Raw genomic sequence first — 72,089 nt, 5'->3', positions numbered from 1 at the left:
TTTGGTGCTGATTGGTGGACTATTTTGGACTGTTTGGGAAGAGGAGAAGCAAGAGGAAGGTGAGCTAATTTGTTGGACAACCATTTGTAGGTTTAAGTTCCTCTTTGTTCCCACCCACCCACCCTTTTTAGTTACATCCCTGTAATGGCAGATCTACTTGAGATTACTTGTTGAGATGATTGAGAGGCATGTGAAGATCTCGACCCTCCCCACGTTCCTAGTGGACCGTCAGTTGGACGAGAATAACTATGACATCTGGAAGGTAATGATGGAATCTGTTTTGGAGTCTTATGACCTTGTTGATTTCATTGTTATTGGGGTTCCACAGCCTGAGGTAGAGGAAGGGGAGTTACTCTCGATTTGGAAGGAACGCGAGGCACAGGCACAGTTGTGGGATCATGTCAATGCCAGGGTTCGTTCTTTCATTTTCCTCAATTGTTGCACACCGCAAGTAATAAATCATATCAAGCATATGACGCTGGCCAAAGGTATATAGTAGCTTTTGGCTTCTCTCTATAGCAAGGTATCACCCATGAAGAGGATTTCCTTGGAAGTCCAGAGGTTATGAATCCTACAAAGTCATTGATACGATGCGAGAGCACATTAACAAGCTGCAGGCTATTATTCCAACAGATTTGTAATCTTTGTCTATCTTCTTTGCAAGAAAGTATCAAGATCAGAAAGATTTGATCAAGAATCACTTACTATTTTGTTTCTCTGTCAAGATTTGATTTAAACACAATAAACTTTGCATAATTTATAAATTACTCTATTCTGCACTGTAGATCTGCACCAATCTTTGAAAATCTATATCAACTGCACATAATCTTGAAAATCTATATCAACTGCACATAATCTTGAAATCCGCACCAAGATTTTGCACACTTTCTTGAAACTATATCAAATTTCTACACAACAAAATGTACTCTACATAAACTCTGCAATCTGAATACTCTGCACACTAATATGAAAATTTACAATATTACTCTGCATAGTTTTCGGAAAACTCTGCATATAGCAACTTGGATTTTCTACACAACAACCTGTTTCTGGCAATGTTTCTTTGAAGAACTCAAGATTTGGGAATCTAGGGTTTGTTCTTGAAAGAGAACAATGCTTGCTCTAATACCAATGCAAGAGACTAGGGTTGGCCACTCAAAGCATGTAGTGATAACATGGGTGTGGAACACCATCCTAGGGCAATACCCAAGAAGGCCATGAAATATTGGGCAAGAGCACCAAGAAGACATGAATGTCTACAGAGTGAATATGATCAAAAGGGTATAATGTCCATGAACCCTATGCCTGATATAGCCCAAGGCCCCCAAAAGTACACATGTAAATGTCTCGAAGCCCAAGTACCTAGGCTCCATTGCACATGTGCATGTGCACCCAAACCTACTTCATTACAGCTGCTGCATGAATGCCCGAATTAAGCCCTTGGACAAACCAATTAGCAACAATTTGCATAGAGGGTCGGTTTTTTTCTACCACTCTCTCCCTCAAGCTTAGCAGCTTTGTTGCATAGGCTTCTACAACCATGTTCTCTTGTCGGAGCTCTCTCATTTGATCACAAAGTTGAGTTGCAGATTTTATATTGGGAAATCTTGCCAGAAAAGCAGTCATGACCTCTTCATAGGTCTGGAAATGGTTGTCTTGATATCTTGACACCCACTCCATGACTCTGTCTTTGAGGGTATTCATGAAAGCATCTCTACGGATTTCAGTCAGCTCTGGCTCTTCCACACCCTGAGGTTGGGCTACTTTTTAGTATTGCTCAAACCTCCTCACATGCATATCTGCATCTTCCCCTTTCTCTCCTGAGAACACTAGGAAATTTTTGGCTAATGACGCCATGCCTCCCATGAACCTTTTCCGGGGGTTTTGTTGTGGTTGTTCTTCCAAGTTTTGTTGCTTCACCCTTTTTAGGCTTTTGGACCTGGACTGTGCACGGATTTTCTCTCTTGGCACTCCTTTTCTTGGTCCAAATTGTGTCTGTATTCTGACAGTTCCTCTTTCTCGTGCGGGATTGTAGAAGTTTATGCACCTGACTTCTTGATTAACGATACAAAGCACTCCCAACTCCAAGCTTCCAAGAGGATCTCTTGGAAGGCATTACTTTTCACCATCCTTAGATTCTTGTACATGTAGAAAGCATGCCTAAATCTGGTTGGGTTGTGTGGTAAAAGGTTCTACCCACCACTGACTTTTCCAAAATGTTCCTTCCATGTTATGGTTTCTCCGTCGCCGCAGATGTGTTTTAAGTGGACCCACAACTTTCCTTCACCTTCTTAAGGTGTGGAATGCTACTCAACAGAGGTTTCTTTCTTCACTGCAATTTCCTCAACTTGAAAGTTTTCCACCCAGAATGCTGTAGATTTTCTTCCGCATGAAGTTTCCTCGTGGAGTTGCAGTAGCAATCTAGTAGAGTTGCATAAGGGTTTCCCTCAGCACAATTCTCAGTAGGAAGTTTTTTCCAAGAGGAAATTTATTTTCCCTAGCAGAATGTTTGAAATCCCCAACATGATTGCTAGGTTTTTCTCGTTGTTGATTTCCTTCTCAGCAGAATGACAAGATAGCAGTATGGCGTGATAGACTAGTCAGGCAATGCCGTGGAAGACGTGTACAGTCACCACCAGCAGTCAGAGTTTCTAGATATGAACACCAACTCTTAAGTGGTCATGGGGACACACAGAACACTACTCTACTATATGCAAACCTTCACTCACAGGCAATGCCGTGGAAGACGTGTACAGTCACCAGCAGTCAGAGTTTCTAGATATGACCACCAACTCTTAAGTGGTCATGGGGACACACAGAACACTACTCTACTATGCAAACCTTCACTCACACTCTCTTAGTTCTCACTGTGCAACCCTCCACTGCATATCTCACTCACTCTCTCATTCATACGCAACATGTTTAATAAAATAGAAACACATTATACTTAATCCACACAGTGGAGAGAGTAACACAGAAATATGATGGAATGGAAACATTGCTCTTGATTACTTTCCAAAAGTATTGCAGACTATTGCCTGACACAAGCTATCACTTCCTGAGTCCTATCTCTATAACACGCTTCATAACACAGACTTTCAACTACTAGATGAGAGCATATTATAACTGCACCCTTCATACATTCCTTCTCTCTGAGTGTATGTCTCTCTCTATATCTCTAAATAGTGATTAGTCGCCCTTTTAACCTAAGACTTCTTGTTCTTTGCAACGTAACTCTAATGTATCGTAACATCTATAAACTTTCAATTCTTACATAATCGAGTCGAAATAAAGGTTCAGTAAAAAGATTCGTGTAAAGTTCAGTAAGATATAAGCTTTGAAAGTCGTTCTTACTCACCACCCTTCCGTAGACAAAGTCACCCTTGCGTAGACAAAGTCGTTCTTACTCACCTGACTTCCGTAGACAAAGTCGTTCTTACTCACTTGACTTTCGTAGACAAAGTAACACAGACTTTCAACTACTAGATGAGAGCATATTATAACTGCACCCTTCATACATTCCTTCTCTCTGAGTGTATGTCTCTCTCTATATCTCTCAGTAGTGATTCTAGTCTCCCTTTTAAGCTAAGACTTCTTGTTTTTTGCAATCATTTGGATTGAGGTCTACATGGCCTATTATTGTTGTGAATTACAATATTCCTCCATGGACGTCCATTAGGAAGGGTCATGTGATGCTTGCGCCTCTTGTGCTCCAGGAAGCATAACGTAAAGAATATGGATATATACCTTGAGCCCTTGATTGATGATCTCGAGCAATTATGGAGAGGCATAAGGGTGCATGTTGTTTCTTGTCCAATTTCATGTCGTAATGCAATGGTCAAAGGAATCTTGATGTGGACTATGCATGATTTTTTGGGCTATACGAAGTGCTCAGGTACGTCATTACTCATCATAAAGTGATTCTTATCTAAGCATGCATGAATGATTCATTTTTAACTCTAATGTATCGTAATATCTATTAACTTTCAATTCTTACATAACTGAGTGGAAATAAAGGAACCACACGCACACGGATACAGATGCACGATCGCGTGCCACAGAGTTCGCTTTGGATATAATCCACTCGCTCGCTCGCTCCGAGTCGCTCGCTTTGATTCTTAAATAACCAGTAGAGGAGGGCCACAAAGTCATGAAGGGGGTCCTTCGCTCTGATAACACATAGTCCTCTTTTTGCATAAGAAAATAATGATAAATACTCTCCCTTTTTTGAAGAAAGGTAGTAGGATGGAATGAATTTTGTATGTACATGAATTATATAGTATGTGTGCAAGTCATGACTTACATGACTTATTTAAAAGTGATGAAAAGCATAGTAAGTATGACACAACTCTTAGTAGACTTCTGGAAAGTTAAGCAAAAAAGCAAGGCACCCTACGCGCCTTTTAATATGTTCTAACTTCTCAGTGAATTCTCCATAACATTACAATGGTTTAGAAAGAATGCATGGAAGATTTCAAACTCCTTTGTGTCTAGCTTTTATGAAATTCGTTTAAATGTATACGTCTTTCGGTTAGCCTGGAACTTGTTCAACTTTAGGAAAAACCTTTTCACAAATATGAGGGAAAAAAAGTCTTCAAAATTTAAAGATTTAGTAATATTTTTGAGAAAATATAAAAAAATACCTTGTTAAAATTGATAATTTCCTGCTCAGGGCAAAAAGGATTCATGTAAGGTTCAGTAAAAAGATTCGTGTAAAGTTCAGTAATATATAAGCTTTGAAAGTCGTTCTTGACTTCCGTAGACAAAGTCGTTCTTACTCACCTGACTTTTAAACCGTGGAACCACACCATATAATCCCCTCGCTCTCTCTCTCTCTCTCTCTCTCTCTCTCTCTCTCTCTCTCTCTCTCTCTCTCTCTACGTTCTCGCTTTCGCTCCCCCGCCCCAGCCAATTTCCGAAATGGGCAATAGCGCTTCTACGAACGAAGATCGCAAAGCCTGGCACCCAAGGGTGCAATAAAGGAAAAACTTACATAAGCAATAAAAACAAAAAGAGAGCTTACCGCTTCTTTGTGAAGTCGAAAGAGATGATTAGTGCAAGAGATACAAAACAAAAGAGGCAACAAAATAATTACTAGATTAAACATAAGCTTTATGCAAGCCTGTGCATAGAGCTTGCAAGAAACCTATGTATAGAGCTTGCAAGAAACCTATGTAAGCTCTATGCATAAGCTTCATGCAACATTGTAAGAAGCCTATGTATAAAGTTTGCAAGAAGCCTATGCAAGCTTTATGCATAAGCTCTATGCATAAATTCTATGCAAGCCTATGCATAAAGCTTGCAAAGAAGCCTATGCAAGCTTTATGCATAAATCTTACAAGAAGCCTATGCAAGCTTTATGCATAAGATCTATGCATAAGATTTATGCATAAACTCTATGCAAGCGTGTGCATAAATCTTGTAAGAATCCTATTGAAGCTTTATGCATAAGATCTATGCATAAGATTTACGCATAAACTCTATGCAAGCCTATGCATATATACCTTGATCCCTTGATTGATGAGCTCGAGCAATTATGGAGAGGCATAAGGGTGCATGTTGTTTCTTGTCCAATTTCATGTCGACGTAATGCAATGGTCAAAGGAATCTTGATGTGGACTATGCATGATTTTTTGGGCTATACGAATTATATAGTATGTGAGCAAGTCATGACTTATTTAAAAGTGATGACAAGCATAGTAAGTATGACACAACTCTTAGTAGACTTCTGGGAAAGTTAAGCAAAAAAGCAAGGCACCCTACGCGCCTTTTAATATGTTCTAACTTCTCAGTCAATTCTCCATAACGTTACAATTGGTTTAGAAAGAATGCATGGAATATTTCAAACTCCTTTGTGTCTAACTTTTATCACGTTCCCATGTGATTCCCTTCAAAATTTTGACCGGTACCGAAGAATCATAAGACTCGGTCTTCATTTGAAGTATTGATTTCAGAATGAGCATATTTTATATCTTAAAATTGGTTCGTCATTGTGAACTCAAAAGTCCGTATCCTATGTGTCTAGTTCACAACCATAAGATTTGGGCACTTATGACAGTTTCTAACTTCTTAGTCAATTGTTCATAGAGTTACAATTGGTAGTGCATGGAATACTTTAGAGTCCTTTGTGTCTACCTTTTGTCACGTTCTCATATGATTCCTTTCAAAATTTTGACCGGTTCCAAAGAATCATAAGACTCGATCTTTATTTGAAGTATTGATTTCAAAATGAGCATATTTTATATCTTAAAATTTAATTGTTGAATTCGTTTAAATGTATACGTCTTTCGGTTAGCCTGGAACTTGTTCAACTTTAGGAAAAACCTTTTCACAATTATGAGAGGAAAAAAAAGTCTTCAAAAATTTAAAGATTTAGTTATATTTTTGAGAAAATATAAAAAAATACCTTGCTAAAATTGATAACTTCCTCCTCATGGCAAAAAGGATTCATGTAAGGTTCAGTAAAAAGATTCGTGTAAAGTTCAGTAAGATATAAGCTTTGAAAGTCGTTCTTACTCACCTGACTTCCGTAGACAAAGTAACCCTTTTAAACCGTGGAACCACACCATATAATCCCCTCGCTCGCTCGCTCTCGCGCGCGCTCTCTCTCTCGCTCTCTACGTTCTCGCTTTCGCTCCCCCGCCCCGGCCAATTTCGGAAATGGGCAATAGCGCTTCTACGAACGAAGATCGCAAAGCCTGCACGAAAGGGGGTCCCCTGGATTCAGCAACAAGGCTTGAGACAACCTATGCAGACATCTTGAAGGTGGAGGAGGTGAAGAGCGAGTTGAAAGACGTGTTCAAAGATCTGCGAATAGTGGTGGTGGGGAGATCGGGCTCAGGTAAGACCACCCTCATCCGGCTGATTATCGGCGACAACGGCCCGCCAAGCATCAGCGAAGGCACAGCAGGAGTGCAGGACATCAACGCAGAGTGGCCTCATCCCAATCCAGAGCTTCCCTTGATCTTTCACGACAGCAACGGCGTGGATATCATGGGTCCAGACAGGCTGAAAATCATCAAGAAGTTTCTTGACAAGCATCAGAAGAGCAGAGAATTCTCTCAAAAGATTCATCTGGTGTGGTATGTTTTCAGTGCTGCAGACACAAGGTTCCTCGACGATGGAGGTCTCGTGGAGCTGCTTGAAACTTACGAAATACCCTTGCTGCTGGTCATGACCTTCAACGATTGCGAGAAGATGGTCACGAAGCATGTGACCCCGTCCAACTTAGAGACATTGCTGGGCCACATCAAGGATGTGGACAAGAGGAAGAAGGTGAAGGAGGCGATGGTGAAAATCGGAAACGATGTACAGCTAGAAGGCCATACATTAACAGGTAAGAAGGATGTAGATGGCCTAAAGAATGTGATTGAGAGAAGGAAAGACACGATTGATAAGAAGCTCCAGTACACATGGATAGCTTGCCAGGTGGTTGACATGGATCATAAGCTGGGGGCGTCGGCCAAACTGATCGTTCGCTACAAGAAGGCAGAGGTGTTCAGCACGTGCGCGGTAGGTGCACTGCCGTTCGCACAGCAGCTTCAGCTGGCCTACATGTTCATGAAGGTGTTGACATGCTTGTGCAAGATATGGAGTGTGCCGGCCAACCTGGAGAAGGCACTGTTCAAGACGTTTTATATCGAGAAGGGAGGACATTGCCTGCTGCGGAACCTTTTCCACAACTTGGCTGCCGGTCTGGGGCTGGTAGTCTCTTTAGCGGCGTCCGTGCTCACCGTAGGAGCTGCCACTCCTGCCATCCTTGCGGTTATGGCCGCAGCTGGCTTTTCCCAGCTGAAAGCTACCCCCGTTCTCCTCATGTCCTACTCCTTCTTGATTTTGGGCGCCATCTTGTATGTCAAGTCCATGCAGATAACCATGGAGAGCTGGGAGGCGGACAAGTCCGTGGAAGCCTACGTCAAGTACTGCGAGGAGTTCGCTGCTTCCGATTACCCCAAAAAGCTGCAGAGCTTTGCGCAGGAGCGCTGGGGATATATTTCATGCGCTCCCCCTTGTCGTGTAGCGGGGGAGTGCATGACCACCTGGAACCCTCATGCCAGCTCAGCAGAACCACCTCGGATCCTGCCACGCCCGTAATTTCTCAAAACCTGTGTCTTTGGGGGGGGGAGCGTGGTACGTGATCCCAGAAGCGAAGCCCGAAAAAGCGCGTGGAAAGTTGACCTAGCCCTTCTCTCAGGGCTCACACCCCCATCTGCGCCATAGCCGGCTGCTGCCGGAGCTTCTTCTCTTGTCGCCGCGTCCATGGACTCATACCGGGTTTGAGTTGAATAGCTGTTTATCGAGTAGATCGCAAGGGACGCATATAAAATCTGTTTCCATTTTATTGGTCAGTGCCGTATCCAGGATCCTGCCTGTTGATAGTGGCTTCAATCTGCATACACTTCACTTGCACAATAATGGAGTGCTTCCAATGAAAGTGGCTGCGGTGATTGATTTGTGGCGGTGTACTGTTTGTTCGCATTGCAGGCAGCCCTACTCACCTACAATCTACGAGCCAGCTCACGTCCAGGCGTGGAAGCCTATAGTGGAGGCGGTGCACGCCAAGGGCGCCATTTTCATATGCATGTGGGTCGGGTTTCGAATTCGGGTGAGTCTGGTTACTGTAAAAAGCACACAATAATATATATTGTGAAACACGATTTTAATTTCCTTTGGGCAACGTACCAGCCCAACGGGGATTAATTTAATCACTTGGAATTTCGCCCTGAATTTTGGCAGGTGGGACTCTCCTAGGCACTTCAGCTCAAAACCTTGGAATGCTTATCTGGCCGAACTCTTGTAGGCTCTGTGTAGCACAGGTTTATCGCTGACAAGAAGCAAATCGCCAAGGCTACCGTCTCTATTTGTTCGAGTGCTAGTCTGTGTGTGCGCAGAATGGACACTAGGATCCACCTTCAATATCCACCGCTGGGTCCTTTCAATGCTAATCATCTACAATGGACCGATAAAAAGTGTGAAAAGTCTATATATGGATATGTTCGGGTAGCCTATTTTCACTGGGATCGCTTAACAGATTTTTTAAAAGGAGAAGAGTCTCTTACAGATGCAGAAACAAATTTTAGGCGGCAATCCGTGCGAAGGCATGAAAAGGGTAGCTTAAAGCAACCAACTCTTGATAGCTACTTAGAGGAGACTTTGTTTTGGTGTGCTTATGGTCCTAAAGATATGCGTGGAAAGGAGATCATAGTTCCTCACAATGAAAAGACACCAAAGACAGGGAAAGGAAGCCGTCCAGGTGGTGTAAAAGGCACTCGTATGTGTGGTTGTCAATGTCATTTCTTTGTAAAAAGATTGTATCTATTAGAAGATGTAGCTTGCATTCGCTATATTCAAATGCATCATGTTGATGAGAATGATGAGCTTTGTCACAAAGAAGGCATCAAGGCAACTTTGGGCCACAACCTATCCTTTGCACCATGGCTCTCTTTGGAAATAAAATCATGGGTCTTTGAAATGCTTTGCAAACGTTACACTCCAATGCAAGTGCATGAGGCACATATTCAAGTTGTTCACAAAAAAAAAGTGAACAATCCTAGCTATACATTGTCACGAGATGATTTCCTATCACTTAGAGACATCTTAAATATTGCTAGGAAGCATGCAAGTAGTACTCATGAGCTGCATTCTAGTGATGCCCAAAGTGTTCGCATGTGGACACAACAACACTCTCAAGATGTCTTCTACTATGAGGAGATGGATGCTACAAACAATAAGCCATTTGTGCTAGGTATTCAAACACATTGGCAACTTGAGAGGCTCAACACATATGGCAACAATGGGGTCATATCAATGGATTCAACGTTTGGAACAAACTTTTACAAGGTACGCATGTAGTATATATGTACTTTTTTTATGCTACTTTATATGTAGAAATGTTAAGATTCTATCTCATTGAATATTTTTTGTTTAGTTCCAACTCTACACTGTGCTAGTATTTGATAACTATCAAAATGGAGTCCCAGTTGCGTGGATCATAACATCAAGCTTTGATACGGACACTATTGTCCAATGGCTTACAAGTCTTCGCAATAAAATACTTGACTACAACAAATCATGGGATCCAAATGCCTTTCTTGTTGATGATGCAACCGCCGAGATAAATGCCATCAGGTAAATCATGTGCATGCCCACATTATTGCTCACGAAGTATTATCTCTTTCTCTTTGTCAAACTAGCTAACTTTTATTTCTAATTTATTGCAATCTTGAAAATAGGGTGGTATTCAACATACCAATTTATTTATGTTTATGGCACGTTCGTCGAAGTTGGTTGAAGCACTTAGTGAAGAAGGTACAAGATTGGAAAGTTAGAGCTATCATGTTTAGACGCCTAGGTGCAATCATGAACATGCGTGTCCAAGGGGGAGCTTCGGAGGCCATTGCCATAGACAATATAAAAGATAGTGTATTGGAGTTCTTGGCCGACTTTTCACATGAGGAGGCCTTTATTGAATATTTCCATACTTATTGGGTTTCAAAAGTTGGTAAGTTCAACCTTCTAAGCTTAAGAAGTTAAAAGTTTGATTGAAGCTTTAATACATCATTGGAACCTAATGTACTTTTTATGCATTAGTACTCACCTGGGCCTTATCTTTTTGTAGAGATGTGGGCAAGAAGCTTGAGGATGCTTCCACATGCAAATCAAGATACAAATGGAGATATCGAGTCATATCATGCTACTTTAAAGTCTCGTTTCTTATGTGGCAAGAAGTACATATGGGGACGTAGAATTGATTGGTACAAGCAAGGGACGAGCATGGAGCATTGCATCCTGCTGAGAATTTTCAGATTGTACAAGACTGTTTTGGAAATTCTATACAACGAGTAAGACCATTCATTGAGCGTCCTCTTGGGAGAAAAGCATATACAGAAAATAGTGCTCTTCCTTTTCCACGGCCCGCAGCTACCAAAAAACGCTCCATGCAAGCGACTTTGGATGCCAAAGCTTTGGATGGGGATGCAGAGTGATCATTGTAGCTAGTGACATGAAACACTTGGGCTTTATTTTGTTCTTCATTATGCTTATGTTAGTGCTTTTTTTTCAAGTAGCTTCCTTTTGATGGATATGAACTTTTTTGAACCATGTATAGCATTGATGCGTGTTGATCGAAAAGTCTTTCTTATAAAAAGCACCTTGGCGATTGTGTATTATGCCGATTGTGAATGTGGGCATGTGAACGAGACTCAATTGATTGTGTATTATAGTGTACTCATATATTTGTTGATTTGCATTCATGTGAAATTCAAGATGGAAGAAAACTCTTTTCTCAATTTTAAATTTTAGAGATACAAATTCAAAGCTTTAAAAAAAAAAGAGTAACCTCACTAAGAGCCTCCCTTCCTTGTCAGCTTGATGAAAGGTTTCCTTTATATAATTTGTAAAGAAGGTTGTCCGCCAAGTTGAAATAAGACAATGTTGAGAAAAAAGACACCGTCTTCATGTTTGTGTATGATCATTATTAGGAAAACAAGGCTAATGAGAGAAATGATCATGTTTGTGTATGATCATTATTTGCAAAACAAGGCTAATGAGAGAAATGATATATTCTTTTCGAGCTTGGGCTTGATGTTTTGACTTTGGAAATCTTTCTCTGTTTGGCACCAATTTTATTTATTTTTAACAGGAGATTTCAAAACTCAATTAAATTTGTTATAAAATTAAAATTAGATATAGCAACAAATTTAACCAAAAATAAACAATTACGGTGGTCGTCTGCTGACTCGGTTTCTTGCTGGCGGTCGCCTTCTTCTCCAGCTCTTTGTGGGGTCGCCTTCTTCTCCTCCAGCTCTTTGTGGGGTCACCTTCTTCTCCTCCAGCCATGCAATATATACCCCTTTTTTTCTCTCTCTTTTTTTCTTAGACTTTTCCCTTTTTCCCATGCATGGCATGCACACTGCAGCGAGAGATTATAGTACCTTTGAAAATAAATAAATAAAATGTGTCGAGACGCAAATAATTTGATATTTATTATCCCCCGCTAATTACAAAAATTCGAGTTGGATTATTCTAAAACAAATTCAAAAAATGTTCGGGGAATGAATCCCGCAGTTAATGGAGCCCGCTGAAAACATTTTCTATTATCTTGAGGCTGGCGAGAAATTACGGGCAGTGGCAGCATCCGAGGTGGTTCTCCTGAGCTGGCATGAGGGTTCCAGGTGGTCATGCACTCCCCCGCTACACGACAAGGGGGAGCGCATGAAATTTATAGCTCATCCTTAATTAATTCACGAGCTGTTGATAATTAAGGAAATGTACTGCTGGTCCCTGGACTGCTTTGGTCCGATTACAAAATCACGAGCTTATTAATCTATGCACTTGTTCGGCACAGTCTGGTGCAGCTGGCACCGGTGACAACAGCAGCGAAATACAACCTGACCAAGCTTCTACGTCGGTGGATTACCAGAGCGATGGTGGGATCAGTACCCTCGACTCATCATCCTGCAGAAGCACAGACATAATAACATAATAAGTTGGCAACAAATTGCTCAAAACCAAGGTGCCCCCAAGTGACTTCTTCCACCTTGTACCCAGCATTTTCATTTGCCCCCAAGTGACTTCTTCCACCTTGTACCCAGCATTTTCATTTGCAACTCCACTTGATTCATCTCGAAAGAAGACGAGTTCTGCATTAAAGGTCAACATGGCTGGCAATAGTTCATATGTCTTTATTTCCCAGCCAAAACATATAATTGTCCATTTGCATGACTTCACCAACAAGAAGAAGCCAAGTAAGTCCAAATGTATGTATCTTTTTTTTTCTTTCTTTCTTAATTACGTTTTCATTTCCGTTGGTTTCCTATGTTCACCTTAGATAACCTCAAATAATTGGGGCAATAAAAGGGACACAAAAGAAAAATGAGAATATGCATGTAAATTATTATGGACCTCAAAAGTTCCGAACCCCATGTGTCTAGTTTGAAACCACAAGATTCTAGGCCTTTTCGTATGTCCTTTCTAGTGCAAGAAGAAAACATTTCTCCCAAAAACGCTAATTAAAAGATGCCTTAGCCTTAGCTACTTTTCTCTTCAAAAATATACACCACAGCATATGGTTTCATAATTAATGAGTTTGTTCAAAACCTTGACCATTAATTTCAACAGAGGTCAAAAATTCGACTGTTTCTTTTTTCCCATTCCTGACTGTGGACAATGCAACATAAGATAGTTTGTCACTAGCACTATTATCATTTAGTATGTACTTTCAAAGGAAAATTGGTAGAATAGTTCAAAATCCTATGTGTGACCTAGCTTTTATCATGTTATCATCATTTCATGTTCTTTGATATTGCATTTGTAGGTTTAAAAGCCCATGACATAAGTTTCTTTTTCATTGGTAGTTTTCTTTGCAGAATCTAATGTCCTCTCTCTCTCTCTCTCTCTCTCTCTCTCTCTCTCTCTCTCTCTCTCTCTCTCTCTCTCTCTCTCGCTCGGCTCTATTTCCCTCTTCTAATTATTAAATAGGCAATGAGAAGGCCTTAAAGTCATGAAGGGGCCTCACTAGTAATGACATAGAGTTCTCTTTTTGCATAAGGAAATAATGAAAATACAATCCTTTTTTAAAGTCCCTTTGAAGGAAAGATACTAGGGTGGAATAACGTTTGTATTTACATGACTTGCCTACAAGTTAGGAAAAGCATAATAAGTATGCATTGGGTGTCACAGATCTAATTTTCTAGGAAAATAGAGTTTTAAAGAAACTTTGCAAGAATTGATTAAATCAAATAACTCATCAAATACAACATGATCAACATATTGAATAATCGAGTGAAACAAATAAAATTACTTAGCTCACAAAGCATGACTCCAAGATTGGGTGCAATCATCCCCCCTCATGTGTGTGAACTCTTCCCACACATGAGTATTTTCGAGATACTTTGTTCCAAATTAGACCATGGCCTCCAAAAATACAAAAAGGTGCGTTTCTTGCATGGCACTCTCTTATGCTCAAAATAGGGTGCCTTTAAATTGAGGCTAGGGTTTAAAGCATATCACGATTTACAAAAATATTAAAGATCAAGTCTATGCTTGATAAACTAAGGCTTTCCAATTAAATCAAATTATGCACAAGCTAGCATATGTAGATAGAAAGCTTGTTTACAAAAAATATGGTGTGTTAAGTAATAAATTTGTGCAATTCCTTCTCAATCTTTAGAATCCTCTTCACCTATAAAATAACCAACAGTAAATTGGTGAAAATATATTCCATAAGTATACAAACCATGTTCACACACATGTTTGCTAGGCGTAAGTAACCCAGGAATCACCCGTCTATACAAACCAACTGAAACAAACATCGGAGGCCCCAAACATACGTCAATATCCACCACATGTATTAATATTTATAATACCATCAACCATGACATTAACATAATTTGGCTTGACGCAAAAATAATTCAAGCGTCCCCGAATTATCTAATAGGGTTGAATAATATTTTTAAGAGGGCTTAAAATATATTCCCATAACATTCCCTCTTGCTTGAGTTTGTAATGGCCCTCAATTGCCGGTTTGTTGAAAGAACGGAGGATCTCAGGGAAAGCACGAAAATATTTCTCAGGCACCCATCTTGCATATTTTAATTTCCTTTGTGTCTACCTATTGTTATGTTGTCATATGATTCTCTTCAAAAAATTTACCGGTTCTAAAGAATCACAAGGCTCGGGCTTCCACATCCACATCAGGTCGTTGAGAATGGACATTTGTCAAATAAACTTATTTTGAGAATGAATTCAACTTACTCCTTTGCGTGCGTGTGCACACACATTCTACATACCTAACATAGCACATAAGTACATGAAGGGGTTTCATGACTTACATGCCATATACATGCAAGAGGGGGGTTACACAAATATTTGTTTAATGTAATTATTTATTTAGGTAGATTAGATCCATAGAGGTTTTGAATTTAAAATCCAAACATGGTATACATACAAGATTAGCTGCATGCTTACATGCACGTTCTATATGGGTTTTTGAACTCGCTCAGCTTACGCAAAGAATTAAATGAGGATGGTCCCTTTTTCTTTGACATTACTTCTCCTTTTCAAGAAAGTTTTGAAGTAAGGTACGAGTGTAAAACCCATATACTTTTGTATTTGCATGAATTAATAAAAAGTCATGTAAATGTTGGATAATGTGCATGGAATATGGCCCTTTTTTTGCATTCCCATTTCTTTCGGTCTCCAAAGAAGACATGCTATGCAATAAAGGGCCAATTTCCATGTAAAAGAAAAGATTGCATGGTTGATATGTCATTGTGAACTCAAAAGTTCATATCCTATGTATCTAGCACTTTTGGTAGTTTCTAACTTCTCAGTCAATTCTCCATAGAGTTACAATTGGTTTAGAAAATATGCATGGAATATTTTAAACTCCTTTGTGTCTAGCTTTTTTCATGTTCGCATGTGATTCCCTTCAAAATTTTGACCGGTTGCAAAGAGACCACCACTACACGCGTAGGCAAAAGTGATATTAACTATCTTGTGACTTTCAAGTATCATCCTATTAAAGATCCTAAATGGATGCCAGAAAAGTTTTTGTGTTCTTACCAAAATATTATCCACTCTTACCATCCATGCAATTGAGGTCAATTGCAACCTGAGCGAGAGGGAATGTTAGTCATAATCTCTATGGGGATTCCCATTATTTATGAATGTTATCAAGGATATTTTATTTTTTGATGTGCCTTATATTTATATCAGTTTTCAAGGTTAATGTGTTTAATCAGCTATGTACACCGACTTTACATGTGTCCTTAGTCAGGATTAATGTGTTTAATTGACTTTGTGTACCGACTCATATTATTTCAATATAGGCGATGCTTCAAGGGGTGGATCATTTGGTGGGCCACAATGGTATGATATAGTCAAGATTAATGTGTTTAATCGACTTTGTGTGTTGACTAATATTATTTTAATGTAGGCGATGATTGAATGAGTGTCAAACTATCTTTTAGTCGTCGCAGGTGTAACATTTGTTAGACCACAATGAGATATTTTGGAAGACATAAACACCTATTATGGTTATATATTTTGGCACTAATATTTTTGGAAGGAAAAGGCCTCAAACCTTTGTACATACCATTTAGTACTTATACTTTTGGTAGACCCAAGACTTGATAATTGTAGCTTGCTATATTTTTGGAAGACCTTGAATGCTCAAAAACTCAAAAGCTCTTTACCTTTATTTTTGGAGTTGTTATTTTGAAAAGCAAGCTTTTAATACATATAAATATAGATGAGTGGTATGACAGGCCACACTCATCTAGGGGAAGACGGTGATCTCTTTCTTATTTTCAAGCTCTTTTATTTATTTTATTTTGTTTATGTAAAGTTCATGCTTCTAATTTGTTTTAAGTCTATTTTTTGCTCTAATTTTCATGTTTGAGAAATCAATTTCTTCTCCAAGTGTCATAAAGGTCCTGAGAAAACAAGATAAGTTGGATAACAAAGAAATTGATGCCTCGTAGTTTCACTTGGAAATCCACCTTCTTTAGTCTTGAAAAAATACAAGTAAAGGTTAACATGATTGGCAACAATTTGCGTGTCTTTATTTCTTGACAAGAGCATTTGTGAATACATATACTTTTCTATTAGTATGCCTTCCCAAGAATGTAGCAAAGGTCAACATGACTGGCAACAGTTCATATGTCTTTATTTCTTGACAAGAGCATTTGTGAATACATATACTTTTCTATTTGCATGGCTTGCCACAAGAAGTCAAGTAAGTCTTGGAAAGCTCACCCATTTTCTTTAGTTTCCAATGTTTAAAGATAAGTTGAAGTTGGGCAATAAAGCGCCAATTCACACACAAAAGAAAAATGAGCATGCATGGAAAATTATTTTTGACCTTAACATGTGGCTAGTTTGCCACCACGATTTGGGGTCTTTTTATATGTTCTTATTAGTGTAAGAAAAAAATATTTCACACAAAAAGAAAAATTCAAAGATGGCTTAGCCTTAGCTATTTTTCTTTTCAAAAATATACACTTTATATGGTTTTATACCCATATTGTTCAAAACCATATACACATGATCAAAAGTCATTTAAGTAAAAAAAAGCAAGCCACCCCATGAATGATTTTGGATGATCTTGAACATTTATTGAATAAAAGTTTTTTGAAAATAAATTTAACATACTCCTCTCTATATGCATGTGCACAAGGGGTCACTTTCTACATACCTAATGTAGCACCTAAGTGCACGAACGGGTTACATGACTTACATGCCATATACATGTAATATAGGTATCATTTCATATGTATTTATTTCTTAAAACATTTGTGAATACTTATAGTTTTCTATTTGCATGACTTACCAACAAGAAGTCAAGTAAGTCTTGGAAACTCCACATGCATGTATCGCTTTCTTTTATTACATTTTCATTTCCTTTGGTTTTGAGTACTCACCTTAGATAAGTTGAATTAGGGGAAATAAAGGGACATAAAAGAAAAATGAACATGCATGGAAATTAGTGTGGACCACAAAATTTTAAAATCCCATGTGTCTAGTTTGCAACCATAAGATTTTGGGCCTTTTAATATATTCTATTTAGTGTAAGAAAAGAATATTTCTCCCAAAAAGGCTAATTAAAAAGATGCCTTAGCCTTAGCTACTTTTCTTTCTGGACATTTGTTGAATACACCTATTTTCAGAATGAATTTTACTTACTCCTTTGCATGCACGTGTGTGGAGTGGGTTATTACTTTCTACATAGCTACATAGCTATGTACTTTCTACATAGCTACATAGCTACATAGCACGTGTGTGGAGTGGGTTATTACTTTCTACATAGCTACATAGCTAACATATCACCGAAGTGCACGAAGGGTTTACATGACTTACATGCCATATACATGTATGTTTAATTAGCTCTGTGTGCCAACTAATATAGTCATGATTAAAGTGTTTAATCAACTTTGTGCGCCGACTAATATTATTTTAATGTAGGTGATGATTGAGTGGGTGGAACATTTGTTGGGCCACATTGGTATGATATTCAAGATGAATGTGTTTAATTGACTTTGTGCATTGACTAATATTAGTTTAATGTAAGCGATGATTGAGTGAATGACGGGCTATTTTGTTAGTCATGGCAGTGGAACATTTGTTGGACTATAATGAGATATTTTGGAAGACATGTGAACACCTATTATGGTCATATGTTTTGGCATTAATATTTTTAGAAGGTGAAGACCTCAAACCTTTGTACATACCAATTAGTATTTATACTTTTGGTAGACCCAAGACTTCATACATGTAGCTTGCTATATTTTTGGAAGAGCTTGAATGCTCAAAAACTTAAAAGCTCTTTACCTTTAGTTTGGAGTTATCTTTTTGAAAATCAATATTTTAATACATACAAATATAGATGAGTGGTACGACGGGCCACACTCATCCAAGGGAATTGAACGCGATCTTGTGTCGATGGTAATCTTTTTCTTATTTTCAATCTCTCTTGCTTATTTTGTTTTGTTTGTGTACGGTTCATGCTTTTAATTTGTTTTAAGTCTAATGTTTGCTCTAATTTTTATGTTTGAGAAATAGAATTCTTCTCCAAGTGTCATAAGAACCTGACAAAACAAGAAAAGTTGGATAACAAAGAAATTGATGGCTTGTGGTTTTGCTTGTGACTCCACTTCCTTTAGTCTCCAAAAAAGATAAGTAATAAAGTAAAGATCAACATGATTGGCAGCAGTTCGCATGTCTTTATTTCTTGACAAGAGCATTTGTGAATATATATACTTTTCTATTTGCGTGGTTCATGCTTTTAATTTGTTTTAAGTCTAATGTTTGCTCTAATTTTTATGTTTGAGAAATAGAATTCTTCTCCAAGTGTCATAAGAACCTGACAAAACAAGAAAAGTTGGATAACAAAGAAATTGATGGCTTGTGGTTTTGCTTGTGACTCCACTTCCTTTAGTCTCCAAAAAAGATAAGTAATAAAGTAAAGATCAACATGATTGGCAGCAGTTTGCATGTCTTTATTTCTTGACAAGAGCATTTGTGAATATATATACTTTTCTATTTGCGTGGCTTGCCACAAGAAGTCAAGTAATTCTTGGAAGCTTACCCATTTTCTATAGTTTCCAATGTTTATAGATAAGTTGAAGTTGGCAATAAAGTGCCAATTCACACACAAAAGAAAAATGAGCATGCATGGAAAATTATTTTGGACCTTCACATGTGGCTAGTTTGCAACCACAAGATTTGGGGTCTTTTAATATGTTCTTATTAGTGTAAGAAAACAACATTTCACACAAAAAGGAAAATTCAAAGATGCCATAGCCTTAGCTATTTTTCTTTTTAAAAAAGATACACTTTACATGGTTTTATAACCATATTGTTCAAAACCATGTACACATGAGACTGATAAAAAATAACAGTGCCACTATTTCACCTGCGCTCAACAGCGCTGATAATTTTCTTCGGGGCATTATTGACCCCATTCTAATATCATAATCTCTAACTCATGGGTCAACATGCACATCGAGGACGATGTGCATGTTTAGGAAGTTGTGCGCGGTTGCTATGGTATGAGGGTTGTCAAGGAGGCTGTGCACACCGAGGAGGATGTGCCCCCAAACGGGGCTACTACGGGGGTCGTCGAATCTCTCTGGGGAGGTATGCCTCAAAAGCAAGATCGTAAGCTAGTGCCAGTGTAGTCAGGAGCTCCCATGAGTCCCACAAGCTACTACTACAGTCCTCTTCCTCTCTTGATGTTAAGCTACTGCAATGGTCTGTGCCTGCCACTCTGCACATGCAAGCTACTCTTCTATAAGGAAATGCTACTCATGTGAAGTAGCACTATTGCCACCACCATCACTCGAGGTGCCACTAGGACTAACACTACCCACACACTTGTGTGATGTGAGCCAAATCTCATGAAGGATTCCCTAGTATCCATCAAACTCATGTGCACTCCACTTAGTCTCTGAGAAGGAACCTCAAGCTCTTGAACTGTGTCGTCAACAACATCAACTCTTAAGTCCTAAGTTGATGTAAAATCTAGAGGCCTACCAGTCCTAACATCGACTCAAGCAAAGTCTAGGTGAAGGTCATTAATGTCGAGAACTCTATATATGACTGTGCGCTTTTGTCGCACAGGTCGTAGCTGGGGACTTGCCAGACACCGTATGCGAGCCACGAATGGCTGCAAGCATACAACCAGGGAAGGAAGCTCAAACAGAATGCCAAAGGATGTGTCACTCACCGCTCAACCGCCGCCTTGAAGGATTCCCGCGTCGCAGCTGTGAAGGAGGAGCCGCCGTCGCCGCTCTACCGCCTCTCCGCCGCCGCCGTGCCGCTACACAGTGCTCGATCGCTCTCTCACTCACTCTCTCTCTCTCTCACAAACGCAGGAGAAGGAAACCAAAGAGATAAGGCAAGAGCACTCTTGTATTCACAACACATGAGAATGAGGATTTTAGGGTTACATTTGACTCATATAGGTGACTTTGCCGTTCACACTTGGGCGCCCATACATGGCCGGCCGACCCTAACCCTTATCCTACTCATATCCAAGGTGCGCCTCTCATCGGCGATCACCCAATCCCTTCATCCTTAACATATGGTGCCGACAAGCCCGGCCCATGACTCAGAATATTTAAATTAATGACGTAAAATATCGTACGTCGCCATGTCCGCCATGGGTTAACATGCCCCCCTTCCTGATGTAGATTCCGTCCTCGGAAGCTATGGTATGGTAAGCTCGAGAGGGTGTTGTGGTAGACCGTCTGCAAAACAGGGAAGTAGAGTGAAGGTATGCTAGAATTCAAAAGATATAAAGTGTATAAATTCAAGCATGTGAGACCACAATGGATGTTGCTATGAGAACTTAGTTTAAGGGTCACATGAGTGAGTTAGTGTAGCAAATTAATAGGAGTTTAAAATTATTGAAAGGAATTCAAGAGTTTGCAAGGTGTCAAAGGTTAATCAAGGTTTATAACTGGCCTAAGTCAAGGAAAATAACCAAGCTTAATAAATAAACAGATGACCACACTGTGTCTACTCTAAGAACAAGTTAATACCACGCGTCTAGGGACACAAGAAACATTAGAGTTACAGGAGCCTTTTGCCTTTATTTTTTTTATTTTTTTAATGCACATGACAATTTTTACACACAATGGCGACCTTCCTAAGGCAAAACTAACATCGATCCTGGTACCATGTTTAACACAAGGCATTATCCAGGAATCTATTAGCTCACTTTAGGCAAGGCTACCCCCTACCAACAAAGGCATCGGTCTGGAGTAGAATACTCCTCGCCTACCAAGTATCAATAAGGCGATAGGCCAACATTAAAGCACATTATAGACTTGTATTGCCATTTATTGTAGGCTTTTTTTTTTAATCTATTTCTTTTGCTCTTTGCTCCTGAACTATAATTTGTCTTGCATCCTTTCGACAAAGGGGTAATAGCTATGTCCTAGAGGTCAACACACACATGGCCAAGTGTCAAACATTAAGATGGTTTGACCCTAGACCTAAGACAATCGTATTCCAAGGTTAACTAAAGACGTCATGCTGCCTAGGAATATTTCCAATAAAGTTAAGCTCATTAATGATTTACACTAGCATGCAAGCAACTTCAAAAACTAAGTAATACATTGACAATTTCCATGTGGTCATGCCTTATAGTTTATGAAATTAATTGAACAGTAAAAACGAAAGAGAGTGGGTATGGAAGAATTACACCTGTAATTGGAGATCTCCTTGATTTGACGAGACAGCTTGCAATTTGATGTAGATATATTTTGATGAACGTTGCGACAGTCTCAGGACTTGAAAGCGAACCCACCTCAAACCTTTTAACCTGTACAATCAACTAACAAGCACTATACCTCGAGAGGCACATCAGTGTGGAAAATTTCAAGACTCGTTTAAGGGATCTAAACTAGAAAAAACCTGAAAACACTAACCTACCTACCAGTCACCACACTACTACTGAGGATACGGTAAGAGGATGTTGTAGAGTCCTGGCTCTAGCCCTAAGGCTAAGCCTCTATCCGCATCATCCAAATAAATAAAATCAACCTCAGTAGTGCCATGAGTTTCATCCGTCCATTCATCATTGTCAGATATTTCCTTTTCATTTTCCCATCCACATAGACTCATCAAGAATGTAACCATGCGAGGATAGTCGTCTTGTGGAAAAGGAAAGCATTGGGCTATCGGGTATATCTCCTCTACGGAGTAGGGGTCAGTCATGGTCAATAGGCGAATTAGCCATTCTAATTCCTCAATATTTTCCTCTCTGGCTAGTACATCTATATGATCCCATTCAGTTTCAATTACAGGATAGCACATGTGGAATATCTGAGAAAGGTACAGATGATACCTCTCACCAAAGGTAGGAGTGGATGAAGTGTATGATGATTGTGCATCTGCCATATCTGCAAACACAGATATAGCATCAGTAGGTTTGTGAGACAGGTCAATCTAGTTCTTGATTGTATACGGATATCTCTGCTTTTAACGTGCTCTTGCTCTTTTTACTATTTTTTGTTTTTCTTTTCTTTGTTTTTTTTTTTTAAAAAAATGTATGAAGCTATATATATACATCCCCTTGAATTTGGCAATTACATGGTCAGGGGAGAAGGTTATAAGGAGGAAGCATTAGAATGTCGAGCGTGAGTACATGCTCCCTCTTTCCTTGGGTAGATCATATTATTTGCAATGATGTTGCAGCCTCTTGGAACCAATTTGTCCAGCGGGTCATAGGTTGTGATGTGGGCAGATAGCTTTTTATGACCCTTGTGGCCACATCCAATTGTAGAGATGGTAGTGTACGCTCCCATTGAGACGAATGGAGGAAATGGTTTCCGATGATACTATTACAAGGGGAGACGTAGACTCATCGGTTTTTTGTTGGGTGTTGGCAAGAGTAGGTGTAGAGCATGTAGAAACTTCTATATCAACGTGTGCCTGGCATGAGGAGCTAGAAGCTTCATGTGGCTCCCCCCTTCCTGAGCTAGGTGGTAATGATCGATATCGTTTGGGAATCCAAACTAACTCTGGAAGAAGTGGTGTGGAGCACTCTGTTACCTTTCCCTTACCACGATCTTGAATTATCGTTGGGGTGGCAACAACTGGTTTGCAAGGTTTTACAGGTGATGTAGAGGGATTCAGCTTATGTTTAGGGACCCAAATCTGGTCATTTCCCTCGTAGTACCCTTGGGCTACTAATAACTTTTTAGGGATCCATCGCGATGTTACATTGCCCTTTCTCGGGTGGGTAGCTACTTTCCTTTTACGAGGCTTCTTGGTGGCTGAACGAGATTGAGCAGGGGAAGTAGCTGTTAACGAACCTTTAGGGACCCATTTGTATGTACTCTTTGGCATAGTAAGCGAAGCTTTAGGGACCACCTTGCCTGTTTTCACTCTTGGCGTTGAAGCGCTAGAGGGGTGGCCAACAATCGAAGATGGTTTTGCCACTGGACTTTGTGATTTTTCATTATCTAATATTTGAGTGGATGACTTAGGCGCAGGATTTTGAGCGGTCAGACCTAGTGTTGGTTCTTGCGTTGTGACTTGTCTGGTTGCCCAATCGATATTACACTTGGTGGCCATCATCCATTTGCGCCCTAAGATTACAGTCCCTTCCATGGTACCAGCAGGCATAACCAAAAAGCTTTGAATAATAGTTCCCTTGTCATAAGAAACCGGAGTGTGCAGAATTCCTGAGACAGGGGTTTTCTTCTTGTTGATTCCTTGAACTTGGATAGAACTCTTGGATAAAGGTGGTTTTCCCAGTTGACACCACACGCCATATGATAGCAAATTGTGTTGAGCTCCTGTATCCAATAATGCATTATACAGCACCTCCCCGTAAGGACTCTGTAACTCAATTGGGTATCTTAGAGGTGGGTCAGATTCCAATGCATCCTCCTCTGCTTCCTCGAAAAATACTTGCGTAATTCCCAAGTTGGCTTCTCGTTGTCTCCTAGCACGCTGTTGACGTTCTTTGGCTTCGACTCTTGCTTGTATCTTTTTAAGCTCAGCCTGTTCTTTAGCTGCCTTCTTTTGATGGATTGCGTGTAACTCCTCCTGGCTCAGGGGGTCATAGTATCTTTTGAATTTACTCCCATTAAGGAATCCAATGGTTTCAACTCCGTCGAGAGTCTCCACTCTGATGGTACCTTGCGGTGTAATTTCACATACTCTATACGGTCCCTTACCAGAATATTTGAGCTTCTTCTTTTCGTTTCGCACTCCATACATCAAGACTTTATCCCCAACCTTGATGTCCTTGTCCTTTAGATGGCGATCAAACCATTTTTTCCTTCTATCCTTCTCCACAAGGGCATTGTATATAGCCAATTGTCTTTCTTCGTTTAGCCGCTCAAGGATATATAGACGCTCTACTAAGGGATTACCATCCCAACCCTCTTGAGTAGCAACACGAAGACTAGGAATGACAAATTCCCATGGCATGACTGCTTCTTGGCCATATACCATTTTGAATGGTGTGCAATTAATAGCCACTTTGTACGCAGTACGATAGGCCCATAAAGCTGTCGTGAGCTTTAGATCCTAATCCGTGCGATGAGCTTCAACTGTCTTTGTCAAAACAGAGATTAATGTCTTGTTTGTACTCTCGGCTTGGCCATTCGCTTGCGGATAATAAGGAGTAGATTTATGATGGGATATCATGAAATTTGTTGTGAGCTCCTTAATCACTTCATTTATAAAATGCGTACCATTGTCGCTCACAAGTTCAAAAGGACAACCGAAGCGTGTGATTATATTTTCAAAGAGGAACTTGGCTGTTGTCCTCGCATCTGCCTTACGTGTCGCTTTCACTTCAGCCCATTTGGTCATATAGTCAGTGGCCACAATAATATAGCGAGATTGTGTGTTTCGGGCCGCTGGGCTAATTGGACCTACAAAGTCTAAACCCCACTTTTCAAATGGTTGGTTTACTTTGATTGGATGTAGGGGCATCTGATCTTTCTTCTGGGGTTTCTTATATCGTTGGCATTCATCGCAACCCTTCACAAAGAGTGATGCATCTTGGAACATAGTGGGCCACCAATACCCTGATTGTAAGATCTTTCGCGCAGTTAAGTCTCCTGAGAAGTGACCACCGGCTACGCCCATATGTGCCTCTTGCAAAATGTATAGATACTCATCCTCTCGGGCACAACGCCTAAGAACGTCATCCTTTCCTCTTTTATAAAGAGTCCCGGCTATCAGGCAATAGGGTTCGCATTCTTTGATCAGCTTCCGAGCTAGATCTTTACGAAGCTCCTTGGGTGGAAAGCCATTAACCAAAAAGTTAACAATTTTCTCACTCCATTCAGGCATTGTCTCCACCATGAACAGGGAAGTTTCAGGTAAGTCATCATCAACCCCCGTAGGAGCCTCACCATTAGGTATGCGAGACAAATGATCAGCCATAACATGTTTCTTGCTAGGTCTCACAACAACCGTGAAATCAAACTCAAGGAGAATCAATAGCCATCGTGTGATTCTTCCTGTGGAGCATGGTTTGTTTACCAGATACAATAATGCTTGATGATCCACATAGAAAACAAACTTGGTGGCAAGGAGGTAATAACGAAATTTCCTTACTGCATATATCATTGCCAACCCTTCTCGCTCCGTAGTGGTGTAGTTCATCTCAGCATCGTTCAACTGGATGGGGTAGTCTAGCTTATGTTCTCCAGGTTGAGTTAACACACACCCAATAGCAAAGTTTGATGCATCAATATGCACATGGAAGAGTAAATCCCAGTTAGGCATTCTCAAGATTGGAGCACTCGCCAAGGCCTTCTTTAATAGCTCATAGGCACGGTCACATTCTTCGGTCCAAATAAACTCGATGAGAAGTTTATACAATGGTCGAGCTATCTCGGCGAAGAATAGAATAAACCTTCGATAATAACCAACGTGGCCCATAAAGCGTTGGACTCCCTTGTAGTTGGTGGGTGGGGGTAATTCCAGAATGACCTTGATTTTACTCTCGTCAGTGGAAATCCCATTTTTAGACACTATATGCCCTAAGATAACTCCGTGTTTAACCCAGAATTGGCATTTGAAAGGATTCAAGGAGATGCGATATAATCTACACCTTTCAAATATTTTTCGTAAACACATCAAGTGCTCATCCCAAGTGGAATGAACACAAAGATCGTCTAAGAAAGCTTCACAGAAGTCCCTTAGATATTCCTTAAAGGCCGTGTTTATCAATCGTTGGAATGTTGCAGGTGCATTGGTCAAGCCAAAAGCCATGACGCGAAAGGCAAACACTCCAAACTCCGTGATAAATGCTGTTTTAGCTTGGTCCTCGTCTGCAATTGTGATCTGATTGTAACCCGAGTACCCATCTAAAAAGCTATATGCCTCCTTGCCTGCCACTCTTTCAAGCACATGTTCAGAATATGGCAAGGGGTAATGATCCCTTCTGGTGGCTGCATTAACCTTTTTGAGATCAACGCACACTCTGAGTTTCCCATTCTTCTTTGGTACGATGACTATCGGAGAAACCCATTCCGAGTGCTCAATTGGGTATATGAATCCACATTTTACCAGCTTTTCAATTTGCTCTTGTACAATCTTTGCGTACTTAGGATTCATTGGGTAGGGACGTTGCTGGACTGGTTTAGCAGTGCTAATCATTGGAATCGTGTGTTGCACCACCGAAGGTGGAACACCCTTCATATCATGATATGTCCAAGCAAATATATCCTTGAATTCTTTAAGAAGCTTCGTAAGTGCAGCTTCTTCCGCCTTGGTGAGGTCTTGAGCAATAAAAACTGGTTTAGACTCCTCACCCGGATCTGCTAAGTCTATCTCCTTAACTACTGCAGGGCCATCGTAGACACCGCTACTCCCATTGGTAGGCGTTCGTTGGGCTTTTGTGTAGACCACTTTACGTTCCCCTGTGGTGAATGATTTGAAATGCTCGGGTGCGGGGTGTAAGTCTACTGGTTCTTGTTGTGCCAGGCTTTTTTCTTTCAATTCCGCTTCCTTTTGTTGCTGAGCCAACTCTTGGTTTTGTCGCCTTCTTGCAGTACGACTTAGTTTTGGCTTCTCTTCGATTTCTAATTGGGCGATGTCATGAGGTTGCGGAATACACCACATGACACTTTGGAGATATTGTCCCCAATTATTAGCTATCTTTCGATGAGCATCAATGGCTCCTACATAACTGAGCCATTCTGCAATGGATCTTTCCTTGTTTATTGCCGTGCGTACATTAGCTCGATAGCGTTGGCGCTTATGTCTCGTTTTCTTCTTACCAAGTTTTTGATTTTTGTTTCTATCAGATTCGGACTCACTTGGTCGATCTTCACTTTCGGATGAACTGCAGGAGGCCACTGTCCTAGGCCTTGAGCACCTTGCTTCCACATTTGGGTGAATATTTGATTCATTTTTCCCATCAAGATCAGGGTCAGTTTCTTCTTGAGATTCATACTCGGAGTTGCATTGGTCAGAGTCTTCGCTACTTTCAGTGTCGGTGGAGTTTGCCACGTTCTCGCCATCAGGAGTCAAGTGCATAACACCTATCATGTTTATTGGCACTAACGGTGGCATATCTTGCCCCTCAGGTGTTACCCAACTTGTGCCTCTATTTCCCCATGTGTCTATGGTTGCCGCTAGGTGTACCCAATCCACGTTATCCGACTCAGTCATACCCGGTAGGACATCCATGTAAGGAGAATCCTTCCCATCATCAGTCTCTTTTTTGCATGTATAGCAATACCTTAATGGGGCGGAGTGAATAGTGGTATCCGATCGATTATCAATGATAACCTTGCTTCCTAAAGGATGTGCACGACCATTCTCAAGATCAACTCGAATGACAGAGTCCTGGAATTGTAGATAGACATGGTTTTTCGACCAGTCATGCACCATTTGTGCTTCCCTCATGAAAGGACGTCCTAAGATCATTTGATATGACATAGGATGCTTGGAGAAATCCATTACAATGAAGGTATGTCGTACCTTGTATCCCAGAACCTTGATCTTAAGGTCCCTTAACATTCCAATAGGTTTAGCTATGGTTCCGTTTGCCATCTTAACCACTATGTTTGTGACTTCGAGGTGAGGCCTTCCCATAGATTCCCAACAGTTTTTAGTCACAATGCTCACTCCAGCACCACCATCAAGGATTCCCTTTAGAGTTAATCCCTTGGTAGTAATGGGGAGGGTGGCATTAGATTCGTCACCTTCAAAGTACTGTCCCAACTTGTTCACAGGTATTTCAACGACCGAATCTTCATCTAGGTTGGGTTGTAGATCCCAATGCTCCCCTTCATCTTGAAGCGTGTCGGGTCTATCCATATTTGCAAATTGTGGTAACCCCGCCTTTAGTTCTCCATTGAGAAATGCCCGAAGAGCTAAGAATAGCTCAGGATCTCCGTATAATTTGGATATGATCGTGGTTCTGATTTCAGAGGACATGAAATCCATTAGCTTGGACACATTCAATGGTACTTTTCGAGATATCGCTCCTTGACTAGGAACTGGTGAAGATGGAATCACTCCCTCTTCGATGGGGTCAGGCATTCCCTCACTAAACATTCTTTCAAGCAAAAAGGGTGTTTGCCCACTTCCTGATGTCCTATCCTCACTTTCTTCTCGAATGATACTCGGTATAGCTAACGGTTTATGGTTCCTGTGAGGCTGAACTTGTGTAGAAAACACTGTGTCTGGAATTTTGATTTTTCTCGGGTTTGGCTCCAGTTCTCTTTGTGTTGCACTTGTTCAATCTCCTCAACTGGGTTTGGGTAAGTTCCAATCTTTTTCTTGAGGGTTTTTGGCCCACGTGGCTTGTCTTGGGGAGTCTCAGTCAGTTTGGGTGGTCGAGAGGGCATTAACTGACTTGGTTGTGGGGTCGAGGAAGTTTCCTTCTGTTTCCCCTTATTTTTGTACTCGCTTGATTCTCCTTCATTGAGCTCCCGAGTGGGTTCCTCTTTTAAGGTAGTGGCTTTGGTCCCCATGGTTTCTATTGAATCAGAATCATCTTCAGGATCATTCATATACACGGGGTCGTCTCCTGTCCCTATGTTGGTCTTTGAACTAGGCTTGGAGCTCGTGGCATTAAGCGATCTCTTCCGCCGTGTTTTCTTTTTCTTTGCCTGAGCGATTGATGCAGCATCCCTCTCTTCAAGAATGTAGTTTTGATTTTGAAGCATTGACCGTGTAACTACATTCGCGGGTACAACAGGTGTGGTTCTTCGTGCTTGGTTGGTGACTTCAACCATATTCAATGGTGTAATCTTGGGTGCATTAGGATTATGTGGACATTGAGCGATCAAATGATCTATGCCACAACGATTACATGTAAGTATCGGCATTCCCGATGTGCTCGCTTGATTTGGTTGCATCTGAGTAGAGATCTTCTGTAGCCTATTAGGGCACTCTGCTACACGATGTGGTCCACCACACTCGTAGCATTGAAGAGGTGGTCTTCTCGCCATGGTATTAAGGTTTTGCCCCCTTGTGGCGAGAGCAGCCGCTTGATATACAGGCTTAACTTGCCCGAAATGATCCTCCATGTAGTACTGGGGAATCATTTCAAACGTATCAATCCCGTATGGAATAGTGGGGTCTATCTCCTCTTCATAATCCCCACATGCACTATGTGACTCACAACCCATCTGGTTTACAGGGGTAATCCTTGGATGTGGAGGTTGTGGTCCTAGCACTGGCGGTGGTAACGGCACAGACTGAACTACATTCGGATTCCTTGGAACTATGTGCTGTGACGGTTGCTCGATAGGTTGTGCAGGCATTAGCGCGGGTACTTGAGGTGTGTTTGACCAAGCTAGTGGTGCCTGGTTTGCCAACATTCGCTTAAGTGTTAGGCAATCTTTAGATTGATGGCCATACTTACCACATGCATTGTAATTTCCATTGAATTTGACTCTAAATGTGGGACATTCACTCGTGCTATGTGGTCCTAAGCACACCGAACACCATTGTTGCTCTCTCCTTGGGTACATATGGCTATTCTGAGGAGCTCGATTACCCCTAAAGTATTCTTGGAGAGCCTTAGTAAGGTCGGTCACAGACATTTCAGATATCTTGGGCTCCTTGGCAATAGGTTTTACCGTCATTGGCTCGTGCCCAGATACTTGCGAACTGACGGATTTTGTTTCTGAAGACACCTTTTTACCTGCAATCATCAAGTTGTCTTCTAACTGGATTGCATTGGCAGTGACTGCTTCCCACGTTGTAAGACCTCTAATGACTAGGCCATTGTAAATGTCCTCGTGGCGCAATCCTCGGATGAATCTATCGAGGAGTTGGTTGTTATTGAAGCGTTCATCAGGAGTGCAGCGAGAATTTAGATGCTTCAATCGACTTATAAAGTCTCTCACTGACTCCCCTTCCTCGCGTTCAGCTTTTTGAAGTTGAGATGCTACCCCCCAAAGCACACCCTCGTGTATATATTCTTTCAAGAACAATCTCTTGAGAGTGGGGTAGTGAGTGTGCTCTTCAACCCTTAAGGTTCGATACCAATCTCCGGCCTTCCCACTCAAGGTTAAGCCTAAGGCTTTACACTTATGCAACTCATTGTGCTCTTCCAAGGAATCACACACGTGTTCAAAGACTTCAATGTGCTTCCTAACATCCTCGTTACCACTGAAGTTTTGAGTGAGCTTAGCCACTTGTACTGCCTTGCTTCTAGGTTCTCTCTCAGGCATGCCCCGCATGTTTTCCGCAATGGATCATCCGATCGTCTGAGCAAATGCTGCAAGATCACCTAAGTGAGCAGGCATAGTTGGTGGAGGCACTTCTGGGATAGCCTGGCTGATAGGAGTTGGCGTTGGTCTGAGTAAGTTGGCAAATGACGTAGGATATGATATGTGACTAGGCCTAGCTCCCCTTGGATAATGGTTATGATAAGGCGGTCGTGGAGCATACGCCATTGGCATACTAAGAGGCGTAGGAGCTACCTGAGCATGAGTAGCGATAGGTACATAGGGTCGATAGGTACTGGCACGCACTGTTGTAGGTACTGTTCCACTAGGTAGCGGTGTCGTACTAACTACAGCGATAACAGGTGCACTTTCAGCTATGCTCATCATTGGGGTAGGCATTGTGGATTCCTTAATGGAAAGTTGAGCCAAGGTTGGAAAACTAAAGTTACTGCTCGTGGGCTCAACCTGCATTGAGACTCCAGGCGAAACAACATACGAAGGGTCTATGGGACTCACCAAGGGAGTCTCCAATTGTGATAGGGTTGGTTGTTTGGCCTTGCCCGTATCCAAAAACCTCATAGGGCCAGTGGAAACTAGGTCCACTCCCCTATTTTGCCTCTCAATTTGGATAATTCTATGAATCACCTCACATATCATGTGTTGTTGCTCCTCTAGATTAGTGGCGCTAGATGTAGATTGTAGGACTTCTAACCAACCTACATGGTATGTGTAACTTGTGTATAGGTCCGTTAGAGTCTCTGTGGATATTCCCAATTTTCATTGAGAAATATCCCATCTAGACTTGGTGTGCCAAACGGTTCTCTTGAAGTGGACGCAATGTCACTTCTTATGGATTGGCTTCTAGGGACCTCTACTTTAGGAAGAGCATCGGAATGTGGTAGCTCAGTAGGGCCCTCATTAAACGAAGTGGGTAGAATATCCACATGGACACTCTTTGGGAGGGTAGGGTCTACATAAGATGTGAATGGCGAATCTACTACCCCTCCTTCCTCATTTACTTCGCTTGTCGCATGTTCAGAGCGTGTAGCTCTACTAAAGGTCTCCATTAGACAACTAAACATGCTAGATCCGGGTTGTGGGGCCCACACTGGCATGTTTTGGCTTGTCTCCTCAGGGTTCTTGGTAGGGTGTCCTTCCATGGCTTCTGAGTCAGAGGATGAGTCACTATCCACTATTCGTGGATCTTGGGTTGCACTCCCTTGGGTTCCAGCCGAAGGCCAAGATGCCAACGTGGAGGGATGGTGTGAGCCTGCGTAGACTGAAACGCTTTCTAGTGGTTCAGGCTCTAGCACCCGACCAGAACGTAGATGCATGTGACGAGGGTACCCTACGTGCGTTGGTAACTACCCTTGAGGCCCACACAAGTGGTTTCTTGGGTATTTTGCACCTCGTTTTTACTTGTTTTTAGATTGTTTTTAACTCGTTTTTGACCCCCTTACTTACGGTCGAACTTGGACTAGGGCGTGTGATAGCTCGAAACGAGCGTATCGTTTAAAGGGTCCTAGTGTGCTTTACAACACCGTGTTCGCCTATCTAGAGCTCCTGTAGTCCTCAAAATAGTCCGTTTCCTTTGGGGGGAAGGGGCAAAAGCCTATTTGCTTATGGAGGAAAGGGTGAGGGCTTTATCCCACATGCTCACTTTACTCCTTGGGGAGTGGGCTACATATAGGGCACGACTTCCCATAAGCTCTCACTTGAGAGAAAGCTATGGAGGCTCACTCTCCTATATATATATATCAAAAGACCAAGACCGAGACCGAGGCCGAGGCCGGGGTCGGGGTCGGGGTCGGGGTCATGGGTCAATTGGGGTTCTTTCTTTTCAAAAAAATTTTCTCCAATTAGAAAATCTTTCCTCTCCACATGTTTGGTTCTTTCTTTGAAAATAAAATTTAAATTTTTTCTTTTTTATTTTTTATAATTTTTTTTTTTGTGAGATAAGTTTTCTAGGGTTTCCTTAGGGTTCAGCCTTGGCCGCGGTGCAGTTCGCACACACAGCGCAGATCTGGGGATTCAAAAATCCCTCTCACACGCGGAAACCAGATAACAGAACGCACGCCCACACGCGGAGCAAGAATATAACAAAAGAAACAGAAATGCAACACAGAAACACCTTAACAACAAACACACAGTCGCTTTCCTACAGTGTAGATTAAACTTCACGCAGCAGTCGAGCTGCAAACTGGAGCTTGGTGCAGGGCAACTCCCCGGCAGCGGCGCCAAAAATGTGCGCTTTTGTCGCACAGGTCGTAGCTGGGGACTTGCCAGACACCGTATGCGAGCCACGAATGGCTGCAAGCATACAACCAGGGAAGGAAGCTCAAACAGAATGCCAAAGGATGTGTCACTCACCGCTCAACCGTCGCCTTGAAGGATTCCCGCGTCACAGCTGTGAAGGAGGAGCCGCCGTCGCCGCTCTACCGCCTCTCCGCCGCCGCCGTGCCGCTACACAGTGCTCGATCGCTCTCTCACTCACTCTCTCTCTCTCTCACAAACGCAGGAGAAGGAAACCAAAGAGATAAGGCAAGAGCACTCTTGTATTCACAACACATGAGAATGAGGATTTTAGGGTTACATTTGACTCATATAGGTGACTTGGCCGTTCACACTTGGGCGCCCATACATGGCCGGCCGACCCTAACCCTTATCCTACTGATATCCAAGGTGCGCCTCTCATCGGCGATCACCCAATCCCTTCATCCTTAACATATGGTGCCGACAAGCCTGGCCCATGACTCAGAATATTTAAATTAATGACGTAAAATATCGTACGTCGCCATGTCCGCCATGGGTTAACAATGACCAAGTCGACTCATGCTCAACAAGAGAGTTATGCTAAGAAACATACTAGCTCATGGGTGATGCAAGAAAAATGGGAATAATGTCCACATCCTAGACCATATCCATCGCAGGTACTATCTCTGTTCTCGAGGCATAGAGCGTAGCGAGCGTCATAGAGAAATGGTGGTGCATACTAAGGGAGAGGTCTCCAAAAAACCTTTGTGTAATAACAGGCCATGGATACAAGGGTAAGTAAGGCATTGTCACATCAGAAGACCTATAAAATACTCAAATATGCATGATCAACTTCTCTACCCTGTGCTGAGCAATCCTCTTCATGATTATATGTTGATGCCTTAGTTGTGTAGTACTCTCTACCCACCGCAGTCTTGGCCTACTCAAAACGTAATGCATACAAAAAATTTATTAGTATCTCTAATTAGATATAACTTAAAGAAATCATAATTTTAGACCTTAATTATTAATCTTTTAAATATAAAGAGAGAGAGACCTATGAGGTGGATTCCAATCTCTCTTGCCTGACGTGACGCTGTAGAGTGGCTGCCTTTACCATCTACAATGCTACTCTAATATGGTCAATCCCTTCTCTTGCCTCTAGAAACTCTTGTGTGAGTCTCTTGCTCGTAGATGTGGGACCCTACATGACATAATCAACCACCATTAATTTTAAAAACATAGAAAAGTAGATATAAAGATGTAAACAAAAAACTATGAAAAACCTAAAGAAGCAATGAATATGTATAAATACCTTCACATTTATCGACACATTGATCATGAAAAAAGATGCACCACATGCTGGATGCTCTCAATGGTACTACACACATCGATCCCCAACTGAGTGCCTCAACAGTAGACAAATGTACAAATGGAGGAGTATGTAGGGCTGGTGGAGGCCACCTCCCCTAGTCAACTTGCTCCCCGAAGACAAACTTTGCATATAATTTCTTTGCAAAGTAGATGGGGATTTGGTGGTTGTTTTGCATCCTCCCATATGTGGCAACATATCAACTATAGATATGTGCCACCATACAAGTGTCCGAACACTGCAAAATAGTAAGGGGCTTCCCTGCCCTAGGCCACATCCCACAACTATCAAGAAAAAGGTATAATTATGCTCCATATCTAATAGGACCAAGCTCACATACCTGACAATATGTCAAGCCATGTGATACTGGAGCAATACGATGATGTGCTATCCACTAATCTATGTAAACAACACTGTGAAGGATACAAAGGGATGAGAGCATCACCTCCAAGTTTGACACAATATGATGGTGTGTCTCTAGCACTCCTATGGATAACCGCTAACTCATGTTCTATCTCTACAATGAGGTCCAGAATAGAAGAGCGTCCCTCCTCACCTGACTCCATGCTAGAACTTAATCCTAACATAGACGGGTGGGCCAATGTGAAAGGTCCAATGCCTAGTGCTAAGAAAATACTAACCTAGAACTAATGAAGCTCTAAAACACCAAATGTTGGATTCGAAGCCCTATGATTACCCTTCAATCCAAGAGAGAAAACAAAGTGAAATAGGAAACATGATGTGAGAGAATAAGGGGGAAAAACTTGGGGGTTTTATCGAGGTGTCAAGTGGCATACATTTTAGGGTTTGTAAAGTGAACGACCCCAATGTATGCATGGTTTTAGATTTGTAAAACAAACGGCCCCAATATATGCATGATTTTAGGGTTGGTAAAATGAATGGCTTTGATTCATTGAGAGTATCTAAATCAAGATACATGGATGGCTTGGATTCTAACCACATATCTTGATCAAGATACAATTTACAGTTGGGATCGCATCTTGGTATGGAGGAAAATGGACAGATCGTATTTAACCATGTATCTTGAGCAAGATACATTTACATCTTAGATCACATCTTAATATCTTGATCGAGTTATATAAATGGGTGAGATCGCATCTCACTATCTCGATCGAGATATGTGCGGTTGAGATCACATTTCCATATCTCATTTGAGATACATGTGGATGGTCAAGATGACATCAATGTTTATATTGATGTACATCCGAGTGTTCATGTTGACCGAGATCCCCTGTGGAATCGATGTGGATCCTATTGGACTATCTTGATCGAGATATTGATGTATGTGTTATAGTGACATGGACCATGAAAACACTTTTGAGCCTACTGGCATGGTAGTTGTTGGTATCTTGATGGATATATCGAGATTTTGGCTTGGGGGGACATGTGCCACGTTATTTATTGATGCTGATATCTCAATTGAGATAACCCACCCAAGATTTTTTCTCCTTGCATTTATGTCTTCTCTATCCCCTTAAATGTGACATCTTTTTCTCCCTCATTTATTGCCGCCACTGCCCCACCAAATCACCCTCATTTAATGCCTCCAAATTATCCCATCACTTTCCACATCATCATTCTTGCAACAACTAGGTGGGGGCCAAAAATAGTGATTCTTTTTTTATCTTTTTTGAATTCTCCTGCTTTAAAACTTAACCCAAACCCATGTATGTATATATAATTCAATTTCCACCTAAAACTATCTCTACCCTACCTTTTTTCCTCCAAATCAGCCTCCCCCCCCTCTCTCTCTCTCTCTCTCTCTCTCTCTCTCTCTCTCTCTCTCTCTCTACTATGAGCTAATGGTCTACATACACACAGTGTCTCTCTCTACTATCAACTCCCTCCCTCCCTCCCTCTCTCTATACTATATGAACTTATGGCCTGCATACTCTCTCTCTCTCTCTCTCTCTCTCTCTCTCTCTCTCTCTCTCTCTCTCTCTCTCTCTCTATATATATATATATATATATATATATATATATATATAGTGATTTCATGCCATTCTCAATCTCTCTCTACTATGCTTTCATGGCTTAGCATCAACATAGAGCTATTAATCCAACATTACTTGGCCTATTAATTTTTTTCTCTACTTGGAGCTCATCCGGTTATGCGACTTGTCACCTAAGTAGAATCATGGCCTTGTGCAAAATTACCAATGCGAATGTGACATCGCAAATGATGTAAGGTGGATTTGCATGTTTGAGTGTTAGAAGAGTATGCATCTTTGGGCAAGGGTTATCTCACAGAACAAGAGAAGATTGCACGGAGGCAAGGTGGTCACACAAATGTGGATCTGTGGGTTGATGGAAATCTATACCCAATGAACCCTTCTACACGATATCCACCGACTTTCAAAGACTTTCCCTCATTTATTTAGTATGTGGGAGATGCTAACAATGGGATGCTTGGGTATTGCAAGAGATTATCAACAAGTGATGCTCTAGAGTATTCTACGTGTCCTCACAATTGCATGCTCTTCAAGGTACATTAGGTGGTTTGCACTAAGCCCTACTTCAGTTTCTCATGCCAAAGTTAAGGAGCTCAAGGATCTGAATCGAGAAGGTGCAACATGCACTGAATAGCTAAAGGCAGACCATCGACCACATGAAGAGCACCCCTGTTGTTGGAGCTAGGGAGCATAAGAGGCCACTCAACCACATTGAAACGCTTGTTGTGGGAGGGGCTGCTTGTAAGAGAAGAGTTCACGCAGAGTGCGGTATGGCTCTTAACCATTCCACTCGTAATGTCGATGCATTAGCAGTGCACTTGCAAGCTCAAAATATCAATGCTTTATTTTTGGTTTGTAGGGTATTCCTCCAAGATACTATAGGTGTTGATAAGTCTGGGGGCTATAATGAGATCTTGTGCTCGATCACAAGAAGGAACCATGTGCTTAAAATGATCCAGGATCCCCATGGTAAGAAGATACATTTGGCGGTGGCCAATGATATAATGTGCAAGGTAGCCCAAACTATTAGCAGTGCTGAAGTTGTCAATGCGTGTGATGAGGTAGGAATTAGCACCAAGGGCTATAAGGTACTTCATCAGTTGCTAGGAGACACCCTTTGCAAGAAAGATATCATGCACAACCTTTTCTTGCCACCTAATAGGGTATCATTAGCTAGGAATATACTAGATGTTGTGCATTTAGATGTATGGGGTCCTACGAAGACTATATCTATGGGGGGCTGGAGGTACTACATAACATTCATTGATGACCACATGAGAAAAGTGTGGGTGTATCTCATGAAGAAGAAGAGTGAAGTCTTCACTCATTTTTAAAATTTCAGAGTGATGGACTGAAAAACAGACAAGAAAGCATGTGAAGTGCCTAAGGTCAGATGGAGGGGGAGAATACGTCTTCAATGAATCCTCTGAATTCTTGCGAAAGAATGGCATTCATAGACAATTTACATGTAGATACACTCCACAACAAAATGGAGTTGGTGAGTGAAAAAATAGGCACATTGCAGAGATAGCATGAGCATTGATGGCAGAGAAGAATATGCCGCATAGCTATTGGGTTGAGGCTGTGTCTACAATAGTTTATATCATGAACATGACTCCTACTGCAGCCATACATGATGTAATGCTAGAGGAGAAGTTTACTAGCAAGAAACCTAATTTGTCTCACTTGAGAGTTTTTGGATGTATTGTATATGTGCATGTGCCAGTTGACTTGCATTCCAAGCTGGATCCAAAGGTAGAAAAATGTGTGTTTATTGGGTATTCCCTTGAGAAAAAGGGATATAGATGCTATAATCTTACTACACGTGAATTGAGGGTATGCAGGGATGTTGTATTTGATGAGATGAGTAGCTGGTATGTTGTTGAAAAAGATGCTTTTGGGGCTGATGTAAGTGAAAATGTGGTTGCACAAAATGCAAGTCAACAATCACAGTCATTGAGTGGACCACAAGAGTCCTCATCCCCCAATAGTTTTGTTGATAGAGTAGTAGGCTTCGTCATAATACCAGTCTTGGAAATGTTGGTGGTACATCACATAAAGGCAAAGAGAAAGTGGTTAAGCCCCTTGGTATGCCTGATATTTTTACAACGCATTCTTTTTATTGATGGAGAGTTTAGTGGCTCGGAGAAGAAGTGTATATGGATTAGCCACCTAGTTTTGAGGATATAGGTCACCCAAAGTATGTATGTAAGCTTCATAAGGCCTTGTATGGGTTGAAGCAAGATCCACGAGAATGGCATAACAAGATTGCGCTGAGTATCTTGTCACTATTGGTATTCATATGGCACATGCAGATCACTCTTCGTATGTGCACAAGAGTGATAAGGGTATTATGATCATCACCATCTATGTAGATGATCTTATTGTTGGGGTAACAACTTGGATGAGATTTAGCATGTGAAAAGTCTTCTCAAAAGGAAGTTTGAGATAGAGGATTTGGGAGATCTACACTAATTTTTGGGAATGGATGTCATTCGCACACTTGATGGTATTTGGATGTCAGAGAGACAGTATGTATTGGACATGTTGTCCAAGTATGGGATGGCTGATTGTAAGTCAATCTTGGTGCCATTAGATCAAAATGGCAAGCTTAATGCGGATGTGGGTTATGTTTTCCATGCACAGATGAAACACATTGAGGTACATTACCACTTTATCAGGGAGAGAGTCTTGGCACATAGGCAACATTGACTTGGCCTATGTCAACACAAAGGATCAGGTCGCTGACATCTTCACGAAGTCCTTGGGAGTTGAGAAGCTCTGCAAATTTTGAGATATGCTTGGAGTTCATGAGCTAGAGTTGAGCTTGAGAGGGGGAGTATTGAGATGTCAAGTTCAACATGAGCTGACACTCACGAGGTGCCTGCATGACCATTCGACATTTACATCACTAGCAAGTTTGGTAGCTGGCACCGACATATCTTTGCTAGAGATTCTATAATTGGATTACATCGACTAGTCCACACCTATCCACTCTACTTAGCGTGTTCACATTGTGGACTGCTTGTATATACTCTATTATGTGTATTAGTCACTTTATCTTCTTTGTATACCTCTTTTATTATATAAAGAAGAAGAATTTTCAGCCTCACCTTGTGTGTTCTCTTCTAGGATTTGTGTGAGTGTGTGTGTGCTTGCAAGATCTCAAGCTCTCTTCTCCCTTGTATCTTTTCAGTGAGTGGGGTTTGTAACATTATAATGTTTTTGTTTGTGTCCACATTTTTGCTAAGAGCATAACATTGTGTTTGTTTGTGAATTTTGTAGGTCAAACAGTCTCATTCACTTTGAAGTTCGATGAGTGTCAGATAGTGAAGGGAAGGAGGCTAGAGAGAGTGAGTATTACACTCATGAACTGCACTATGGCAGAGGCCTTTAAAGCTGGTGATAGTCATAAGGAGCTAGAGAGTGATGGAGATGGTGATGGGGAGATTAATGGAGCTAGTGTGATGAAGCTACTAATTGATGAAGCTAGTGATGTGAGTAGACAAACACTAACTTTTCATTTAGTGTTCAATCAGAGAAATAAGTATGGGGGTTGGGAGCCTTTGAGGTTCCCAAGGCGACACACGAGGTGCTAACATAGGTCTTTCAGAGATTGCCTTGGGTTGGTAATGTGATTAAGGCACAAATAGAGGGGGAGCACTTGGATGTTGAGGGTCTAGGAATTTTTGCCATTGATTGGCATCTGGGTGGGGACCTGAAGACAATCAAGTGTATGTTTGGTTGCACTCAAGGTGCAAATACTACTCATCTATGTCCTTGGTGCATGTGTGGAGTGAATCAAAAAGGCAAGAAGAAATGAAAGGGGAGGGACATAAGTAAAGAGGAATGTGATGAAATGGGCAATTGTGAGGGTGAATGGGATGGTGGTGTACTTTCATCACCTATGATGGCACCTCCAACGAGGGATTTATGAGATAATAGTTGGAACCCCATTCTTCCTTTTTCTCTCAAGAATGTTCACTTTTGTACTTTGCATGCTTTCATGCGTATCTTTGATAGCCTCTTAAAGTGTCACATAGACTATGCTTTCACTATGCCTCGTAAAGCTCGACAAGATCAGGTAATTACAAAAAGTAAAGAACATTCTCAATGAGATTGGTTGTCATGGTGGTAACATGGAGATTCTAGTGAACCAAAAGAACTCAGAAGGTTCTCATATGATTACGTAGAAGGTTTTAACGAGTGGTGCAAAGGCCAAAAGGTTTCTCCAGCAACTTGAAAACACGAGCAAGAAGGTTCTAGCAAATGCACATAGGGAAGGTGTGGAAATCATAACTCCAAAGAGATGGGAGCTAGAAAGATCTTTGTTCTTGCACTACCTTAGACTTCTTGGATGCAAATATTGTTGTCTTGCGTGAGCAGATGTGGGTAGATTTTAAACAAGGTCTTGCAATTCATGAATCTAGGTAGCACAATTGAGGAACAACCTAAACAATTTCAAGCAGAGTTGCAAAGCTTCATTAAAGTGGTGGTCAACACATGGAGTGAATTGAATATCATGCATTACATGGTATTCCATAGATTTCTAAGCTTTGCATTACATATATCTTCTATTAATGCATTTCATATATCTTCTATTAATGCATTTTACAGAAATGTGGTTTTGTTCTCTGACTACAACACATATTGTATGCTCATGGTGCATGGTTCATGAACACATATGGCTTCCTTGACATGTGGAGTACCCAAGGAATGGAGAAGAGTGATTACTATTCAAGAGGAGTGTACTTCAAGAACACATCACATGGAGGTGGTAAAACTCGCATCATAAACTATCTCAAGGAAATGTTTGATTGGTTCTTTTGATACACCTTTGGCAAAAACATTTCAAGGGAGAGGGCTCAAAGGTCCAAATTGGCCTAGCTTACCAAGCAAATAGGGAAGGGGAAGAAAGCACCATGGTGGAGGGTGGGGATAGGACCCGCACCGCGATACTGCAGGGAGGATAACACAAAGGAGAGTCGAAAAAGTTTGGGCCCCTATTGACGTCTAGGGTTTTGGTTATATGGTGTAGGGTCTAGGAATCAGGTTATATGGTTGGCTCTTCCAATGCTTATAAATAGCCTCCCCTGGGACCCCCCTCTCATTTTCCATTCTATTGCTTCTCTGAGTGCTCCTTGTCATAGAAAAACCATGAGAACTGAGAAGCTTGCACGAAATTTGCTTGACCTAGAGCTACCCATTCTAACTAAAGAGGAGGATGCCTCCCTATCCTAGGAAGCACGCTTAGAGAGAGGGACATTTCATTGCCACATCCACAATTTGCAAGACCTTGGGGGCCGCATTGGACATACTTCTTGGGTAAGTAATGTGTAAGAGCCTCAAAGCATCATTTGTTTCATGGTGTAAATTTTTTATGATTGAAAATTTTGTTTCATAGGTTTTCAATGTAGACCGAAGTGTATTCTGCCATGTCACAGGTGTGGCAGAGTCCCTAGTGACCCCGCAGAGCTGCAAGAAGACCAAAACTTGGCCTTGCGCTATGCCACAAACGTTGCATAACACCTGAAAGCTATGCTGCATAACGGTTCAAGCACTAGAGTCCCCTGCTGTTTCAAGCATAATTAAATCTAGTGTAGCTCTAAAGTTGCTTCAAATGATCTATTTCCCTAGTTAGGATCTTGTAAGCGATGGAATTTTGATGGCAAATTTTAGCTTGTAATACTCACTTCTACCCTCTATGTAATTTGATACCAATAAATGATAATTTTGTTTTTTGCCATATATGGATTCAAGTGTCATTTTGCCACAATTTTGTTTTTTATTTTTCCAACTATCATTTAATGTCAAAATTATGGATTATCAAGCAAGGGAGATTGTCAAGTATTGTAGAATTGAATTTTTTGGACAAAAAAATGTGGGCCAAAAGGGTGCAAAAATGCTCTGTGGTGCGAGGTGCCCGGACTAGGCATGTTCACACCCTGATGGCCCTTGTGAAACGCCTCCTAAAATTAGGATTTTTTCAAATGATGATGTTTTTTGAGCTCTATATAAGGAGATTTTTCTCTTTTGGCAATTTCATACATTCGAGAGCATACATCCTCTTTGGGCCATTCATACATTCTCAAGGCCATGGTGTGCTTTAAGGAGACTGTGAAGAAATTCACAGAAAAGGAGATGAGCAGGAAGGAAGCAGTTGCCAAGGACATCATGGAGGAATTTAATGCCTCCATCAGTAAAAGAAAAAGAGGGTGCTTGTGGATTATGATGGCACCAATAGTAGTAGTTAGTGACACCATGCACGGGAGTGACTCCAATTTGGAGACCAATTCAGAGAGGACTGAGTCAGACGATGACAGGCCTTTGGGGGTACCCACATGGGCTAGCATGGAGATTCTAGCACACCCAAAAGTAGCCTTGAAGACTCTTCCCAGAGGTCATGCCGCCCCGCCTAGGCAGCCAAAGGCCACTGAGACTCCCAAAGAGCCTGAATGGCCAAAGTCACCTCCGCAACAGTGCTGCCATAAGAGCAAGTTTTTCAAGCCCTCGTGCACGCATGGCTCGATCCCCCCAAGATCTTCCATGTGGTCCAGGATGCAGAACGTGCTCCGTCTTCAGAGTATTCTAAGAGATACACCATTACCAAAAGTCAACAAAGCGCTAATCTAAAGGGCTCCATTTGCACGAACATGCAAGGAAATTATATGGGAATACAAGATGTAATGTCGCATGCAGTCCATTGCCCTCAAAGCGTTGCAGCAGGAGGCAACGGAGGCCTACGTAGTCACTCTTTTTTAAGACACTAATTTCTTTGCAATTCATGCTAAAAGTGAGTGACCATCATGACAAAGGACATGCAGTTGGCGCGTGGTGAATTCACGGAGAAAAGGGCCACAAAAATAGACTGTCTAACTTTTAATGTAATTGGCCTATCAAGTACAAATGTAATATTTCTACAATTGTCAATGCAAGATAACTTTTTATCTTTGTTACATATTCTATGATTGAGTGATTGATGCGATAAATGCTATACTCAGTCTATGATTTTATAGTACAATCAATTGATGAATTTAGGGTATGGTCAGTCTAAGAGTTTACGCTACTCTCGATTGATAAATTTAAGCGGTTCTTGATCTATGAGTTCACTACATTCTTTTAAATGGAAGAACAACATACGTAGAAGATGGGCTAGAAGGGTGCAAAAAGGCTTGTGTGGGAGGCCTACACATGGCATTTTTAAACCCCTCTGGCCCCTTTGGATTTCAATGTTTTGTGCAATGTTTGTGGTTTTTTTGTGTAAATAGTGATGTTTACATTTAGTGATGTTTACTTAAAATTAGCTCATCTTAACTTAAAAAGTTCTTTGACATCTTCTTTCACATCATGGGCCAAAAGGGTGGGAAAAAGGCTTGTGCGAGAGGCCCGCATAGGGCATTTTCACACCCCTCTAGCCCCTTTGGATTTTGATGTTTTATGAAATATAAAAAGAGAACATATACAAAATCCACAAAAAAGAACATAAAAAGATGAATCATATACAAACTCCATGAAAGATAAATTACAATTTGAAAGAACCCATTTATATACATTGCAATAAAGTTCGACAACAATTCATAGAAAACATTTTGAAAGAGATCATTTACATAAGACTTTACATATTAAATGGTGGGATTCATCCTACAAGGTCTGTCCAACACTTTTTAGATATCAGTAGCTCCCCTGTTAAGATGGCTTTTGCTATGTGCTTGGGTGAGTTTTGGCCTACGAATTGTGTAATTCCTATTTGGGCCAACACCTTGCCTCTATAGTTGGTACCAAATGTAGTCATTACAAGAGACTTCTCAACTAATATCATATAGCTAACTAACTGAACTAAAGTGGCCATGCACAGCTGCTTTGGCAATGCTTTCAATGCAAAAAGTGGAAAAGTGGTAGATGGAGTGAAGTCCTTATGGATTATAACAAAATCATCCTTAGGAGAAGGGGAATATAATGGTTTAGGGATGGGTATGGGCTAGTGAAACTATGCGTCTCCCCACCTCGCGTGGCCCACTTGTCTACCTCCACCACAACTTCTTGCTTTTTATCTTCATCTTTGTTAGCTTTGCTTTCCAAATCAATATTGGAGCTGGTCTCATCCAAATCTGCCCTCTTTGGACTCCCGCCCACCACCCATCTCCCGGTATGGCATGACCAAAAGTTGGAGATTTTTATGGGCAGTCTGAAACTCCTCCTCAGGTAGAAGAGCTTATTATGCACTCTTCGTTGCCTCTAGCACGATCTCGCTACTATGTCCTCCATGGAATCTATCAATGGTGGCATGAGGTTATCCTGAAGGTTACCTGTACTCGAATCATCTATAGGGAATTCACATTTTACTTTGAGCATGCTACGGCACTCATCCATGTGGATCCCACAAGATTTTTTGATGTCCTTGAAAAAAGAGAAAGAGCTCCCCACAAACCACCACTGGACATAAAGTTTTGATTTCTATTCTGGAATGGGGGCAGAGTCATCTTTATCTTCAAATGGCCATGCCACTACCACTAGCCTTGAAGCAGTGAGGGGTCTCGGCTAACCCCAACGCACCATCGGGGAAGTCTCTTTGGATGATCACAGAGACCAGAAGCAGCTTCCATGTCTTGCTCACCCTTCTCCGTGAGACAAACCCCCGAAGGCATAGCTAGGGGAGCTCAACCTCACCTTCCTCCTCTCCTTCAAAAATGTGGAAGACAAAACATGCCAACCATGAGAGGAAGTGCTGGCCAATATTCCCTTTGTACGAGCTTGCAGACTTGTTTTTTTCAAGCTCTATGAAGTGATCTGAGAGTGCCACCATACCTTCAAATCTTTTAGGCTGTTTTTTAAAGGGTTTTTCATTGTGGGCTATGTGCTTGAGTAGTTTACATTGCACCCACAAGCCATGATCATCCCATAATGCCATTGAGAGCGGCCTAGGTGAGCCTCCATTTAGGTGAGCATGTCAACAAATAGATCTGAGTGCAATTGGATGGTGGAGGTCCAGTCAACCACACGAGTGAACATGGCATGAAGGTGTGTGGCCTCAGGGAAGTCACTCTCACATAGGAAGTCCATGAATTGCTCTAGGGGCATCATGTTGAAATATACAAGTGAATAGGGTGTGTGCGGGAACAAGCCCTTGGTCAGAGGCTGTAAAAGAGAATGTGTAAATGTGAAAGAACCTATGAAAAGGTGAGAAGAATCTACTGGGAGATAATACCAGCTTGTAGAGCATGCTTGAAAATCCCTGAGGCTAAGAGGAATTAGACCCATTTGATTTGATGAAGTAGAAATCATTGATTTGCTGTAGAAAAATGGAGCCCACTAATCAGCAAAAATCGGCTACATTTCTTGGCGGTTTGCACTTCTGATTAGCTTGGCTGGGGGTACAGAAGGCTTCTTGAAAATAACTAAAAAAAATTGATTATTTCTTAATTATCTACTAATCTTGATTAACTAGATAATGGGCTCATAAACTTGATGGATTCTAGGCTTGGCTTTGATACCATGTTAAAATTACAGCAATGTGATGAGCTATGGTGGATCAAATGCTAGAATCAACATCATTAACAAAGTGATTAGATGATAATTAAGATGTGATTAGTGAGTAATTAACTAATAGCTTAATGTAGGCATGGATAATCAAAAACCAGTAAGTTCTCATTAGGCCAATGCCTCAATTTATAGAGTTTACATCCAAGCATCTAATCCCACTGATTTCTCCTTGATTCACTCCACCTCTTTTGCTTGATTCTCTCCACCTCTCCCAGAATATCTCCACACCTCCTAAATCTTCTCATGCTACCCTTTATTTTCTCCCAATAGATTCTTCTCACCTTTTCACAGGTTCTCTCACATTTACAGCCTCTTGCCAAGGGCTTGTTCCCGCACACACCCTATTCACTTGTATATTTCAACAAAATTTGGTCCGCCATGGGGTAATGCATGTACTTCTTCATAGTCCATACCATGGCTAACCCCTCTCTTTGAGTGGTTGACATCCATAGCAAATTCATAGGAAAGCCCATGTTGTTCTCCCTCGTTATGCTAGTATGCATCCAATAGAAAATGATGAAGTGTCGATATGCAAATGGAAAATTAGATCCTGGTTAGGGGATCTCACGATGGGTGCACTTAAAAATGCCTTCTTCATTTATTTGTATACCCATTAGCATTTTTTGTCCATTTCAAAGGCAACTAATAGCTTATATAAGGGCCATATAAAGGCATGGCATATAAGAAGATACATCTTCTACTATAATACCCTATGTGCCCCATGAATCTATGCACCCCCCTGTAGTTGGTGGGTGGTGGAAACTCTAAGATCAAGTGGAGCTTATTCTCATCTATGGAGATGTCGTTCTTGGAGATGATGTGTGTCCAAGAAAGACATTGTTAGCTTTATAGTGCCTCCATTATTAGCCTTAAATTAACTCTCAAATCGCCTTGGCCTTGGACTAGATCTACATGGAATGTTTTAGTCATGATGTGTGTCCAAGAAAGACATCGTGAGCTTTATAGTGCCTCCATGATGTGTGTCCAAGAAAGACATCGTGAGCTTTATAGTGCCTCCATTATTAGCCTTAAATTAACTCTCAAATCGCCTTGGCCTTGGACTAGATCTACATGGAATGTTTTAGTCATGTGGTCATAAGATCCCATTGCTTTTAGAAGCATTTGAGAAAGTCTAGTCTAAAGAAGTTGAGGAGGCCTACTTTTTGTGGGAGCATGTTGGCATTCACGCGTCCTCAAGAACAAGCATATGGCATAATATGCTTCTCTATGTTTCCATCCTTAATATGCTTCTCTATGTTTCCATCCTTAATGTGAAACTTGCGCATGTACTCATTCACTCTTTCTAGCTCTTCCACTTTGAAGCACCCCACACTATCTATAATGATTTGATAAGGGATATAAGAAGGGAATCTCTCCTTGGGTGTGACAATCTGCTTCCTAGCAGGCCTACAGGTGATAGTCATCCTAATTCCCCTTTACACTAATGCAACAATCTAAATGCAATAGGTCTTCTTGGCAATCTTTGTAATAGCCTTGGCCTTTCAATCATATGTGCCCTAATTTCTATAGAGTTTCCCCTATTATTGGGCTTACCCCTTCTCACCTCAGCTAATAAGGAAGGAAACCTGCAAACCCTAATACTCACAGACACATTCTCCAAACCACACTAGTTGTGGTAGCTATGCCAAATGGAATCAATCTTTGCAAGAAGTGTGCCTGTAAATACCTTTCACAATTTGAATGTTGCACCCTGCTTGAGATGTGAATTAGTGACTTGAGCCTTGCAATTCTTCAATTGGTGATGCAAATTGTTGATGTGGTGTGCGCTAACGTTGCATGTGAGCAATTAAGTTGATTGGAATTGATTTTGGCAGAGGTTCTATAGTAGTAGAGTCTAGATCATCGGTGTGAAGATGGGTTCCCAAGTCAACGATCTGATTGAATGCGATCTGGCTTATTGATGGTTTGAATGAGAGAAATATGATCTAAAAGTTGAGGATTAAGAAATAAGCAATCTAGAAATGCATAATCCGATCCGAAAGTCGACCATTCAAACTCAAGGAAACCTAGATAGGAGATGATCTAAATGTGACAATGACAATATGATCAGATTGGGATTGGTGACAATCAAAGGTTGGAGCAATCTGGGATTTTGGGATCGACGATCAAAAGTAATGGCAATTTGAATGATAAAATACAGGATCAACGATTTGGATATTAAACTTAGGGATAGGTGAGCCGACTCGATGGACGATATGAAAAGGTACAATCTGAAGGTAGGATCGGAGAAGGTCAAGATTGATTAGGATAAGTGAATTGAGATCGGTGATCAAAAGTAAAGATTTTAGGATCATCGAGATCAGGATCAAACCTATTAGATATCACAAGAGATTACACATATACAGCTGTGAAGAGTGAAATATCATCATCATAGTGAGTATGTGGAGAGGGATGAAGCTTGAAGGAGAGAGAGGAGATGGAGGTTCAACCCATGGTAATGGTCTAGCAAGGGTCCAGAAGAAGGAGACAAAGAGCCACCCTTGGGTATATACAACTACTACTGATGAGCAACCAAAGGAGGCGTCCTTCTCCAAGAACTACCATAGTGAATGTAAACCAGCCCCTTAGGGAATGGAATTCCTAGACCTCAACACCAATGCTTATGAAATCACCACCACAACCATAAGAAGGCAACAAACACAAGGAGGAGGTGATATCCATTTGGTACTGATCAGAGAACCATGCCGAAGTGGGTGCACGACCCCTACCTTGTCATTTTAATGTTGCTAGTTTATTCTTTGAGGTAGAAGAAAGAGTGAAAGAGGGGATCCCTCCCACCTTCACAGATTCATGATTATAATAATGAAGCCATTTATAGGATTTCCAAAAATCTTCCTCGCCTACGAGCCCATTCATGGTATACACAGGCTTGAGGTTTCACTCATGCAACGCTTCAAATAGTGGTTGTAAAACATGCCCATTAAAGAGCACGGAGGATATAGAAGGCCAATAGATGATAGGGAAGCCATGCAGCTAAAGAAAGTTGCCAAGTGCCCACGCAAACCTAGACTTAGATGAGTCGACTAGGGAAAATATGGAAAAGGATCACCTGATCTTAGAGAGGTGGCAATCCGTGAGTAAGTCGAATTATCGAGCGATTGCGTTCGAGCGAGCCTAGAGTTTGAGTGATGCTTTTGAGAAACATTGTGTAAAATTCAATTCGGAATTGATTTTTACATATTATCTTCACATAAACAAAAGCATAGGATGATCATTGGTCCTTTCCATTCTCTCGTGGAAGTTTTGAATACGTATTCAATGAAGATTAATCCTCAAAATGAAAAAAAGCAAGTCATTATGGGTTGTTGCAAGATCAGGGTGTCCAGTTTTATCCAGTTTATGTTGGACTGGGACAATGCTTGGAGAGCAAGTTTTGGAGGGGGCAAGGTACTTAAAATGAGATCAAGCAAATAATAGAAAATACGCTTGCCCTTAAATTAACCCAATATAACTTAAATTAATATAAATTAGTCTAATTAATCAAAATTAATCAAAAATATGATGAAATGATAAAAAAAATGATCTTTCCATACTTAGAGTGATCCAATTTATTTTTTCATAGATGCACCATTACAAGCACACTAGTCCCTATAGGTTTTATATGATTCACATCAAAAATGTAATTTTACTAATTAGATTATTAATATTTGCAGGCCTTCTGATAGTCTGGAAGAATTTTGAAAAAGAGATCATTAAAAATCCAACCATTGGATTTGTAATTTTTACTAACCACCACATTCTACTAATTTCTCAGTATCTACCCACTCTTTTGATCTACAAGATTGAGGATTTTAAGTGGTAGCTATTGTGGGTACAAAAAGTGGTGTATATTATAACACTTTAAAGACCTTGAAATATTTAAAGAAAATAGATAAATATCTTAAAATTTTCTCAAAAAATCAAGTTAAGCTCCATATTATGTGAAGATCCAAGGTACAAAGTGGGAATCTCATATGAATTTATATGTAAAAGATATTAGCATTTTATGGAATCAGTTCAAATTTGGGACAGGGTGTATACATTGACTTTGTACCTAAGAAAATGAGGACTTTTGACTATCTAATGCTTAATCAAATTATGCAACTATATTTTCAACTTTGAATATAATGTTCCAACAAAAGAACTTGAAACAAAATTCCTTCATTTACTAGGAGAGAGGGGCCGTCTTCCTTCAATGCTTCCTCTAGATCTTCTTGTCGGTATGATTAAATGTTTTGCTGACAGTTCCTTTAGGTTTTTGATGTTTATATTGTGTCATTATGCAATGCCAACCCAAATCTATGCGGGAGGTCTTACCACAAGGGCAGTGTCTAATCCCATTTTTACACTGATGTAATGTACCCAATACATAATGCGTATAGCATTCATTATTATGCACATTCCCAAATGCGACTCTGGCTACAAGATGAGTGAGATTTACAGGCATTAACCAAGGGTTAAATGCAAAATGATGATTATCACAAATTTATCAGCACAATTTTACAAGAAATTACATTAAATCAAGGGTAACCAATTTATACGGAATGGTTAGAGTATCAAACCAACTCCAAATTGCAATATGAAGTTATAGGGATCTGTATCAGATACCTAATGGTTAATTTGAACCCTCAACTGCACCAAAATATAGTGATTGGCACTGATTAATCATTAATTAGCAAATTAATCCTCTGTTTTGTGTGCAGAAAACAGAGTCTAGGAGTCCAGATCTAATGCCTTAGACTTCAAATGAGCTCAAATGCTTTCAAGGCCATCAATAGCAAATGAGTATAGTAGAGGATTAAGCCAATAAACACAAGATTTGACCAAATATTGAATGCTTAATCTCTGTTTTACCAAAGTCACCCTGCAGATTTGATGAAGAGCTTGGATCTCACTGTAGACTTAATCAAATTGAATTTTGACTTCACCAGCTTGTAGAGCATGCTTGAAAACACTTGGGGCTAAGAGGAATTAGACCCATTTGAACTGATGAAGAAGAGATATGAGTTTTTCTCCCAGAAATAGGCGCCTGCTAAATTCACGATTTCTCCTTCGTCTGACAGCGGTTTGCTACGTCGTTTCGACTGGCTGGAGCATAAGGGTGTTGGTTATGTTGGGCTCAAAGCAATAGGCCTAATTTTGAGTGTGCAAGGAGCTAGAGCTCCTCCACCAATTGGGCGTACAGAGGTGAGTTGAAAAAAGAGGAAAATTTTATAATTTTCTACTAATCCTAATTAGCAAAATGATTAGCAAGATAATGGGCTCACAAAATGATGGATTCTAGGCATGGCTCTGATACCATGTTGAAATTACAACAATGTGATGAGCTATGGTGGATCAAATACTAGAATCAACATCATTAACAAAGTGATTAGTAAATAATTAAGATATGATTAGTGAGTAATTAACAAATAGCTTAATGTAGGCATGGATAATCAAAAACCAGCAAATTCTCATTAGGCCAATGCCTCAATTTATAGTGTTTACATCCAAGCATCAAATCCCACTGATTTCTCCTTGATTCACTCCACCTCTTTTGCTTGATTCTCTCCACCTCTCCCAGAATATTTCCACACCTCCCAGAATATCTCCACACTTCCTAAATCTTCTCATGCTAAGAGAGAGTGTCAAGGACTATGAGTTTAGGGACTTGAGGCACTGGTCGCGGACTATCAAGTAAGAGAGAAACTTGGTATAGGGTCCAGGTGTGCTAAGTTTGTTCACTTGAGGGGAGGTGTGCTAGGCACTAGTCGACTATCAAGTAAGAGGGAAACTTGGTATAGGGTCCAGGTGTGCTAGGAGTATTCACTTGAGGGGAGGTGTTGAAATATACAAGTGAATAAGGTGTGTGCGGGAACAAGCCCTTGGCAAGAGGCTATAAAAGAGAATCTATAAATGTGAGAGAACCTGTGAAAAGGTGAGAAGAATCTACTGGGAGAGAATAAAGGGTAGCATGAGAAGATTTAGGAGGTGTGGAGATATTCTGGGAGAGGTGGAGAGAATCAAGCAAAAGAGGTAGAGTGAATCAAGGAGAAATCAGTGGGATTAGATGCTTGGATGTAAACTCTATAAATTGAGGCATTTGCCTAATGAGAACTTGCTAGTTTTTGATTATCCATGCCTAAATCAAGCTATTAGTTAATTACTCACTAATCACATCTTAATTATCATCTAATCACTTTGTTAATGATGTTGATTCTAGCATTTGATCCACCATAGCTCATCACATTGTTGCTGTAATTTTAACAAATTTAACTTCTTTATCAACCATCAAGCACTGTTAAATTTTATGGCACGGTGCATCACTAGATGGTTGTTTATTTTTTGGAGTTTGAATCACCACCATTCACCATGTAAAAAGGAGTCTATGCATCAACGAGATGACCACCTTTTCGGAATTCCAAATGGAGAACCCCCTCCAAGAGTGGAAGATGACTCCATTGTTCCACATTGATCACACACCATAATGGATTGAAGATATCACTCTTGATCAATAGATTTTCTATTCCGTTCCATAAAAGGGATAGAACCATATGCCGCAAGGTGGCCTAATATAAATTAATCTTAGGAATACTTTACAAAAAAGTTTAAGATGCCATCATGAGGAAATGCATTGATGAAGATGATTTTGTCACCATTCTTAAGTCGTTCCATTCTGACAGGTGGAGGACACTTTGCTGTGGGAATGACTGCCCGAAAGGTTGTCTAGGTCAGATTCTATTATACACTCTTTTTTAGAGACGCAGTTGAGTTTATCAAATGCTTCGATGAATGCCAAATTATCTTCTCAAAACCTATAAGCCTTTATCAATACTTTTCGTGGGGTCAAAATATATGTGCCTTAGAAAGATATTGATGTTATAAACAACTAGTTCACCAACTCGTTCACTAAGAGATGCTTTTGCAAGTCACTATGGATCGCTCTTATATATGAAGGGATGACACTAAGAGATGCTTGGCACTTCACATCTCATTATCTGTAATGAACTTATATAAAAGTTTTTCAAGATTTTTGATGTGTCTTTTTTTCAAATTTAAACTTGATTTAATATGCATGACATTCGTATTTCATTATCTTCAATAATGAACTCATGTAAGAGTTTTTCCACACATTATTAACATGTCTGTTTCTCAAATCAAAACTTGACTCAGTTTTTGTCAAATTGTTTTATTAAGTCCTTATATTTTAAGTAGAATTACCTTGATATGTATACAACAATTGGGTTGCACTTATAAAATTTATGCTCATCACCACCATGACTGGTCATGTGGTTAGAGGTGCCAGAATCCACATACCAAATATCTCCTGATTTTGACACATCTCTTGCATGGAACTGATAAGCATGTGCTATATTGTAAATAATTGCTCACTTCTATCATTACCCTATTTACTCGATGATGCATAGTTACCTTGCTCTGTAACTTTTCACTTTTGATATCATTTTGCTTTTTATAGTAGTCCTTTGTAATATTCCTTGGTTTGCCATAGTAATAGCACTTTATGCTATTTGCATTTTGATTTTTTTGCCAACTACCCTAGTATTTGTGGCTCTCCTTGCCTATAGAGTGGCCTCTTCCACCTATATGAGATTTATTTGTTGTTTTTTTTTTTCGCCTTTGGTTTCGATTTCCAAATCAACACCGCATCCTCTATATGATGATCTATCTCTACCTCTACATGTATCTAAGTAGAATGCTTGTTTATGTAAATTTTTGAAGGATGCACCTCTCCCAAGGTTCATCTCCTCAAACGAACAAGGAGAGCAATCAGTTCCTCAAAATTAGGAAAGTTCTCTTGAACTCCAATGGAGGTCTAAAATTGATTATATTCCTTACAAGATGATTCAAGGTCATTGATACCATATCTTCATTTACTAGTGATCTAATAGAAGTAAAGGAATTTGAAAGCCCTTTAACCTTCATCGAGTAATCATTTATACTCAAAATTTCTTATTAGCCTTTGGCCTCCAAGAATTTCTAGTGTGAATAGTCCTATACACGAGCACTTTTTACCCTGTGAGACGACAGGGGTTTTTTCCCCGTGTGAACACACTCTAATGTGTTGGGCACGTCAGCCCTACTAGGACTACAAGTATCTTATACTCCACTCATTTCTTATCATTGTATCGAGTACTTCCAGCTATCACATCTCATCTCTCTTGCTCTTTGAGCTTGATATGATTGTGTGATTGTGTGTGTGTGTGTGTGTGTGCAGAGCATCTACTCCCTTATCCAACATTGATATCAGAGCTTGGTTTCATTGCTTAGTTTAAGAGCTAATAGCTCTACGCCATTATTCTCTGAAGCGACGAAGCAAGTGGTACAATAGTATCATTATTTTACATTGTCATACATCTTAGGTAAGCTCTCTCACTTCTCAAAAAAGATCTAGGGTTTCAGCCTCCTTTTGTACATTGGTGTCATTCATTTATGTTGCATTACATTCTGGGCATGCCCTCACACTACACTTAGCTCAAGTAAGAAGACTTTCATGTCTGTCGATTTCTATTGGTTTTGTTGTTGCCTCTGCTGTTTTAGTACTGACTTTCATCTTTTGACATTGGACTTCTATGTCTGTTGGTTCTGGCTAGTCAGCCATTCTGCGTTCGGCTTTCAACTTTTGGCATTGGACTTTTGTGTCCATCGGTTTTGCATGTGGTCAGCTATTTAGCTGCGTTCGTTAAACTGTGCTTGGTCAGCCATTCAGCCTTTGACTTTCAGCTTATTGTATCAGACTTTTGTGTCCGTCAACTTTTTGCATTCAGCCATTCGGCTTTAGGCTTTCCGCATTTAGAATTTAAACATTCAGCATTTGCCTTTAGATTTGTGCATTTAGTAGTCATCTTTGAGTAGTCACCTTTCTGCCGCCCTTAGCTCTCCATATTCAATAGTATGTAGTCAACTTCTAGTATTTAGCTTTCTGAATTCAACAGTTGGTTGGGTTTACTTTCCTGTGGTGGCGGGGTTTACCCAAGGGTGGTCAACGGCCCAAAGTGTTCATCTTTCCACATTTAATAGTTGACTTTCCACATTCGATTTCGTTTTGGCACTCTGCATTCGGCATTCCACATTCAGCATTCAGATTTTGGACATCCGCATTCGGCATTTGGCTTTCCGAATTCAACAGTTGGTTGGGTTTACTTTCCTGTGGGCGGGGTTTACCCAAGGGTGGTCGACGGCCCAAAGCGTTCATCTTTCCACATTTAATAGTTGACTTTCCACATTCGATTTTGTTTTGGCACTCTGCATTCGGCATTCCACATTTAGCATTCAGATTTTGGACATCCGCATTCGGCATTTGGCATTTCGCCTATTGCCTTCGACATTTGGCATTTGGGTTGCAAATTCAGCGTCTGCCGCTTCCAACTGTAGATTTAGTATTAGCTATTTTTGCCATCATCAAACTTTGACCTATTGATGCTATGTCAGATTTTGATCTGCTGAATGCCACGTCAATTTTTGACCTGCTTATTCCACGTCAACTTCTGACCTGTCGATTCCACATTAGCTTTTGACCTGCTAATGCTACATTAGTGATGATTCCATGTTAGTTGATTCTGCCTCGAGCACCTACCGACGTTGATTCTACCTCAGATTCCAACCTGCAAATTGTTGGTTTGGTGAGTTTGCACATGAATTGAGCAGACATTTGAGGTACCTTGAGTCACGTTCAGCTACTACCTGTGCACATATACTTCACCTTGTGCTTTAATCTGCTATGCAAAATGTCTTGTTTGACATGTTGTCCATTGACCAAGTTGGATGGAACCAACTATCCCATGTGGACATACATGATAAAGCAAGTACTCGTGGTGGTGGAAAAGAATTTGTAGGTGTATGTATCCTAGTATTGACTTAAGGGATGATGGTTCCGCATCTATTGGTTCCACATCTACAACTAGAGAAGGACCAATACTACCCAATAGGAGGACAAACGGTCCAATCAATCACATTTGCTTTTCTATGGTGGCGAGAGATGCAACTGACTACATGTATCTAGCACAATATGGATTGCAACACCTCAAATCCACGTGTCGCATTTTTAGGCTTCTCCAATTGATATATCTGCTTGTCCAATGACACAGGGAACATCCGCTCAGGTGTACAACACTGGAAAGAAAAGCCTGGACCCAAGTGGGAATTTTATAAGAATTTGTGTGGCAAATTCATAGAGTGGGAATGCAATTATTGTCATAATCAAAAGGCGCCCCACATATTAGGGACTATTTTTTGGTAGTATTAAGAAATCGTGTAGAAAATGTGATTATTTGGTTGTAGTCGGTGCATCGAAATGACTAAGACAATTGATAGAGGAGAGTGACAAGAAAGACTCAAAGTGTCCTTTGCAAATTCTCATCTTCTTTCACATGCACCTCAACCTCCTTCTTAGGCTTCTTCATGGCCATTCTCTCAAAACGCTAGAGATGGAGTTGTAGAGCAAAAAGCTACAAATAAGAATGTATGTGGCTAGGATCAAAGAGAATGTAATAGAGGAATGGAGAGCACAACATCCTTGCAGCACTTTGGGCCATATGGTGGAAGTAGTAGTGTTTGTAACAAGAGACAAGCTTTGTTACAAGAATGCTTTCATGCAACGGTGCTAGAAGAGGCTCAACTATCGTTGGCCAATGCAATACATTTTACTAGAGCTTCAATGTTTATGGTCGATTGAGAGGAGTGGAAATTAGCATGGAAAAAGATAGGAGAGTATGTTGCTGGTTTTAGTCCTCCCTCATATCATCAAAAAAGAAATGCTTTAGTGGATAATGCTATGCAAGGTGTTAAAGAGAGGGTTGAATGATTAATATTGGATAATTAATCATTGCCTGGATGTACAATTATTAAAGTGAAAGTTTTATCAAGGTAGTGGATAATTGAGGTCAAATAAAATTTGGTGCATATATAGCTAAAGTTCTTGTACAAGTAATTGAAGATGTGGGTCTAACAAATGTTGTCAGGTTATCATGGGGATAATGCAAAAAATTATCGATCTACTAGCATAATTAGAATCTTGTTACACACACATACATGCATGCAGATGTAATACACACTCTTTGAATCTAAGTATTAAATTATTGATGTAAAAGTGCAAATATAATTTTGTTGAGAGAGATACTTGATGAATGTGAAATTTGTGCTTAAGTGTCAAAGAGTGCTCGATATTTTAAAGTGCATGTGACATGGATGCTAAAGTTGCCTGCAGGAAACAAGGTTTTGCATTCAATATTATACATTAGAATCTCTCCTCCAAAGTAAAGATGGGCTATAAGAGATGTTTACGTACGCTGCATTTTGAAAGTGGGAAGAAGTGTAGACATAGACGGTACGCTCGAAGGTTACAACCCTTCGTGGATTGCTCAAACAGAGCTCTTTGTGGCATGGAGTTGAAGATGCATACCATGTTATGATGCCCGTTATGTATGCTATTTGAGCTTTGGATAACGAGGTGCAAATATGGATAAAGTGTGGATGACATGGTGGATAGTTTAGCTGAGCTTGTTAAATCTAGAGGCCATCGTAGACTCCATTGTCACTAAATGGAGGGCACCATTTACTAAGAAATAATGACTAGTTTTACTGAGATACTTGAGTATTAGATGGGCTTCAGCTCATAGCCCCTTGCACAACATTGCTTTTTTATTGGACCCAGAATATTGGTCCATAAATATGGATGCCAAAGAAGAAGTATTGGATGATTTCCATGATGTTGTCAGTTCCGTGTATCCTCTCTACAGCCATGACAAGTTGTGTTCAATAATTTTTGAAATACAAGTTAAAAGGGAAAGTTCAACGGCTAGTTTGTTAAGGATCTAGCAAGAGATCAACTTACATGGAAGTTGTGGATTCTAAATGGGACATCTTGTGAATTTCTAAGATCCCTTGTAGTGAAAGTGCTTGCACAATGTGCAGCAAAGTCAGCCTCTGAAAGAAATCGGAGCACATACAAGTATGTGCATAGTACCATTCACAATCGACTCCTCGACGGATAGGGCAAAAAATTATGTATACATGTATTGCCAATGAGAAGATCTTGAAGCACTTTGAGAGTGAATATTACAAAGAAGATGTTCCAAGATGGATGTATGAATATCATAAAGAAAAACATATGAATTTACATGTAGAAAATTTACATAATGTAAAATGTTTCTTGCTACTCACATGGTGGTTGCAACCCGTAGCATAGTATTCTTATTCTTCTCTTGTGATGACTTCACCTTCCTTTTTGGCTTGCCCCATAGTTTTGTGAAGCCAATCCATCTCGCAAACCTTGGAAGAGGCTCTAGATGAGGAGGGTAAGCCATCCTCCTATCATGCTCTCTTGAAAGGTCTTCTCTCTTCTATTCTTCTCTTCTTTGTATCTCGTCATAGTTTGCAATCCACTATTATGGGATTATTCAAAAGACAACACTTAATCACCTTATTGAACATGGTCTCCTTCATCTTTAGAACTTTCTCTAATCACCTTATTGCACATGGTCTCATTCATCTTTAGAACTTTCTCCTTCCCTTGTGGTACATGCAATATCATTTGTGCATCTTCTTCATTATGCATAAGCCGTGGCATAGAAGGATCCAATCTTCAAGTCACATCCATCCCATCTCCAAGCCGGTGATGCCCCTTCACTTCAAAGATGTTAGGTTACTTGGGAGGGGTTTCTTCCAAGCGGACTTAATTGTTAAGGAAGTAGCCTCAGAGGTGCTAAAGGGAAGCCCATTCCCATTGTGCCTGAGGAAGATGTTCTTCCTACCCTACACTAACTATTTTGATCTTATTAAAGAATATTGGTATTGCTTTCCTCTTACACTTAACTTCCCAGGTCTTCCACACATGTATGGCCGATGTTGGAGGCCATTAGGTCAGCTTTTTAGCTGGTCCTATAGGTGCCCCCCTACAAGTATGCTCTATCCCTACCTTATCAACCTCTACTACCGAGGTGGTCACACTATCTCAGCGGACACTGGCCCCAGGGTTATGGTGCTCACTCTTGATAGTGAGCTTATTGAGGATTTTGTGTGGTGCTTTTGGGACCTAATGGTCCATTGAAGCAATGTAAATTACAAGTAATAGGAGACCTGACTAGTGTCGAGTCTATCACCAAGAGAGGCACTTTGCCAGGCTTTACCCTAGGGTTAGGGGTCGTAGGAGACGGTGCAATTGCACCTCTCCACTTGACACAACTGAAGGCTCCATCTCGGCCAATGTATCACTATCTCCTTAGATCCCAGACTATTGTCTACACTTAGAGTAGAGTTGTAAATAAATGAAAACGAGCTTTCTCATTTCATACTAATGAGGCCTTTTGGAAAATATAGGTAGCAAATGCAACAAACACTTCTTCCTTAGCACATGGGCCTACCCTAGAGCATGGAATGTGTGACTCATAGGGAGAGACTCAGACTGAGCCACATAACGTGAGTAGTATTTCATCACATAAGGTGAGGAGTATTCTCACATAACATGAGGAGTATTCCATCACATAAGGTGAGCAGTATTCTCACATAAGGTGAGGAGTATTGCATCAAATAAGATGATGAGTATTACATAAGGTGATGATGACTATTGATTTTTGCAAAGGTGAGGAGTATTGTATCAAATAAGGTGAGGACTATTGATTTTTGCAAAGGCCAAAAAAGCCCTGTTTGGAGGCCCATATCTCCTAAACCATGAATTTGATGAATGCGCTCTAGTGCTCATTGGAAAGTCAACATAACATCGAGCTCTTCGAAATTGGTCTTGAGCATCTGAGGGCAAAATCCATTATTTTGGCAGCAGCCTCAAAATTTAGCCTAGAAATCGAGGCAAAAAAAGGCCCTTAAAGCACTAAAAATTGCCCAAAACAGATTGCATATACCATATGCAGGCTACTTTTTAAGTGTCTAAATAACAAAATCATGAAAAAATCAGAGACAAAGTTGTAGTACTCCAAAAATACTACAACTCTCTCATACAAAGTTTTTCCTAATTTCTTTTGGAACACATTAAAAAACGGGCTGCGAAATAGGAAAAATCTATCCAAAAAAAAATTCATCTTGAGACGGATGGAAAACTGGTTTTGAGACATGTTCTTCCATCTGGGATGCTACTGGCATGCACTTTTTTTAGAAAGGTTCATCCTAAGAGGGTGCTCACATGCACTTTTGAGACCCCAACTTCAATTTGGGACACTAGGGGCACGCGATTTTTCCAAAATATATCTCTAAGAGGTCGTTCACGTGCGTGTAGCACCTAAGCTAATTAGAGCAAACGAACACTTTTTTAAACCAGCAAAGGGTACGCCAGGCCTCCTGAGGCTATATAACGGGTTGTAGGAAAACCTTTTTAAAAAACACACATGCTTGCTCATTAAGGAGTAATTGACAACGTCAAGATATGGCAATGAGATAGAGGGATTACTAGGGTCACATCCACACTGAACCCAATGGCTGATATCTTCGAGCCATTGAGATCCATGTCCCAAATGCATCTCCCAATTCCTTTTTCCATACTGACAATAAGCGTGTCATCGAGTTTTACATCCCATGTCACATGAATCCCTCGGTTTATCACATTGATGTCAGTGATCAAAACAAACTTTAGAACCTTGAAAATAACCTTTATCCACGGCTTTTCAAGACAAGATGATCGGTGGAGTAGTGCAGCAAAAGAACTTTATTCAATTGAGCATGAACAAAACAAAACCATTAGAGATTTTATCCTTTGGATAAAAATCTTAGACTCACGATGTGAGCCATGGAAGAAACTAAACGATGTTCAATTGAAAAGATATTTCATGATGGGCATAAAGAATAATAGCTTATACAACTTGATCATTATATCCAATCTGGAAACATTCGATCAATGTTGTAAAGAAGCAATACATTTAGATGATAACAATATGATGGAGGATGATCACGATACGAGAAGTTCCTCATCTAAACCAAGTGAAGTAATGGCTAAAGAAAAATTCATCTTAGAATTGTCATTCCCTAAATTCTATCCAGCCTTGCTTAAAAGCTTTAAACTAGAATCTCCAAAAGAGGAGGAGCCCCTTCAAAATCAAACATCCTTAATGCCTCTCAAAGTGATGGGTGAAATGCCTTGTGTTCATTGGTTGCAAAATGGGCAATTATCCATAGTACCCTTGAATGTTCTTACACGCCAGGCTAAGGCACGAGAAAAAGTCAAGAAGAATGCAAAAGAAAACACTTCGAAATGGGTAGAAGAGCGTGTTTTAAAGCAAAAACCAAAAGGTGAAACAAAACCTTCTAAACCTAAGAAAAAAAAAAGGGGTAACAAATTGTCAAAACCAAATTTGGACCCCAATAGAGCTAAAAGTTACACAGGATGCAAAAGCATCCACCTCAAAGGCTACCACTCAAACTACAAAATCGACGGGTAAGACAGAGAACATAAAAGCAAAAAATAAAAGTCATTCTCGTCACATCATGGGCAAACCTAATGGAACCCTAATGATCCAAGGAAAGTTAGAAGATGACACAAGTTCTAGTACGTCACTTAGTAAGGATGAAATAAGTTCCAATTCGTCACTTAGTGCACCTCATAGACTAATCAAGAAACTAGAACCCGCCCAACCACCCCAACTTGAAAAGCATGAACACATGACATATGCGGAATGCAAAAAGTGAGCTCAGGAGAGTATTCTTAGCATTGTTGAGTGTCATACAAGATCACTCGTTGTGATTGAACCTCATAATGTCAAACCTAAAAAGTAACTAAAATACAAAAATTAGAGAGGTATCGCTTCCCCTTTTAAGAGGAATACATACTCTCTACAGAAGAGGTAGATTGCACAAAAATTACAGGAGTATCGCTTCCCCTTTTAAGAGGAATACATACTCTCTAGAGAAGAGTCATTAGAGGTAGATTGCACAAATGATGCGGTTGAAAAAGCACATGAGGAATTCAATGAATCCCTTACAAAATTAAAGCAGTCCCTCAAATCCTCATTTGGAGGAGTGCTCTTCTCTTATGATGAAGCTAGCATAGCTTCAGCCTTTGCACCATTAAAGGCTAAACATGCGTTATACCAAGACATCAAGAGCTACATAGAACATGACTATAAGGATTCACAAGTTTTCAAACAGACCTCAATTAAAGTGGTCAAAGGACCAAGTGTACCATTGTACAGATTGGGCACTCTTGAAAAGGTTAAGAGCCAAGCAGAGGATGAAAGTGAATGGGAATATGAGACTAAAATAGGACCAAGTGTACCATTGTACAGATTGGGCACTCTTGAAAAGGTTAAGAGCCAAGCAGAGGATGAAAGTGAATGGGAATATGAGACTAAAACAAGATATGAAGCTGAAACAAAAATTGAAACATCCATGGTTCCTCTTAAAGATTCTATCATGGTGTGGTTAGATTTTCCTACAAGCAATGATGCTAAGCGTGAATGCACATTGATTAGCCCTTGAGCTAGTCATAACATCATGACTATAGACACTTGGGTGTCATTAGGATAACCTAAAATCATCCCTAAAGAGAAAACTCTACCACGACAACCAAAATCAAGGTATCTCAATGGTATTAGAATGTGGGTGGAGAAGCAATTACTTGTAGCTCAAGGCCACTATAAAGACGCAAGTCCAAATTAGGTGCCTCGACAATCAAAGCCTCTTCCTCAACGCAAAACTCAGAGGCCAAATAGGAATAAAAGTACTCCACAACATTGTCCACAAAAGACTAAGCAAGTTCCTCAAAGAACTCCGGAAAGTCAACAAGTGTGGGTACTAAAACGATTACTGCAAGCACAAGGGTACTACCAAGGTAATACCAAAGCTTGGATTCCCAAGCGCATTAAGAAATCACCCAAGCTTGCACAAAGAAAGAAACCTCAACACCAAAAGCATCAGCCCACCAATTCATAATGTTTATTAAAGATGGGTGCCTATGCACGTGCTTAAAGAACATGGGTATTATGATGGTAATCCCATCATATGGTTGCCAAGATCGAACAAAGGGAGGATGCTTCACCAACACCTTTAACCCCAACAGCTTCACCTAAAGTTTGACAAGAATGGAAGCCCAAGCAAAACCAAACAAGCCACTCAACCCCTCTCGTGTGTGCATACAACACATACACAAGAGGTTGTGTGTTCGGTCACCACAAATGGCAACCACCCAAAAGCTGTACCTACTGCCTAAACAACAATTGAGCCACAAATTCAAGAATCAATTCCCACGTCTACACTAGAGACTTATGAGTGCATCAAGGACAAACTAACAATGTTCTTTTCACCCCTCTGGATGAGAAGCATGAGTGCATAGGAACCTATTCTCTCAAAAAGGAGAGTAGCCACAAGAGCCTATTGTTTGCAAGGTGGTAACAAAAGTTAATGTGATACAAAAAAAAAACACGAATTAACACTTTACGCTTTAAGCTTTCACGGCTTAAGCCCTTCACGCCTTAAGCTTTGCTCACAGATTAAGCCTTTCACTCATGGGTTAATCCCTTCATGCCTTAACACTTCATGCTTTAAGCTTTCACGCTTGTTGCGCCCAATAACTCAGCAGCGGGGTAGAAGGCATAGTCAACCCACTCCACACGTCATGAGCACCATCTCGGTATCGCACGTGTGGAGGTGGCGGACTGTAACCATCAGAGAGCCATTTCCAAGAACAAGAAGCCTCAGTTTAAAAAGGTAACTGGTCATTATTGAGAGAGAGAGAGAGAGAGAGAGAGAGAGAGAGAGAGAGAGAGAGAGAGATAGAGATAGACACTCAGATAGAATGAATGCATAAAGGCGATGCTCTCAACTGGTAGTTGACAGTCTGTGTTATGAAGCTTGTTATGGAGCTAGCACTTAGGAAGTGATAGCTTGTATCGAGCAATTGCTCTGTAGTAGTTTGTAATACTTGTTGAAAGTAATCAAGAGAAATGTTTTCATTCCATTGTATCTCTGTGTTACTCTCAGCAATGTGTGGATTAAGTATGATGTGTCTCTCTTTTAATAAACATGATGTGTATCTGTGAGAGAGTGAGTGAGATATGCAATGGAGAGTTGCAGAGTGAGAACTGTGAGAGTGTGAGTGAAGGTTTGCATAGTGGAATGGTGTTCTATGTGTTCCAATGACCACTTGAGAGTTGGTGTTCATATCCAGAAACTCTGGTGGGTGACTACACCTCTCCCACGGCATTGCCTGACTGGTATGTCACACCAGATTGTTGTCTTGCCATTCCATTGAGAGGAAAATTAGCGAGAAACACCTGGCGATCCTGCTGGGGAATGTAAACATTTTTCTAGGGAAAATAAATTTCATGTTAGGATAAACTTCCTACTCTAAGAACTGTGCTGAGGAAAACTCATACCGAAACTCTACTGGACCACTACTGCAACTCTACAAGGAAACTTCCTGCGAAAGAAACTCTACAGCATCCTGGCTGGAAAACTCTCAAGTTGAGGAAATTACAGCAAAGTAGGAAAACCTTAGTTGAGTAGCATTCCGCACCTTTAGGCGAAAGAAAGTTGTGGGTCCACTTAAAACAAGTATGTGGAGAAGCCATAACATGGAAGGAACTTTCTGGAAAAGTCAGTGTGGAGAACCTTTTACCACACAACCCAACCAAATTCAGGCATGCTTTCCACGTGTTCAAGAATCTAAGGATGGTGAAAAGTAATGCCTTCCAAGAGATCCTCTAGGAATCTCATAGCTGGGAGTGCCTCACACCATTTTACAATCAAGAAGTCAGTGCGAAAACTTCTACAACCCCACACGAGCAAGAGGAAGTGTCAGAATTTAGGCACAATTTGGATTAATAAAAGGAGTGCCAAGAGCGAGAAGCCGTGCATAGACCAGGTCTGAAAAGCCCAAAAAGGGTGGAGTAATAAAACCAGGAAGAACAACCATAACAAAACTCTTGGAAAAGGTTCAAGGGAGCCATGGCGTCATTAGCCAAAAATTTCTCGGTGTTCTTATTAGAGGAAGGGAAAGATACAGATCTATATATGAGGAGGTTTGAGCAATACTGGAAAGTGGCCAGACCTTGGGATGTGGAATAGCCAGAGTTGAGTGAAATCTGCATAGATGCTTTCATGAATACCTTCAAAGATAGAGCCATGGAATGGGTGTCAAGATATCAAGGCAACCATTTCCAGACCTATGAAGAGGTCATGACTTCTTTTCTGGGAAGATTCCGCAAGATAAAGTCTGCAACTCAACTCTGTGTGATCAAATGAGAGAGCTCCAACAAGAGGACATGGATGTAGAAGCCTATGCAACAAAGCTGCTAAGCTTGAGGTAGAGAGTGGCAGAATAAACCCAACCCTTAATGCAAATTGTTGCTGATTGGTTTGTCCAAGGGCTTAAGCCAGCAGTCAGCACAAAGCAAGTGAAAACTGAAGAGGAGTTTGAGCTGGCCAAAATGGTAGAAAAAAGAAGTTGAGAAAGAAGACAAAAGAGGAAGCCCATGAAGAGTGTCACTGCTGAAGAGGACGATTCAAGTGACTCCTCACAAGACACTCCAGTGGTGGCGGTAAAGAAAAAGAAAGACAAGCCTCAGAGAATTGATGTTGTAGGTAAAGCAGCTGATGCAAGAAATGAAAAAGAGAAAATGCTCAGATTTTTGCAAAAATGTGTTCTCTTCCTAATGCAAACAGGAAGGTCACCTCCAAGAGGAATGCACTGTGCCACCAACTTGTACCATTTGTAATATATACAATTATAGTACATGGAACTGTAGATACAACATGAAAAATAGAACTCCCATGGTGAACGACATGGAAGGAGCAGAAAGAAGACCCCTAGGAATGGGAAGGTATGGAAATAGAGGTCACGAAAATTATTTAGGAAGAAGAGGCCAAGGATGAGCCAGTGGTTCTACAACCTTCACATGCTACTATTGTCAGCAGCCTATACACACCAAAGCGGAACGTGCCATGAAGAAAAAAGCATGATGAAGAAAGATAAGTAGAATTGATGTAGATTAAAGAAAACCCGCCAAGTGCCAACATGATGCAAGCAAATGATATACGGATGGAGGTTCATGACATCTTGGTAGTCACAAGGACTAAAGCTAATAAATCTGGTGTAGTAATAACTCCTCTAGATAATCAAGACTCACCCAAAGCATGCAAGAAGGTAGTTGTGGATTGGGAACAATAGTAAAAGGTGAGGATCCAAAGACAAGATAAGAAAAAAGAGGATGGCTCATGCAAAAGCATCGCAAATCTTCTAGAAACAAGTGGAAGCAAGCGTGCATAACACCTCAATGAGGAATGCTTGGAAGAAAGCTAGAATAATGCTGATTGGTTGTTGCAAACAAATGTAGTGTCAGGCTCAGATAGTGTTGGACTTATGTCCAAGATTCAAGGCCAAAATCCTGATGGCAGGCATTGAAGGATTGAGCAAGGAATTGAAGCACTCAGTAGAAGAAGAAACCCTAGAATGCAGCAATATCCAAGCCAAAGAACCCCCAGCATCTAGAGATGATGAAGCGGACAAAATCACAATATAACTTAGCAACGTACTCATCAATGATGTAGTGCTGGATGGAGGATCTGGAGTGAATGTCATCACTGAGGAAACTGCATTGGGATTGGGCCTCAAGTGGGAGCCCATTCCATTCAATATAAGACTGGCAGATAATAGGTTGGTGGTACCTAAAGGAATCATAAAAAAAATGTCCTAATGAAAATCAAACAAGTTGACTTCAAGGTCAACTTAGTGGTTATTACCATAGAAAACCACATAGAGTCTTACTAGGTGTTATTGGGAAGGCCCTGGTTGAGACATGGCAAGGTAAAGTAGGACTGGGGCAGGAACATAATCACCATAAAAAAGGAAAAGCAAAAAATTCATGTTGATCTTTATGATGCAAGGGGACCAGTCAAACCTACTTAGAGGCATTCAACATGTCAGAAGGCTTTGATGATGATGAAGAGAATAGAATACTCCGCGAACACTCGAACTTGGTGCCCTTGTACATGTTACATGTGGATGAAGTAATAGGGCATTATGCGGAAGCAAAGGGTGAAGACGTAGAAGTAGCATACAAACAAATGAAGAAAAAAGAAGCAGATTCTGCAAAAACAGAGGGCTCAAAACTGAGCAAAACCTTTCAGGAGAAAGCCTTAAAAGAAATTAAGTGAGCTCAGAATCTAGAGCAAGAAGAAGAGATTCGAGACAGGGTGCAAAAGCAAAAAGAGAACCAAGAAAACAATGCCGCAAATCGAAAAAACTATAGGAGGTAAATCTAGGGGATGGAAAAGAAGAAAAGCAGGTGAAGATCAGTCTGGAACTGGAAGAAAAATTCAAACAGGAGTTGGTGTCCTTGCTAAAGGAATACCAAGATGTCTTTGCTTGGTCATATGAAGACATGGAGGGCAATGACCCTAAATTCTTCCAGCACATCATCAACTGAAAAGAGGGAGCTATACCTGTCAGACAACAGAGGTACATAATGAACCCAAACTGTGCAAAGCAAGTCAAAGAGGAAATTGACATACTACTGAGGGTGGGTTTCATCGTGCTAGTGGAAAAAGCTGCATGGATATTCCCGATTGTAGTGGTTCCCAAATAGAACATGAAAATCAAAATCTGTGTGGACTACTGCAAGCTGAATGCCGCAACTAACTCATATTCCTTTCCACTTCTATTCATGAACTCCTTGCTGGATGAGGTATCCGGAAAGGTTTCAGCGGGTACAACCAGGTGAAGATGGATCTAGAAGACATGGAGAAGACCGCCTTCATCACTAAATGGGGTGTTGTAAGATTCCTCCTCATCCCTAAATAATGTATAAGCTTTTACCTCAATCCCCTGTAATCATCCCCTATTTTAGAATGCAAGAAAAATATCGTTTTCTCTTGTTTTGGCCTAGAAAGAGAAAATATTCTAGAGAGAGGTAATTCAAAATTGAGATATTTTTGGATATAAATTTCCTCCTAACATCTAAGATGAATTCCCCTGAAACAAAAGTTCAAAATGAATTTTCCAATGTGCATTAGGAATTAATTGAACATGTGTATTAAAGGCCTTAGCCTAAGGGTCCACATTTTCAGAAATTTTTGGATTAAGGTTCAAATAAGGTTCCGAGGGGCCAATAGGATTAATCCAAGTGTAGGAATGAGATAAATACAAAGAATAAAAGAAAATACCCCAAAAATGAGTAAATGCTCACATAACATGAAGAGTTGATTGAGTACAAGGTTTAGCAGTTAAAAATTAAGGTTTATTAGTAAAAAATTGAGATATTTAGGTGAAATGATGCATTTTTGACACCTCAGTAAGGAGGGAAAGCCACTTGAGGTAGGCACCTTCTTTATCATCATTGCTTGGGTTTTTTAATTTTTTAAAAATGTGATATTTTTATCTCTCCTCTCTCTTGGAGCAAACTGGATAATAAAAAAAAGAGCCAAACTGATCCAAATCTTGTCCGAATTCGGTCAAAGTGAAGCTGGAAGGCTCTAGAACCTAGTTGGACTTGGTTAGTGGCCTCCTTCACCTATAAATAGACCCTCAAATGTTCCTTTGTATTTTTATATTGGAGCATTACCATGCCAGTATTATCTCTAAATTAGCATATTTATATTATCCCTCTAATTCGCCTCTTCTCTTGAGAGCTTTCGAGCTTCTCTCCTCCATCCTCTCTTGGAGATTACTCTCCCCCTCTTGGTGGCCAAGGACTTGCTTGGGGGCTTCACTTCTAGCTAAAGAAACAAGCCCAAATCAAAGGTAAACCTAATCTAATGGTTTTTTTTTTAATTCTCTCAATTATTTTCTTCTTCTCAACCCCTCTAAAGCTTGAGAAGCTTTCAAATCAATGGCTTTTTCTTCAAATCAAGATTTCCAAAGATTCATAATGTTTAATTAGATTAAGGTTAATCTCTATGCTTAATTATAATATTTTCTTGAAGAAAATCTCTCTTTTGGAAAGATTAGTCATTCTTATCGCTAGATCCTTCGTAGAAGGTTGATTCTCAATTATAATCTCTTTATTTTAATCTAAACTCTAAGCTTGATAAGCTAGAGAAAGAGATTAGATATTTTCATGATTTTTAATCTAGCAAAAATGATGGTTAATTCTTTTTAGCTTGATTATGAGTAAGAAAAATCATATCAACTCATTCTAAATTGAAAGAGGGTTATGCTAACATTTTTAGAAATGAGGAATGGTTATTTTAGTTTAATCAAGAGAATTAATCATAATTATGGTTATAATTATGAGAAAAGGTTATTTTAGAAATGGGGAATGGTTATTTTAGTTTAATCAAGAGAATTAATCATAATTATGGTTATAATTATGCTATGTATGCATAATTTAATTTTAGTCTAAAAGAGAAGTTTCTATCATATTTTCATTACAAGTATTCATTTTAAAAGAGAAAATTGAATATTCTCAGAGTAATTGCAGCGAAGCTATGGTAAATTTTTTAGAAAAAAATATAAATCTTATTTTTATGCATAATCTTAATAAAGCTAAAAGAGGAATTCCTATCATATTCTAGATTTAGATATTTTATGCTAAAAGAATGATTTTTATCATATTTATGGAAAATACTTTTTTGTATTTATACATAATTATTTAATTAAGAGAAAAGACAAATTTTTTATATATTTATTTTCATGCATAAAAATTTAGATGTTAAAAGAGGAATTTTTGGCATATTCCAAATTATGGATATTTTTTTTTCTAAAAGAGGAATTTTCATTGTATTTAAGTAGAAAAATGTCTAAATTAATTTTGATGTTAAAAGAGGAGTTTTCACCATAATTTCACGTAGGAAGTTATGGTATCCTAATGATGAAGAACAAATTGATGGAAATAATATTTTAAAATATTTATATGCGGATTAATCAATAAATTGATGCATATTCATAATTGGATTATTTGGAAAAAGAGTTATTTTTATAAAATCACATTATTCTCAAATAGAACTATTTTTAAATCTATTATGGTCAAATAGAATGAATTTCTATAAAATTGGATTTTCTTTTATGGTTGGAAGTCACCGTTAATTTATCAGTTAATTTATCTGAAGAAAATCCTTAAGAATCAAAGTTAAAAGTAAACCGAAGAAATTTTGGTTAGACCACGACCATGAGAATGGCGGGCCAGTAAATAACTTGCCCATCTCTCAAATCTGAATCAAGCAAAAATCTCGTAATCGCATGCTTTGGAGATTTGACTACATGTTGTGTTTCCATTGGGTGTGGCTCAATCTAAATATAACGACATATATAAAATAAATTAACTTAAGTAAAATAAAAAATAAACATAATTAACAAGGAAACAACAGACATAAAAAACACTTTCGCAATCTCTTGTTGGCCATAAAATGATGTAGCCTTTGCTTTAATTTAATGTGGAGACATTACCATCTTCAAGAGGAAAAGGAAGCGGTACTTCTTCCACTTTGACATCTTCAATTGACATGCCAACATACCCAGATGGCAAGGAACTCCATGCATGGTATCAACAGTGGAGTTTACATGTAACACGGTGCCAGTAACTACTTTCGTATCATTGAGAACATTAAAAACACCCGTGTCCCTTTTTCGAGTTGAGGAGGAAACATATTCGAGAGAAAAGAAAGAGAAAAAAGCAAGAAATGAGAAATAAGAGGGAGAAGAGTAAGAGAAAGATAAATAAAATGAAAAGGAAGGAGATTGAAAGAGAAAGGAAAGAGGACAAGCAAATAAAGTGAACAATAATAGGGAGACCAAGTAAAAGAGAGATAAGAGAAAGATATAAAGAAAGAAAGGAGAAAGGCAAAGATAAAGAGAAAGATATAAATAGGAAAGCAAGATAAACTTTTAGGTTTTTTATAAAAGAGAGAACAATAAGAGAAAAAGAAGTTACTTATATAGACAAAAGACACAAAAGAAAGAGAAAGAGATAAGAAGGGAAAGAAAGAGGAAGAGAGAGAGAAAAGAGAAAGCAAAGAATAGCTTTTGAACAAGAAGGAAGGAAGGAGAAAGAGAAAGGCACATAAGAAGACAAGAAAAAGAGGAGGGAAAGTGAATGGAAGGCAAAAAGGAGGGGAGGCTAGAGAGGGAGGAGAGAAGGAGGGGAGGCAAGAGAGGGGAGCGAGCGAGGGGAGGAGAGAGAGAGAGAGAGAGAGAGAGAGAGAGAGAGAGAGGGGGGGGAGGGAGGGGAGCCTTAACATGGGTCGCCCCCTTAGTGAGGGTGATTAGTAAGGGCAACCTTACGAAGGTCACCCTCACTTTGGGTGACCTTACTAAGGTCGCCCTCACTTTGATCGCCCTTAGTAAGGGTAACCTGAGTAAGGTCAACCTCAGTAAGGGTAACCTTACTAAGGTTGCCCTTACTAAGGGTGACCTTAATCTTAAAGATTGTCTTTATTAAGGGCAACCTTAATCTTAGTAAGGTTGTCTTAAGGGTGACTTTAATGATGTTAATTTTATTTAATTAAAATTAAGGGTGGCTTTAATGATGTTAATTTTATTTAATTAAAATTAAGGGTGGCTTTAATGATGTTAATTTTATTTAATTAAAATTTTATTTAATCTTAGTAAGGGTGACTTTAATGATGTTAATTTTATTTAATTAAAATTATAGTAATTAAAGTTATTTAAATGAAATATGAAGGAATAGAATAATAAATAAAATAATAATATTTATAATTAAAATAATATATATATGAGAGTTAGTTATGTAAACATTTATTATCAAATATTCTTATTGAAAATAAATTTTAGACTTTGTATATTAATGACACTATTTATAATGATTACATACTATTTTTATGACTGTCAAAAATAATATATTTTTAAAAATATTTTTAATATGTATAGACTTAATGTTTAAAATTCAAATCTATTTTTTATAGTTTATTATGCATTTGTGAGTTATTTTGAGTTGTGTTTTGTCAGACATATAGTACTTTGCAAATAGAGATCTCTTTCTCTCCTATCTTCTTTAAGTCTAGGTTTTTGTTTACTGACATGGAGAACACAACATTTCACATTTTTTTAGGAGGTTTAGAGATTGTTTAGAGACTGATCCTATTGTTAAGATTGTAGAATGACTTTTTTATATTTCTAAACCTGATGATTATGTTTAGAGCTCATTCTGGATTGAAGATTTTTGCAATCAAAGCACAAAATGATGGTGTGGATAATCATATATCTATCCAATCAACATAATACCTTGTTCCGATAATAAGAGAGTCAAGTTTCCTAGAGTAGTCTAAAGGAGTTCTTATGGAGGATTGTATGAGTGTATTTATGCCTTGCGTGGAAGCAGGACTATGAACGGCACATCGAATACAACATCATGGATTGGTACACATATTATCTGTTGAAATATACAAGTG

This window comes from Cibotium barometz, chromosome 48 (assembly GCF_041138505.1).
Source record: "Cibotium barometz isolate CiBa-2024 chromosome 48, ASM4113850v1, whole genome shotgun sequence".
NCBI lineage: Eukaryota > Viridiplantae > Streptophyta > Polypodiopsida > Cyatheales > Cibotiaceae > Cibotium > Cibotium barometz.
This window is presented reverse-complemented; position numbering follows the sequence as displayed.